The sequence below is a fragment of the Podarcis muralis genome, chromosome 2 (assembly GCF_964188315.1).
Source record: "Podarcis muralis chromosome 2, rPodMur119.hap1.1, whole genome shotgun sequence".
NCBI lineage: Eukaryota > Metazoa > Chordata > Lepidosauria > Squamata > Lacertidae > Podarcis > Podarcis muralis.
The window spans coordinates 90,742,051-90,814,139 of record NC_135656.1 but is presented as its reverse complement, the minus strand read 5'-3'; the positions used below and the strand labels follow the sequence as shown (position 1 = coordinate 90,814,139).

Sequence of the window (72,089 nt, the reverse complement as noted above, 5' to 3'; positions counted from 1 at the left end):
CAGGATCCCTTGAGGGAAGCTATGATTGTTTAAAGTGGCACCATAGTGCTTTAATCGTATAATATGGCTACGTAAAGGGACTCCGGACCATTAGGTCCAGTCGTGTCTGACTCTGGGGTTGCGGCGCTCATCTCGCTTTATTGGCCGAGGGAGCCGGCGTACAGCTTCCGGGTCATGTGGCCAGCATGACTAAGCCGCTTCTGGCAAACCAGAGCAGCGCACGGAAACGCCTTTGACCTTCCCGCCAGAGCGGTACCTATTTATCTACTTGCACTTTGACGTGCTTTTGAACTGCTAGGTTGGCAGGAGCAGGGACCAAGCAACAGGAGCGCACCCCTGTTGATTTTTCATTCCTACACACCCCGTCACGGGGATTCAAACCGGCGACCTTCTGATCGGCAAGTCCTAGGCTCTGTGGTTTAACCCACAGCGCCACCCGCGTCCCCATGTGGCTACATACCCACCATCAAACACACACAACTCCTCCTCTCCCAAGCTCGCATAACGTAGGTAGGGAGAAAAACAAATATGTCCATTTTACAGCTGCAGCAGAGCGAGCTCACCCTGTGATCTGGAAACCAGAAAGTTTAGGGCACAGTCTTCAGCTGCTGAAGAGCTGCTCTGGGCGAAAGCACAGCTTGGGCATTGTGTGAGGTGTTTTGCCCACAGAGCCAAAGCAGCAGCAGGGAGTTTCTGACGCGTCTGCTTTCCCCGTGCTCCGAGCCGTTTAGTCATCCACTCGAGCGTGTCTGCATGCGGGTGCATGTGACCAGAGGTGGGAGGCGAGGGAGGGAAGGGAAGCGGGGAAAGGCCTTTGGGACTCGGCGAAGATTAAAAAGACTTAACGCTGACCCTCGCCATGAATGCCTGCTTAATCGCGCCCTGATCCTAATCTCACACCCAGGGCGGGTCCATTTCACTTTCCTTCGCGGCACTTTCCTGATTCAGCCGCCGCTCCCCAGTCCAGACATGCTTTTGGGGAGGATGCGGAAGGCCCTCTCACCCTCCTGCGCTCCGGAGACCTTGCACCGGGCGCAGAGACAGGCGGGCGGGCAGAATTATTTGGAGACCGCTCCTCCTGCCCGCCGCCTCTGCCTCGCACACGTACGCACCGGCGAGCCGAAGGTGTTATTCAAATCCTGGTGTGGGCGAGGCAAACGGGACCGAAGGCTGGGCGGCTACACCCAGCGCGTGAGAAAAGGATTTGCCGGCGAGGCGAGGCGTGGTGCTGAGGGCAGAATGGCAAGTGCAGCAGTTCAGGGCAATTGCTTCGGCATCTCTTCTGCCCTCGAAGCATCCTGGCTAGGAGCGCCCTCCGTTTCAGGTCCTCTGAAGGTTTCCCTCCGCCGCCACCGTCGACAAAGTTCAAACATGCCAATTGGGTCGATGGCCCCTTTCAGACGGTGACTGGTTCTATCTCCCCCAAAAAGCTTAGCAGTGGTTCCCAACCTTTTTTTTTTTTGCCATGCCCCGCCTAAACATCTCTAACATCCTGATCTCTCCCCCCCTACCCCCACATATAATTTTTATTATACAAAACATGAATTCCTATTCACATGAAGGAAGCCTAAAATGCCATTAACTGTCCATAACTCATTCTCAAACTGCCCCCCCTTAGAATCAAATTGCCCCCCTGTGGGGTGTGTGCCCCATTTGGGACCATGGGCTTAGAGCTTTATCACCCAAGGGTGAGCCCACCTCCAGGCATCGGTGGCTGCCATCTTAGTACTGAAATAAAAAAAATTAAGGTCATATATAAATGTTCATGGATTTGCCAGGCAAACACGTACATAAATGTATGGGCCACATGTCTGAGGCAGCACAGGAGGGCAGTCCTGGAGCTATTTTGGCTCCCAAACTGACCAAATGTTTTCTCTGCAAGGTCAAAGGAAAATCGAAAAGCCTCCCCATTGTCTTTTCATTCACAAAACCTGTCCTAAGGGTATGCTGTACCAGTTTATGAATAGGGTGAGCCTGTGACCTGGCTCAGGAACTAAGTATTTGTCACTACAAAAGACTGGCCAGGCTCCCCAGGGTATCCAATCAAGTAAGCATTAACAGGTAACCTGCCAGACAGGAGATAAACAATGCACTCAGATTTCTGCTGTAGACCGCCCTTTCTGTGATGTAGGTATGATGTGTCTGGGGGGTGGTCTTGGACTACACCCTTTTCTGTGATGTAGGTATGATGTTTCTGGGGGTGGTCTTGAACTCCAGGGCAGGCAATTTAAAATGTCTATATAAGGGCAGGCACACCTGGGTTCTGGGTCCTCCTCCTTTCCTGCATGTGAGGGGAGTACCCTGTTGCAACAGTTCAATAAAGATCAGGCTTACGAGCTGCTTTGCTTCTCAATATTCTCTGGTTGGCCTATGTTCTTTTCTCCGACCGATGGAGAACCTACAAAGGACTCTATAAGGGCTCTTGTGTCCCCCATAAGGAAGGATTTTCGTTTATTACATTATAGAGCAGAGGCTTCTGTTTCAGTTTAAAAACAAAACAAACCACTTCTCTACTTCCTATTGTGACAACATCTCCAGGTGTTTTTTAATTAAAACGCAATGGCCACAGTATTGGGACGGGGCTTCTTTACTGTCAATGCACAGTTTAGTTTCTCCCAAATGCTGCCTTCTCAAAGTATGTGTCATGCTAGACCAGGGGTCACCAATCTTTTTGGGACTGGTCAGCAGATTTGAATTTTTTAAGGAAAGTGCTGTAGGTGCCATTCACAAAACGGCTGCCTTAGGGTGTCAGACATGGCTGCCATGGCTGCGTGTTGTATAATACAAAATTAGATCACAGCACTGTACCGCCATTGCTGCTCTTTCTCGCCCCTTTGACAGCGTCATGGTTACTGGGTGAAGTCAGCTATGTCCTACTGGTTTTGATTGTGGAGACCACAAAATATTGATTTCCCCATACAATTAGTGCTGTTGTTGTCTAGTGACAACAGAGACCATTGCCAAGTATAAGGACAAATTTACTAAGTGGCCATGCCACTTATTAATGATAATAATAATAATACCCAACCCATCATCAGGTTCACACACACACATTAATTCACTGTGTGCATACAAAACTACAGACACACAGGTATCTTCATTTGTCCACACACTTCACATACGCATACGTCTCTCATGGGCTAGCCTATCTGCCTTTCCTTTCCATTATTTTATTGATTGAGCCATTGCATTTCCCTGGTATCTGAGTGTTGTGCCTGGAGAACAGCCAAAAGCTCCAGGCCTGAGAAGTTGCATCTCTGACAGGCAACCTTTGACCATTTCGCAGGTGACCTGCATGCACAATGCCCAGTCTCTGCCTCTCTATATCAGCACCTAGCAAATTCCCTTCCAGGGACATCCGAACTCCCCTTCCCAGCCTCGGCCATCACTAAGCAACAGCAATCAAATGATGCTTCCTGCTTCCCCTCTGTGCTGCTATCGTGACACCTGATTTCCCTGAGAACAAAACACCTTGCATCAGAACTGAATGTCTGCAGTCTGCTGGGTAGTGAACAGAATGTGAATCTCATTCCACCTCTGCCATGCCCTCATTTGTGGCTCAGTCTCCAAAGGAGGAATGCATATCTCCCCCCCTCCTTTTTTTTAATGCTTGAAAAACAACCTGGCCCATGCATTACGTGAAGGCTGAATTTACTGCCCTGGTGCTAGATTGGGGCCAGCATGAGTATACTACTAAAATTAAGTGAATCCACCTGTCAAATGAGAAGCACTTCTCTGGATCTCTGCTGAAGCTAGGCAGGTGGCTGCTGAAGGGAGCATTTTCTATGGCGAAACCCAAATGAGAGAACTCTTCAGACATACTCACCTGGATACCAGGCAAGGTCTGTGCTGTTCTCTCAGGCTTCACATGGTGTATGAGACCCTTCCCCAAAGTGGTGCCCTTGAGACATTTTGGACCACAACTGCAATTCATTCCTGACCTTTGCCGTGGCGACATGAAGAGTCCAAAACATATGGAGAGCACCAAGTTGGGGAAGACAGGAACATGAGATCTTCTAAAGGCACCTTTGGTTTGCTGGTTTTATATTTATTTACCCCCCCCCCCAGTTTAGTTGTTTTATCTTGTGGCTTCAAATTATATCTGTGGCATTATGGTGTTTTATTAGTGTAAACCACCATGAATTTGTTTTATAGGGAAAGGTGGGGTAGAATTTATTTAAAAAATTAATACATGCAAATAAAGGTTGCATGTGCATTTGTGTGTGTGAGAGAGAGCGAGAGAGACTGAGGAGCGGGGCAGAGGGAGGGAAGGAGGCAGAGACCCTCTTCATGGAGAGATCTTGGCTGAAAGCAGGTACTGCAAATCTACTTCTCATCGCTCGAGAAGGTTCTATTATGTTTTGCTCTTATTGTTTTGTCCCTGCATCCTTGGATTTTTTTCCTGCCTGGGAAAATACCAAATTGACAGCTCTTAGACAGCTGTCCCTTCCCTTTTTTCTTTACAGAGAACACAGCCATGGGAGTGGCAACACATACTTCATAGGGCTGCCCCTTAGCAACATACCTCAAAGATTTGATGACAAGGAGTTGTTTTAAGTCTGTGTGCTTGCTGAATCATTGTCCTATCTGATAAGGACCAATGCCAGGAATGTCAAGGATGTTTGCTCTAATGATGCAGGTTCATAGCCTGCCAGAATCCCCTAAACCTCCAGTTCCCATCATCAGCTGCAGACTGTTGTGTCAAATGTTTAGGCATTCTGGGGGTTGTCATCTAGCAGCATCTGGAGTGCTGCAAATTCCCCATCCCTGCTCCAAGCAGAACCACAAATTGGAGCTGGTGGAGAATGGCCAGGAAAGATTGTGGGGTTCTGGTGGACACCTCAATAAACATGTCAAGTCATTGCACAGCAACTGTGGGAAAAAAGTGAATTCATTGCTATGGATCAGTGGCTAAGAATCACAAGGGCTATATAACTTCCTCCTGGATCAGAGGCAACATACCTCTGAATGCTAGTTGCTTGGAATCAGAAGTGGGGAGAGGGCTGTTGGGCTCATGTCCTGCTTGTGGACGTTCCATAGGAATCTGGTGGGCTTTTGGTCTGATCCAACAGAGCTCCTCTTATGTACTTTGTACTTGAAAGAGAATGTTAAAAGCCCAGTGATATGCTTCTGTGGAAACTAATCCTTAGTCCATTTCCCTTAAGTTTTCTAAATTGCTAAGAAATAGAAACATAGAATGGTAGAGTTCGAAGAGACCACAAGGGTCATCCAGTCCAACCCTTCAATGCAGGAATCACAGCTAAATAATTTCTGACAAACTCTGTTTAAAAACTTCCAGTGAAGGAGAGTCCACCACCTTCTGAGGGAGACCATTCCACTGTCGAACATGTCTTACCATCAGAATGTTCTTCCTAATGTTTTGTTGGGAACTCCTTGTAATTTGAATCCGTTGGTTTGGGTTCCACCCTCTGGAGCAGCAGAAAATAAGTTTTCTCCATCTTCCATAGGACAGTCCTTTAGATATTAGAAGATGGCTATCATAACTCCTTTCAGTCTCCTCTTATTCAGGCTGAACATACCCAACTCCCTCAAATGTTCTTCATAAGGCTTGGTTAGAGCACTGTGAGTGAAGTGAGCTGGAGTTTTAAGCACAGATTGCAGTTCTGAGTCAGAGACCAGGAGAGACACTGAGAACTGAGTTCTGTGATCTGTAAATGTTTTGGGGGGGGGCTGCCTGTCTCTAGAGACCTGATGTGGGAGCTGTAGACTCTGGCTGTTTGTTGAAATGTTTAGGTGTGCCTCCACCTATGCTCATCTGTATAGTTGTAAATAAACTCAGAGCTGTTGCAAAACATAAGTAACATCAGTCGCTGAGGTCATCTTGCCAAGGGCCTCCTGAAATCTGGAACCAACACTGGCAACTTGCAACCTGTCCTCAAGTGAGCCCTGGGTGTGTTCTAAGAGGCTCCTTTCATTCACTGTCACAGGGTGCCTCATTTGTGTTGCAGATTTCTTCCTTCCTTATTATATTTTCACCTCTTCGAGGTGGTGCATATGGTTTTCCTGCTCACTATTTCATCCTCACAACAATTCTGTAAGGCTGAGAGACAGTGACTGGCCCCGTATAGCTTTATGGTTGACTGGGGATTTGAGTCCTGGCCTCCCAGGTCCTAGTGCAACACACTAACCGCTACACCAAACGTAATAAACAAGGGCTTCCATGGCAGATATGCAGCAGTTTCTTGGAGACAGGTTGACCTCAAACAGGTTCCCTAAAGAAAGCCAGAAACTTTCACAAACACTAGCCTACTCCATGGACACTTGTCTCCTCTTGTCCCTGAAGAGTATGTCATGGTCCAGTTCACAGGTGATCAAAGTCCCGGCTGGGGACATCGGGACCGGGGGCAAGATGGCGGGGTGGGAGCAGGAACGGGAGTCCAGAAGCCAGGAGTCAGAAAGCCAAGAGTCCGAGGGTCAGAGAGCCGGGAGTCAAGAAGCTGAGGGTCAGGAAGCAAGGAGTCACGAAGTCAGGGGTCCGAGGATCAAGAAGCAAGGAGTCACAAAGTCAGGGGTCAGGGGTCCGAGGATCAAGAAGGGGTCATGAAGTCAAGGGTCCGAGGATCAAGCAAGGAGTCAAGCAGTCAAACGCAGCAAGACAGGGAACGTGTTGCTGTGGCAAAGAGCCGAAGGGAAAATGCTGACCTTATATCCCTTCCCGGCTCTTGCCACCAAGTGCTATGAGTTACCAATCGGCCTCACCTGTATGGCCGTACCTTGCCTCTTCAGAACAAACTTAGGAAGGCCCCAGTCCTGCAGAGTCCTATTGGTCACAGGGCCTGGCTCCTGCATGCACACCTGACAGAGTAGCAGCAAGGGTTTCCCCACCATACAATGCTGTTGATATCAGAACTACTTGCCTAGGAAGACTTTGACGCAAAAGGACAATGCAGAGCACACCCATTTGATAAACAAATCATTTATCTAGGCTACAGTTTAGACCCTGCTAAATGACAGGTAGTTTTTGAGACCCCAGATGCCCATGGGAAGAAGACAAGAGTTTGGTTAAGGACATCATAAGCTACTGAAGAGGCAACCCTGTCAATCACTGTATGATCCTGGAATATATTTGAACTGGTGACCTGGAGGTGAAGGATTCAGCAGGTTCTATTTAAAATCTCCTGGGACATCCAGTTCCCACTGATATCCGTGCAGCATATAAATATAGTAACAGCCCAATGGTGCCTTCCTCTCCCCGCCCCCCCACCTTTGTGCTTTGTAGGGACTGAAGCCTAGAGGTGCCACATCTTGCGCTCTTTTAAATGGGTGTTGTGCATCACAGCTAAAAGCTGGAAGTTCCTTATTAATATAAGGTTAGATCTAGACTTACCCATCATACTTATTAGACTCACTGAAATTAATGGGACGCCCTGTTTGTTAGTTAAATCCCATTGATTTCAATGGCCCTAATTTTCCCATGTGGCTTATGGTTGGATCCAACCATGGGCATAGCCAAGATTTATGTTGCAGGGGCAGGACATCCACCTGTCATCCTCTGTCTAGCACAGTGATGGCCAAACGTGGCCCTCCAGCTGTTTTGGGACTACAATTCCCATCATCCCTGACCATTGGTCCTGTTAGCTAGGGAGCTGTAGTCCCAAACAGCTGGAGGGCCAAGTCTGGCCATCACTGGAGCAGCTTCGGCATGAACTATCCCAACAAGAGTTGTTTTAAATTACTTTCTTTTGACCCCAAATGCTCAGAAAAATCTTCTGTCAAAATCTCCAGTCATTTGAAAACTAGAATGTTAAATAAAAAATTAACATCAGGGAGTACCTTTCATGTGGTTAACAAGCATACTTTGCAAAATTACAAAGAACATGTCTCTCTCTTTTTTTACATCTAAACTAAACCTAGTTTCTTTTCATTATCAAATTCCTCTTTTTTTCCAGTGCAGTTTTTCTGTGCGCACACAGGTGGATTCCACACACTTATAAAAACCATTCTGAAAATGCTTTTTTATAAAGCGTTTTTTTTAAAAGACATTGAATTTTCCATAAGGCTCACCATTGCCATCTCGTGTTCACATTGTATATTGCACTTAAAACACACGTATAACATTTTATTTGCAGCTGTATAGCTGAGTCCTCGGTAAGCACAGCCCATTGAGACACTCCCCTGTCACCGTCAACCTTAGCCAAGTCTTTACTTTCCGTAAGGTACTGATTGACCGCTCTACGAGTGCATGGCTGAACAAGAGGGATGAACAGAGTCTTTTTTTTTTTTTTTTTTGTGGCAGGGTAAAAGATTTTCGCCTCTTTTACTAGGTCTGCTATGTTCAGCTCTTTTAGCTGCTTTTTGCTGAGTTTCTTCCACACACAGCGTAACTATAGTTCAGATTCGAAGTTGAAATCTTGCAGCTTATAAAATCTTGAGAACTGCTTGGCTTTCATCTTGAAGTCTTGAATGGTCATGTCCAACATGAAAAGGGGGTGTAGAGCCAAAAGTGAAAAAGCCGGTGAATGCTGTTCTGAGAAATGTTGCTCCAATGAAGAAACCAAAGAGTCCAAGTAAGGAATTAGTAAGGATCTCTTCCAGATGCTGGAAGGTTGGAGCGATATTGCTGCCTTCCGACTAGAACTAGAAGGTGCTAGAATGTGCCAGAACATCATCCAAGTGACCCCAGTGAGCATTTCAGCATGAAATATTCTGATTATTTCTATTTTAGTTAAGTGTTTTAATTTATTTACTTGATGGGGGGGGGGGGGTTGCAGCTGCCCTGGCCTGAACAGACATACATTCCAAGTACAGTGGAAGTGGTTTGAACTCAACTCTCTTTTCCCAGAAAACAAATGCCTCTGAGTACAGAGAACTTGTATTCGGTCAGCCACTTCCACCAACCTTTTAGAATTGCTTGATTTCTGAGGATCCAGTGCAGATATAGGAAGTGGGGTTGGGTTCATGCACATCTGAACTATTTGCTAGCAAGTCGAGCCCGCCCTGCTTATCGGAAGATTCTTTCAGGATGCCAAGTCCTTTTGATTTCTAGTTAGTACACGCTCAAACAAAGGCGCTTAGTCTCATGCAAATTAAACCCTGCCTTCTTATTTAGCAGCCAGTCGGGTTTCCTTTCTCTTCTGGGCTGCTGCTGCTGCTGCTGCTGCTGCTGCGAGTCAGGGGTGAAGATAAGGTCAGGCTGGGGACTCCAACCCTGTGAAGAAACGGCAAGAGTTGCTTGCTGGTTTTGATCCTCCTTATCCCCCCCCCCCCCGTCTGTCGCTAATTAAGCTCAGCGGGTCAAGTCAGTCAAATGGAAGCTTCCCATCCAGTGAAGTGGAGTGCTAATTAGTCTGTTATTATATACATTGACTTCGGGAGTCCTAGCAGTAGAGCTCTTCTCCTATTTTCAGGTCATTCCACTGTAGGGAACCAGAGTTAGGAGGGGGGAAATCCCATTTAGGGGATTACGAGAGCTTCCTTAATTACGAACCCCCAAATTATGGATCCCCTTCAAATCGGTTCCAAAGTTTCGTTAGCGAGAACCCAGCATTTTGTAGGCCCCCACCCCACTGAGAAATGGATTGGTTTTGTAGCACAAACCCCACACTCCCCCCCCCCCCCCAACTGAGAAAATGACACTCAAACGGGGGCAGGTCATAGGTATCACCCAGAAATCCAACATTGTCACTCTGCCCAATGGCAAATTCTTATAAAGTGATGGTGGTAAGAGGATTTGAAGCACAGCACGGACAGGCCTTCTCCACCCCATATCCCCTAAGTATAAGATTTAGATAACAAGTTTCAGACAACTGCAAGGACTTTCTATTGGGCCTAACCTTAGCTAGAGGATGCCACAGAAAGCTGTTCATTGTCTTTCCCATCCCTACATGGAGATGATGGCCAGGGATTGAACCTGGGACCAAGGGATGCTCTACCACTGAGCTTTTTAACATGCTTTCCTGTTTTAAATATTTGTGCCATGGTCCAGCAATGGTGGTTTATACATGTAAGCATGTACAAGCCACCCCCCCCCTTTTAATTGGGCTCTGAGTCCTCAACTCCAAACCGGGGGGGGGGGGGATAAAGCTGGGGAGAAGTGTTTCTGAGGGGGATAGGACAGAGAGTGCCTCCCACCCATGCTATGCTTCAAATCCACCTTGCCTTATGGGGCTTCATCCTGACCCACACCCTCTGTAGGAATCAAGGAAATACCCTCTGAGGGAGAATAATTTGGAGCTGATGAGAGATATCAGGAAATAAGGTTGAGTGAGAGGCAAGGAACAAAGGTATCAGAAAAGCAGCGCTCTTGCTGGCGGAAAGAAAACAACAACACACATTTAAAGCACACAATCCCCTCCAATAAAATCCTGGGAAATGTAGTTTGTCAGGGTGCTGGGAATTGCAGCTCTTGAAGGGGGGAACTACAGTTCCCACGATTATTTTCATACATGTGTGTTGGATGTGCTTTAACTGAATGATGTGGATCTGCAAAGGCACTGCCGGCTTCAAAAACAATGCACATAACTCACTAGCTTTTTTAAGGGGTGGAATGAAAGATCAGTGTGTACTGTATAAGAACGTTGTAAATTAGAATCATATGATCGTGGAGATGGAAGGGACCTAAAGGATCATTTAGTCCAAATAATAATTTAATAAACAGAGTGTTGCAAATGTTTTGGGATGGTTTAGGTTGTTCTGGAGAAGATTTCTGAAGCTCAGGGACTGATCCAGTGCTAGTACATGGGCACCGACAGCTACACAAGAAAAATGGTCCACAGGGTTTTCTCCCTGTTATCTGCTGCAGGTGATGGTTGAATAGTGCACACCGACCTTGCTGGATAACCCATTTTGCCAGGCCCACAAACCATGTTCACTGGATAGGCATGCTGCTGACGGTAACACATCAAGAGTCCAGAGGCTCCAGCTTCCTGGGCATGTCTTTGTTTCCTTTGAAGTCAATGGGGTTAAGAAAGGGTTAGTGCTGGGAGTGAAGACACTACTGTTGTGACTAAACCACAGCGTGGGGAAGGAATGTGTTCCAGCAGTGCTATGGGCTGCCAAAGACAGTGGTTGACTGAGTTCATGTGGTATTTGGGGCAGAGGAAGAAAAGCCAGTTAACCATGTAGGTTTTCGTTCGTTGTACGTATGAGGCCCACAAGGAAACCCCAGTGGGGAAGGGAGAGGAAGGGGATATTTTTTCGCTTTTTGCTCATTCTCCTTATCCTGATTCCTACACTCAACAACACATGTTCTCTCTGTGTCTCTCACTTGTGTGCACGTGCATACACTGCCATCTTTTCTTCCTAACACCCACGTGTACGTTTTCTCTCTCAGATGTGCACACATTGTCGCACACGTAGGAAGGTGTCCTCTCTCTTGTATGTATCCTGAGGAAAATATTTTGCCATGATACAAAAAAAATGGTGGTGGGTTTTTGTTGTATGTAATTATTGGAGTTTTCACTTGTTTTCAATCCATTGTGGTCAGCCAGCCTTGGATTTCCTTGTTGTATGTAAAGGTAATTACAAAAAACACAAGCACGTTGTTGTTGCTCCTCTTCCTAATAATAATAAAGCTGTCCTACATTACACACTAGCAGAGACATCACCTTACCAACAAAGGTCCGTATAGTTAAAGCCATGGTTTTCCAGTAGTGATGTATGGAAGTGAGAGCTGGACCATAAAGAAGGCTGATCACCAAAGAATTGATGCTTTTGAATTATGGTGCTGGAGAAGACTCTTGAGAGTCCCATGGACTGCAAGAAGATCAAACCTATCCATTCATAAGGAAATCAGCCCTGAGTGCTCACTGGGAGGACAGATCGTGAAGCTGAGGCTCCAATACTTTGGCCACCTCACGAGAAGAGAAGACTCCCTGGAAAAGACCCTGATGTTGGGAAAGATGGAGGGCACAAGAAGAAGGGGATGACAGAGGACGAGATGGTTGGACAGTGTTCGTGAAGCTACAAACATGAGCCTGACCAAACTGCGGGAGGCAGTGGAAGACAGGAGTGCCTGGCGTGCTCTGGTCCATGGGGTCATGAAGAGTCGGACACGACTAAACGACTAAACAACAACAACAACACATTACACGCTTGTTGTAAGGGTTATTGAGATCATAGTATGCATATGGGTCTCTCTGAATTCCAAAGTGCTGTGGTACTATTATTAAAGTTGCATGCATATTGGAGTTGAATTTCTTAAAAAATAAATAAACCAAAAACCACCACAACAACCCCGGATCTTCTGAACATCCAGCCAGAAGCCCACTAAAGAAAGGCTTTCTAGGGTTGAAGGAATCAATAGGAATAGCCTTCCTAGGGACCAGATAGAATACTCAAATATTCTGTAATGCTGAGATTCATAGGAAGCTGCCTTATATTGAGTCAGTGAATTGGTCCATCTAGCTCAATATTACATACACTGACTGGCAGCAGCTCTCCACGGTTTCAAGCAGGGCTCTCTCCCAGCCCTACCTGGAGATGCTGGGGATTGAATCTGGGAGCTTCTGCATGGAAGATAGATGCTCTACCAATGAGGCGCAGCCAGTGTTATGGAGTGGTTAAGAGCAGTAGTCTCGTAATCTGGGTAACCGGGTTCGCATCCCCGCTCCTCCACATGCAGCTGCTGGGTGACCTTGGGCTAGTCACACTTCTTTGAAGTCTCTCAGCCCCACTCACCTCACAGAGTGTTTGTTGTGGGGGAGGAAGGGAAAGGAGAATGTTAGCCGCTTTGAGACTCCTTTGGGTAGTGATAAAGCGGGATATCAAATCCAAACTCCTCCTCCTCCTCCTCCTCTTCTTCTTTAAAAAACAATTTAAACAGATTTTAGTGGATTCATGCTCAAGGTTAATGAACAGGGATTTGTTACCCAATAGCTCCAGGCAGTACAATAGCTGTGAAAATGTAAATAAAGGTAAAGGTAAAGGGACCCCTGACCATTAGGTCCAGTCGTGGCCAACTCTGGGGTTGCGGTGCTCATCTTGCTTTATTGGCCGAGGGAGCCGGAGTACAGCTTCCGGGTCATGTGGCCAGCATGACTAGGCTGCTTCTGGCGAACCAAGCAGCGCATGGAAACACTGTTTACCTTCCCGCCAGAGCAGTACCTATTTATCTACTTGCACTCTGAGGTGCTTTCGAACTGCTAGGTTGGCAGGAGCTGGGACCAAACAATAGGAGCTCACCCCGTTGCGGGGATTCGAACCGCCGACCTTCTGATCAGCAAGTCCTAGGTTCTGTGGTTTAACCCACAGCACCACCCGCGTCCCTGAAAAGGTAAATACCTTATGGTAATTTGGGGGGTGGGTTCCTAATTTGCATTGGTGATAGTGAATAAGTTGCTGCTGTTGCTGTTGGGGCTATTGCGTGGCATTCATAATGTAGGGCATGCAAGGGTGTGATCTCATTATGGAGCATGTGAGCTAAACAAGCAGCTAAAACTCCCTGACACCTAAAAGTGCCTGCTGGCTGGTGCAGTACAACAAGCAGAACCTTCCCGCTAAGGTGTGGGCATTCTTTTCTGTGTGAGTCACAAGAGGAGACAAGCTTTCCTCAGCGGAATGTGAAAGGAGGTGGTGGAGAATTTTTGATCTGTGCAAGGATAAGGAGCTGTCCCAACTCCCAAGTCAACGGAAAACTAACAAAGGAAGCTGCAATGCCCCGAAAAGAGTGACCAATAAAGGAAAGTGTACACACCTGTACAGGAAATAAATGCCGAAAGAGGATGTGTACAGTTTCTGGAGGTTTTTTGGCCTTTGGACAAACCTATGACTGAACTGGCCATTTAGGGGTGGGGGGGAATTCCACACAAACACCTATATTCAAAATCCTGAAAGCGCTTTATTCGGATCCGCATCATTGTGTGTTTCACAAGGAAGATGGTTGCAAAGAGCGGCAATGAAACACACAGCTTCAGTTTTTCAACTTGTGCAAGCCCACGGCAGCCATTTTTCTCACATTAATAGGTAGAAGCAGATCAACCAAAGTCCTCCTCTGTCCATTTTTATCCCACTCCTCCTACTTTGGGGAGCTCAGGGAGGATATGAATGGTTTTTCCTACCCAAACAACAAGCCCTCTGAGGTACCAGGCTAGTTTTGTGGCTGAATGGAGGTTTGAAACCAGGTCTGTGTGGTGTCCTGAAGTGCTAAGCCACACTGGTCGACCACGTGCAAGTACCTCATTCCTGTGCTGTTCACCTGCTCATAAAAGTGGGCTGGGGGAAGAGATATAAACCACATTTCAGGAGGGAGTATCTTGCTCCACATTTACTTCCCTTTATTCTTCTTTGTAACAGAGATAAAAATCTTTAGTGTATGCAGAGGAAGGCCCCTTTTACAACTGATATGAACAGTCACTGCCTGAAGTGACTCTGTCTCTAAGCTTAAGTTTCTAAAAACTGTACTGTACAGAAAGTTCACTCAGGTTAAAATTGACTCCATTCCACTTTTTAAACCATATTGACAGCTTTGAGAAATGACGCATTCCAGCCTGAGAGGTATTCTTGCGGGCAAACTGGAAGTGATGGGAGAAGAGTTACGTGTCAGAAGTTTAGCGTTTCCTCTGAAGTGGTGTGAGGGATGTTTTAAAAAGCAGCCGTCCCAACATGGTGGCTACAACTCCCATCAGCCCCAGTGAGCATGGCCAATCATCAGGGATGATGGGACTTGTTGTCCAGCAACATCCAGATGGCACTTTGTTGTGGGAGGCTGTTACACACACACACACACACACACACACACACACACACACACACACACACATGCCTTTCCTGTTCACCCTTTTTCTCACAAAATCACTCCTCCCTGCCCTTTTTCGACCAGTGGGTGGGTCTCTGAGACTGCAAGTAATCCTTGCTGGGTGAAAAATGGATGAGGAGAAAAAATTGGGAGGTTGAGGGGAGAGATTTGCCAGGAAAACAATTTAACACCCACCTTCACCATCTATCCAACTGCTTTACAGGAAATTAGCACAATGTGCAATCTGGCACATAGACTGTATCAGCCTAACATCAGTTTTGGCCCCTGGGGACAAAAGAGATGAGATACTGGGAGTTTTGTGTTTGGATCTCCTTTTGGGGAGCAGTTGAAGCTGTTTACAGGAGCAGCCACAGTCTTTCTCTGTAAGAGTGAATCACGTACTAACATTTTTGCAACTTCCACAGAAATGAACTTCTGAGGACCTACGGGAGTTTCTCTTGGGTGCTTGGAAGGGTGTCAAGCTGTGTTTACTCCAACCATTAGAGTGTTTTTACAAATGACACTGGAACATGCATGATATGATCTCGCCTGGGAAATCTTTGTTTTTTAAAAATGCTTTCACTTCGTGCCCATTTCCCCCGCTTCAAGTTGCCCCTCTCCAGAGCTAATATTTGGCCCCCAAGGGCATCATAAAGGCACCTGAATTGTGTTACTCTGGGTGCATCAAGATTTCCTTTTGTACCTTAATTCCCAGGCACAGATCCATGCTTTAAAGCTCTTTGTCTGAGCATTAATTTTTTCTTTTGTCCTGGTGCTTTCCCCAGGTATACCCACATTTTACAACTGAATCAGAGCAAACCACAATTCCAAATGTGGGTTTTTCCAGGGGTGAAAGAAATCACTTAGACATGGAGCTTTAAAGCCCACGCCTAGTAACACAGCACAAAATGAAGTCTGGATCAATCCTCTCTGTGTAGGCAAATAGCACCTCTGGACTGATTTAGGTTAGGAAAATGGCACAGTTAAAATTCATCTCTACTAGGTCACTCCCCTGATCTGATGCAGGATCTCTCGCAGCTGCTTTGAACTGGGGAGGTGGGGAATGCCAAACCACATGGAAGATCTCATCACAGATCATGGTCACTCATGGTTGGTGTAAATATAACTTGACTCCATTCTAAGGGAGCTTAGTAAAGGAGAAAATATCCACGGGCCTCAGGAGGCCAGTTCAATGAATGCAGGAGCTGCGAAAGCATTCTGAGAAACCTGAGCACTCTACAGAATAAGAACCAGCTCAAAACCTACTGCTTGATCTTGAGCCACAGAGGAAATAGGTTTCATAAGACCCAGTAAATTCGCTAGAAAACACAAAACCAACCATCAACATAAATGGAGTTTTAAAGCCCTTCTGTTGTTTCCTTATTGAATTCTATAAATTGGTCAGGATGGGCCCATGTGCTTTAAGGAAAGGGCCTGAATCAATGGTAGAACACATCAACAATCAATAAATTATATGCCTAATAATAAATAACTTAGATGCATGCACTATGTTCCCATCTTTCGACCCTGGTATCGCCAATTAAAGGCTTTCAGCTCGTTAGCTTGGGGGCGGGGAATGGTTCAAAATTCTGAAGGGTGATTGAGTGCCTGCCAGGTTCGTCATACTATGGTTAGGGGAAATGTGGCCTTCCAGATATTTCTGGACTCCAACTCCCATCAGGCCAAAAGCCAGGGCTGGTGGGAGTTGGGAGTCTAACAACATCCGAAGGGCCACCGCTTCGCCATCTCCAGTCAACTGCCTGTAAGCTGCCCCAAGGTCTCCTTGCACAGGAGCAAAAGCTCGCAGCCCAGGTCTATTCGGCAGTTTAATCTATTGGCAAGAACTGTTTGTTAATCGCTGCCACCCGCAGAGTCTTACTGGCACTCTGGATGCCTGGAAGACACATGAGTGGTGGTGAGATAACTGAAGCCTGGTTTCCGCTTTGCTGATCTCAGCAAGGGCCTAAAAAGAGAGAGAGAGAGAGAGAGAGAGTGACCAAGCAATATAGGCAAGGGCCTTTAAATTGTGAGCTCATTCTTGATACCAGAGGACATAAAATGTTTTTATTGTAAAGTGTTTTCGTGCAGCGCAAAACACAAGAATCGTGGTGTATAAGGCAGCAGAACAACTTGTAGTCCTGCCTTTATGTTTGTATTGCTGCGTTTTTAGGTTAATTGGCTGTGATCTAAGTCGCTTGTAAGAAAAGTGGCTAATAAATACTATAATCAGTATTATTCATATAATAATAACCTGTTTCATTTTTCTTTGTTTGCCTTGGGTGATGCTTAGAAAAATTTCAGGTTCCAAGAGCTTTTTATTCAAAATGTTTCAAAGACTCCAGGGATACAGGTCACATAGTTTCTAGTCCAGGCATCCCCAAGCTTGGACCTCCAGATGTTTGGGGACTACAACTCCCATCATCCCTAGCTAACAGGACCAGTGGTCAGGGATGATGGGAATTGTAGTCTCAAAAACATCTGGAGGGCTGAGTTTGCCTATGCCTGTAATCTAGGCCATGTGTGGCATGGAGCTGCTTCTTCCTAAGCCATTGAGGCATGAGACAAAACAACAGAGAGAGAGAGAGAGATCTTCTCAAAACCAAAACCTCCCACCTTGGAAAATATATCAGAACTCCAGGTTTTGGTGCCTTGAGTCAATTAAATCCAGTTGAAGCAGTAATGACATCATACTCAGGAGCTGGGTAAACCACATTTCCTTTGGGTAAGAAAGACTCTGAACATTTCAGCTGACAATCCAGGCTGGTGCAGAGAAGCACACCAGACAGAACATACAAACTCACTCCCTAGGTGGGCCTGGTTATGGAAAAGATTTGGCAAGCTGCTTATTGTGTATGGAAGGCAGAGTCAGCCAAAGGAAATGAAAAATACATGTGCACTAGGTAGGGCCGGCTGACTCTGCAGTCTTCTCCCGTGGTGATGTTTGGCGATTTTAAAATGACAACCAGTTGTGCCAAGTAAATAACAAACGTTCTAGTAAAGCTGTCAACCCAGCGTGTGGCAGCTGTGAAAAAGAAAGCAAATTCCATGCTGGGGATCATTAAGAAATGACCTGAAAATAAAACAGCTGGTATCGTAATGCCATTCTAGGAATCTATGATGCGACTGTGTTTTGAATGCTATGTACAGTTCTGGTTTGCCTTCCTTCACTTCACCTTGCCTCTCCTCAAAAAGGATGTTGTAGAGTTGGAAAACAGGTTCAGAAAAGGGCAACCCAAATGATCAAACAACCCCCACTAAGAGGAGAGATTACAACATTTGGGCTCTTTTAGTTTAGAGAAGAGATTCCCACAGAATTGGGTCTCCAGATATTTTGGGGCTTCAACTCCCATTATCCCTAGCTAGCAAGACCAGTGGTTAGGGATGATGGGAACTGTAGTCCAAAAACAGCTAGAGACCCAAGTCTGGGAAACCCTGGTTTAGAGAAAAGGCGAGGGGACATGATGGAAGAGCATTCAGTTCTGCATGGCAACTGGATAGAGAAAAGATTTCCCCCCCTTCCTCTTAATACTAGAAAGGAAATACTTCGCCACACAGTGTTTAGTTAAACTACAGAATAAACTCCTGCAAGTGATGACCACCAACTTGGATGCCCTTAAAAGAGGATTAATCAAATTCATGGAGAAGACTGCAATCAAAGGCCACTGAAGGCTATGCTTTCCTTTGACTGTCAGTGGCAGTCTGAGTACCAGTTGCTGGAAACCACAGGAGGGGAGAATGCTGTGGCAGCTACTTGGAGTCTGATTATTATTATTATTATTATTATTATTATTATTATTAGTATCGTTCAAGACTGGCCCAAAATAATTTGGTGCCCCATGTGGAAAATCCAAAAAGTGCATCCCAATTCAATACCGGGCCATTTGCTTCTCAGTAGTGGCACCCGCCCTGTGGAATGCCCTCCCACCAGATGTCAAAGAGAAAAACAACTACCAGACTTTTAGAAGACATCTGAAGGCAGCCCTGTTTAGGGAAGCTTTTAATGTTTAACAGACCACTGTATTTTAATACTCTGTTGGAAGCCGTCCAGAGTGGCTGGGGAAACCCAGCCAGATGGGCGGGGTATAAATAATAAATTTATTTATTTATTTATTTAACCATGCACAAATGCCCACAGAGGCTGCCTTACTGTCACTCATAGCAGGGTCATTTGAGGGTCTGTTCCAACATTCAAAGGGAGGCTGACCTTAAGGAATTTCACCCTTATGCTCCCCATAATGGATCAGCTGCAGGTCAGCACACAAGACGTGGGGTTTGGCAGTTATAGTTAATTCTTTATTCAAGGAAGCAGCTTACAGTGTGCAGCCATACCTCCTGACAGGACTTGCCCCTGTTCAGCAATTGCCAGGACTGGCGGTCCCCGCCCTCTACTTCCTCTAGGTCTCTTTCTCTGCCAGATGTTTCCCAAGCAGCCTCAAACTATGCCAGGGCACCTGTAATCTCTGTTCCACCTTACACATCACCTTGTGTGTCCTTGGAGACAAGGGGGGGGGGACTTGTAGCAGTAAGAGAGGCAGACTCCTGGCTTGGGATTCTCCTGCAGCAGCCTGCCCCCATCCTCTGCTTCAGCCTCTGAGTCTGAGCTGCTCCCTGTCACATGCTCTCCTTGCTCACAAAAGCCTGCTTCTTCTTCAACATCCAGCCATTCTCCCTCTGACCACTGCTCAGTGTCCCACCACCAATTCCTGGGCTCTAAGCCTTCTTCCTCTGAAACTTTCCTTAGGGGCTGTCCAGCTGGTACCTCCCACCACTCCTCACCATCTAGCCAGTCCCTGACACCCAGTAAGAAAGCCACTTGATTTAAAACGGGTGTGTAGGGAACCTTTGTCCCTTCAGATGTTGCTCAACTACAACTCCCTTCATGCATGGTCTTTGACCATACTTGTTAGGCCTGATGGGAGTTGTAGTTCTGTAACGTCCAGCTGGCCAAAGTTTCCCTGCTGCTGCTTCATAGAATTGTAGAGTTTGAAGGGGCTGCAAAGATAATCAAAGTAATTAGTCAAAGGCTGTTAGATCTAGTATCCAAAGAAGAAAATGAACTCTTAACAGTGGATGTAGTTTGGCCTAAATTAAGGTCGTTTTGCAGCATACATATCAGTTTCTTGGTCCAAGTGCTGTTTTGCAATTATGAAAATGATAGCTTGGGGAAGCCAGACATCTATAAGGCTCTAAAAATGTATAGATTGTGGAATACAATGTAAAAGTGTGCAGTTATAGGTAAATCAGAATTCTTGGGGAATATGCATGAATTACTTGAAATTTGATTAAATCCTCACCAATTCGGTCTCATCAACCAGTTTACATTGCCACTGTTCTTAAGTGAGGCTTCTCTCACTGAAAACATTGTCACACTCCCAGCTAGTTCTGTAAGCAGATTGCTCCTACATTGGCTTAATTTGGAAAGTATACGGCTGCATAGTAATAACAGGATGGAGCCAGACACCTAATGAGCTTCAGGTAGAAAGCACTCTGTTTACAGACGATCCAAAAACTAAACTGTGGTTGAAATAGAGTAGTAACAGCCATTGCACATGGTACTTGATCAACATACAAAATTGGATTTCTCTGCATTCAAAACAGCATTATAGTGATTAAGTCACACGGACAAGCAAGTACTGTAACATGAAAAACAAAAGTAGCTGTATCGGTTTATAGCAGTTTGTCGTTGTCATTTAGCAGCTGCAACTAAGCAAAATGTCACAAAATAAGGGCAAGCTTTTGAGTTACCCAGATTGCTTCATCAGGCAAGATGTTACACAAAATAAAGAGTAGCCATGAGGTTAGCTTGCAGACTCAGTTCCAAGATGGAGAGGGCAGGGTGAATAACAAAGCAAGCCTAACCATGTCGACTCAGAAGAAAGTCCTATTGAATTACATTGAATTATTACTTATTCCCAGCTGAGTGAGGTTAGGATTGCAGCACTAGACACTCCGTGCAGAAGGTTAAAGGAGATTTGAGTGTCGCTTGGGAAAACTCCCTTGAGAAATTACTCCAGTAATGCGGCAAATTGTGTGTGTATGTGTGTGTGTGTGTGTGTGTGTGTGTGTGTGGTTGTGTTCCCCTTTTTCTAGAGTCACCTGTTGCAAAGGCATCACCTTTAAAAGTAACATTCTGATTAAGGAGGTTGAAGCTGAGATAAAATGCCCCTGTTATATCCATTCCTTGTATGTCGCCATCTGATTCACTGCAGAGCCAGTGCCTCTGAATTTATTATGCGCGCTAAGGGATCAGAGTTGTTCAAGCACATGCTGGCTACGTGTCAAGGCAACACCAGCACACTGAATAGGCAGCCTAGGAGGCCCCAGATCACGAGGAAACCACGTTTCCTGCCGGAGGTGGCCTGATTTGCTTCTCAAACACGGAGCGTGGAAGAGGCTTTCGTGGAATCACAGCGCCCTCTGCTGGAGGCAAAAGAGAAGGAAGGGTAACTTTTAAAAACATGAATTCATATACTGTAAATATAAGAGCTGTAATGTTTGCGTGTCGCTAAAATTCAGGCATCTATAGTTTTATATTTAAACTATGCGATGATAACTTGATGCAGTTTCTTTAATGGTTACATAATAACACTATAATTCAGCACCGAGGGCCTTCTGGCGGTTCCCTCATTGCGAGAACTGAGGTGGGGAAACTCAGCCAGATTGGCAGGGTATAAATAATAAATTATTATTATTATTACTACCACTAAAAGGCATTGCATAGACAAGGGTGTTGAGAAACGTTTTGTTCCCCTCTCTCATAACTCTACAACTGGTGGCTATCCAATGAAGCTGAATGTTGGAAGATTCAGAACAGATGAAAGAAAGTATTTCTCTGCGTAGCCCAGTTAAACTATGGAACTCACTGCCACAGGAGGCAGCAATGGCCAACTACGCGGGTGGTTTAAAAGAAGCTTAGACAAATTCATGGAAGAGAGGGTTATCCGTGGCTACTAGCCATGATGGCTATATTCTGCCACACATTTGGAAGCAGGGTTGCCTCTGAATACCAGTTTCTGGGAAACCAGAGAGGAAAGAGTGCTCTTGTGCTCAGACCCTGTTTGCTGGTTTCCCAGCAAAGACTAACAGTTTTGTTTATTTAATTTCTTTAATTGCGAACAACCGAGTTCATAAAACCCATACCCAAAGCATTCCAAATAGCTAACCACACAGGCATGGCAAATACAATATATTAAATATACAGGTAGGGAAAAGTAAACCCTAACCTGTCCATGTACTGTTTACATTTCATACAAAGGTGAGCTTTTGTTCAAACCTGGAACCGAGATGCCATCTAGTGGTCATGAGGAGTAGAGCAGAGGCTGTGTACAAAACATGTACAGTGGTACCTCGGGTTAAGTACTTAATTCGTTCTGGAGGTCCGTTCTTAACCTGAAACTGTTCTTAACCTGAAGCACCACTTTAGCTAATGGGGCCTCCTGATGCCGCTGTGCCGCCGGAGCACGATTTCTGTTCTCATCCTGAAGCAAAGTTCTTAACCCAAGGTAATATTTCTGGGCTAGCGGAGTCTGTAACCTGAAGCGTATGTAACCTGAAGCGTATGTAACCCAAGGTACCACTGTACAAAAATGGCACGTGAGGAGTTCCACTGTGGAAGGGCACTTGCTGCTTGGGCAGATGTACAACCGCTCCCGAAAACCAGCTCTGTGGAAATAGGTTCCTAATGTTGGGAGCTGAAGGAGCTACACATGGTGGTGGATGGAATGGGCTTTGTAAGAATTGGGGAGCCAGCGCAGCAATCAGCATTCTGTTGTGTGTGGAACAAGCAGAAATCATTCCACACAGAAACTCCCTTTTTGAGGCACCTCTGTTAACACCTATGGATAAGAAGCAAACCATAAAGAATGATTTTAAGTATATTCAAGGGCTTGGAGGTACCCAATGAAGTTTCTGACTCTGTCCTCTTTGAATGGAAGGCCCACGGTGTCATATCACAAAATGCATGTCAAACATCCTGCCCCAGCTTTGGGAAATGGCTTCCCATTTTGCATGGAGAGAAGCTGCTTTGCGGGGGGGGGGGGGAGGGAGGGAGTGGACATCCAAATCACTCTTGGGTTCCCCCAACTAGTTATGCAGTTCTTTGCATATGGGTCATGTACATAAATGTACATAGGCTTGGATCCAGAGTTCCATTGAATGGGGGAGACCCTCTGATACAGGATATGGCACTGCGAGTTCTGGGCACAAATCACCTCCTTGTTTTCTTCCATCAGAATCTCCACAGGATCTCAGTCCATTCCGAGTCCTTCCATTGGTGGAAGAGCAATCCAACCTACGATCTGAATTAAATCCCCTCAGTTCCATGGAAGTTGTTTTTCAGTAAACATCTTTAGAATTAGAATTTAAAGCCAACATTTTAAATGGCTTTGAATAAACATTCACAAACTTTTTATTGATAATAATCAGCTAAATAGTTTGAGGATCTATGCAACTGTGTAACATGCAGAAAACAACATTCTTAGAGAAATCAAACACGGGAACTGAGGGAAGTCGGGGGGTGGGTTTTGTGTGGGAGGGTGGAAGGAAAATTGGGGGGGAATAAGGATGATATGTTTCTGGGTAATAGGTTTTGTTTTAATTTTGAATAAAAAAAGTTTTTTTAAAAATAGAATGAGAATTTAAGTCCCTTTTTATCCTATCACAGTGGGACCTCTTTGGGAGAAGGAAAGGCTAAGGAGTATAAACCCTGCACAAATCCAGAGTGAAGTCCCTAAGACAGTTGGATGGCGTCTTGTACGCCTTCTTCTGGCAACTACAGCAAAGCTGGTGCTGAATGCATTGCTCTGCTTTCCTTTGGGCCACATCTGCAAGCCAAGAGGGGCGTCTTGTCATTTGGGTAGCCCAGGGCCTCCATACAGACTGCCCAGACTTGCGCCCCTAGGAAGTCACTTAGGTGAAGCTATCTCAGCAAAAATAATCCTACAGAGACTCACTGCTGCAGCTGTGAATAAACTCTTTTTGCGTTTCCACCCACTGTCTCAATGACAACCCAATAATACCCCCCCCAAAAAAGAGCCACATTTTAAAAGGGCATAGGATGTCAATAAGATCATCCAAAGGCCTGGTTAAAAATGGATGTTTTTGCCTGGCACCTAAAGGTTTATAATGAAGGCGCCAGGCAAACTTCCCTGGGGAGAGCATTCCGCTGACGGGGAGCCACTGCAGAGAAGGCCCGTTCTCGTGTTGCCACCCTCCTGACCTCTCGAGGAGGAGGCACACGAAGAAGGGCCTCTGAAGATGGTCTCAGGGTCCGGGTAGGTTCATATGGAGAGAGGCGGTCCTTGAGGTATTGCGGTCCTGAGCCGTTTAAGGCTTTATAGGTCAAAACCAGCACTTTGAATTGGTCCCGGAAACTAATTGGTAGCCAGTGCAGTCGGACCAGGATTGGTGTTATATGCTCAAACCGTCTTGCTCCAGTACTCAGCAGCTTCAGAACACCATCCTCTATCTCAGGCATAGGCAAACTCAGCCCTCCAGATGTTTTGGAACTACAATTCCCATCATCCCTGACCACTGGTCCTGTTAGCTAGGGATGATGAGAGTTATAGTCCCAAAACATTTGGAGGCCTGAGTTTGCCTATGCCTGCTCTATCTTCTCCCCAAGGCAATTCAAAGCCCGTTTTGAATCACCAAGAGGAGATCTCAATCCTTATGAGAACCTCCAGCCTTAAATGTCCTATAAGTTTTGCTGTTCTTTCCAATGCAGTACCTAAAGAACTTCCTCCCAAAGTGTTTCCGTTGATAAAGTGACACCCTACCATGATTGGTCCAGGGAGCAGTCCTATAGAAACAGCAATGGTAGAGCAGCGTGCAGCCTGGTTTTCTGGTAAAAATCAGAAAACCATTGGCTGTGATTTTCTATAACTGCAGAGGTGCTGTATTTCTATCTCTTCACATTTCTAATGGTGAAGAATCCACTATTTTGCATGGAAGTTTTAATCCAGAAGGGAGTTAAAGGATTGTGATGGTGTGTCACACTAATTTAATCCATCTCCATAAGTAGTTCTTACAAAGACTTTCAGTTTTTGGTTTTCACTTTTCCCAGTACAAAACCTAAAAGGGTTTAATCACTGAGATGCCATGATCTAGAGAGGCAACATTCCAAACTACTGTATTGGGTGATATTATTATATATAGTTGTACCTTGGATTTTGAACAGCTTAGTTCTCAAATGTTTTGGCTCCTGAACACCGCAAATGACTGTTCTGGTTTGTGAACTATTTTTGGAAGCCGAACGTCTGATGGAGCTTCCGTGGCTTCCAATTGCAGGAGCTTCCTGAAGCCAATCAGAAGCCACACTTTGGTTTCCGAACATTTTGGAAGTCGAAATGACTTCCGGAACGGATTCCATTTGACTTCCAAGGTACGACTGTATTGGCCTTTCCTCATTTTAAATTTTATTGTTGTTTTGTTTTAAGCTGCCTTGGCACCTTTTTGGTGAAGGGCAGGTGCGAAATCTGATAAATGAACAAAACACGACTCTCCTAGGGGCCATTCTGTGGACATAAAAACATTCAAGACACACAGTTCTTTTGTCTGCAGACAGAATGTTCTGGTTATATCTGATGTTGCTTCCCTCTTGGTTAGGTGGTCTAGAAATACTTAAACAGATAAGGGGAAAAGAAGGGCATTTTTAAATGCCCTTCACATGCAACTATAGTTTTAATGCAAATATAGTTTCTATGCATATTACATGTTGTATACAGGAAGGTGAGAGTGGCTTGTGGCAAGTGTGCTTTTATGTTATTACCCACACAAATTGGGAAAGAGGAGCTGAGCCTGGGAGTGTGCATTTCAGAGAATTGTGGCTAAATGATACAGGGCTTGCTGTTTGCAAACTGCCTCAGATTTAACCCTGCCATGTCTAAACAGGGCTGTGGATGACTCCTGAGGCTTCCTGCCAGTTGACAATACTTATCTAGATGGACCAGTGGTCTGACTCAGTTGAAGGAGCCTCATTAACTGCGAACCCTGAAATTTGGTGTCCTCTCCCGATTGGTGCTGAAGTTTTGTAATTGTTTTGTAACGCAAAACCCATGCTTCGCAGGGCCACCCAAACTGAGTATTTGATATTCAAACTGGGGGTCCTAGGCATCACCCTAACACCCAACAAAACTGTGACCTACTCAGGGTATGGCCTTTCTGGTGCCTTCAATATTGCCCAATTGCCTCCAGAGCTATTGTTATTTGGGCATCCATGCAAACTCCTATCACCTTATTTTGAATTATGTCTTGAAATGTGTTTTCATGGGGAAGAAGATGTTGGATTCAAATTGAAAATGCAAATATAGATGGTAGTGGTAACGAGCTTTAAGTGTTAACTTGAAACATTCTTTCAGAAATTAATAGAGGAACATTTATACAAATAGCCATGTAAACATATACACAAGCATCAGATGCAAATATCCATATACACAGTCACTTGTCATTTATTGAAAAAAATTATTTTCAGCAGCACAAATTCCAGAAACATAATTTGTGAGGAGTGAATTAAAGCAGACTAGATAAGGGAATGTGTGAGCTTTATATACACAGATTCCATATTTTAAAAGCTGTGGTATGGAAACACCATTTAGTAACTGTACTGTTGAATTAAGTCCCCAGGAAAATAGCATGTTTACCAGGAGCAGCCATAGAAAATATTTCTTGCCTGCCTTGAATTCTGCCCCACATGCAACAGCCTCAAAAGGATATAGAAAGCTTATTGCCAAACTTATATGTTTCTATACACCATAAATAAGAAGATAACAAACGATTTGCTTGTTCTTGCTGCAATATCACTTCTTTTTTCCTTATATTCCTCCCAGGTGTCATCATGTCTCCAACAATAATTGCCCCATGGCATTCACGCTGATTGACTGGCTTCCCCAGAAACCTCACAGCACCTCTCAGAACATACTTTCAGTTTTACCTGGATTGGTATATTCCCAATTTGCACAATACACTATGGCCAATTCTTCTCATTTCGTTGGATAACCTCTACACAGAGACGGGTTCCACACAGAGTAGTATTTCTTGTTCTCTTAGCTTTGCAATAATCTGGCTGTCATCTCAAAGACCTTTTCTTGCGGTGGCAGCAAGTGTGTTTAACCTGTGTTGCATCTCTAGCTCTTCCAGTTCCAGTCCTGGCAGATGCACAGTGAGCACAGAAGCGGTTTAGTCATGCTGGCCACATGACTATGGACAAAAGCCAGCTCCCTTGGCCTGAAAAACGAGATGAGTGCCACAACCACATAGTCACCTTTGACTGGACTTAACTGTCCAGGGGTCCTTTACTTTCCTGCCTTTTACTTCTTTGGACAATCTGCTTCTGAGTATTTGCTGTTTTCTTTCACACTTGGGGACTTTTTCAGTAAAATTGGCACCAAGCTACATATTGCAGTTTCATAGCTTATTTTAACGATAACTCTTGGCAATGCTGGAATATGTTCACTGGATACAAAGCACCTGCCCTTGTTTTATATGTATGAGCAGACACACCCATCCTTGCCATGTCTGAGGCTATGTTGCCCAAACACATTATTACTATCTACAAACTCACTGTACTTTTGACTGTCACAGTATGCTACAGAGAGTACTAGTAAGACAGAATCAGAGAAACATATGCTTGTTACTGTTGTTAATGCACTGTTCCCTAGAACTGGGCTCAATGAGTCTCTGTTGCCATTTTCCAGGAGAGCAATAGACAGCACAGTGGAACCTTGGTTCTCGAACTTAATCCATTCCAGAAGTTCGTCAGACTCCCGGAACCATTCAAAAACCAAGGTGCAGCTTTCGATTGGCTGCAGGAGCTTCCTGCACTCAAACGGAAGCCGTGTTGGACATTCGTCTTCCACAAAACATTAGAAAACCGGAATACTTACTTCCGGGTTTTTGGCGTTTGGGGCCTGATTTGCTCGTCAACTAAGCCACCAAAGTTCCACTGTACAGGTTTGGCTTGGCTGATGTTTATGAGGCACCACTCTGATTGTCTTTGTATGTAAGAAAAGCATTTTCTTTTCTTCTTGTTCCTGTCAAAAACCGCCCCCCAGTTATCATTGTCTTTCATCTCTGCCACATGGTACAACAAAGGCTCTTCTACTAGGATGCTTTCATTCACTTTATGGGTTGCACAGAAGAGGTTTGTGCAACAAAACGCTGCAGAACAATTGCAAACCTTTGGCACTGGAACTGGAATTGTAAAAAACAGAAATGTTTTATTTGTTTTAAGAATCTCAATAATAATTACTTTACAAAGGACAGAGATCTGTCATAGCATGTTATTATGAAATCCTGTTTGACTGCTCAGAAGGCAATCCTGGTGAGCTTTTGGGGCATCTTCTAGAGAAGTGTGTTTTAAACTCAGGGTTTGTAGTTAATGAAGCTAGTTTAAGGCAAGTTCCTAGGTTTAAAATAGTACTGCAACTTCAAATGTGTGCATGCTTTGTTAACTTGCTACTATCTCTCTAAAGACCAACAGCTTATTTTACCCTTTTATTTTCTCCACCCTTGTTAAGTCACCACCACCAGCAGCTAGAATCTATTCCCACCCCACCCCCAACTCTTTACTGATCTGTTGAATTTAGAGTTCTCCTGCTGTACTGCCCTGGAAATCTTCTCTGATAACGCTTACCAGCCACCAAAGACTGACACTTTAAGCTGTTTCATGCTGCAGACAGGCTCTCCTCTTGTCTCTTCAGCCTCAGGCAAGTGCTATAGCTATCTCCAACAAGTCTTCAGCCACCTAGCCACTCTGCTTGCCTCTCAGGTCTTCTGTTCCTTCCCCAGGTCTTCTTCTTTTCCTGGCCCTTCTAGTCCATCCCCAGCCAATCACACCATCTAGTTGATAATTCTAAAGCTGCATCCACTAATTGAAATAATATGCAAACTCTTCTTTTTGCATACTGAGATTTCTGACACCAACCCTTCTTCACTGCTGCCAGTTAAGGCCCCAAACAAAAGTTTCACTGGACCAGACTGAAAATTTCTTGCATCAAACAAATGTGCATTACAACACAAATGTCAGAATGCATTGCGCACCACCCATCAAAACCTACTTGTGTACTTCTTCAAATCTTGGGTGTTTTATTTAGCTTATAAGAGTATTATCAAAAGATAAAAAAGGTAGAGGACCCCTGGACGGTTAAGTCAAAGGTGACTATGGGATGTGGTGCTCATCTTGCTTCAGGCTGAGGGAGCCGGCATTTGTCCATACACAGCTTTCTGGGTCATGTGACCAGCTTGACTAAACCGCTTCTGGTGTAACGGAACACCATAATGAAAACCAGAGCGCACAGAAATGCTGTTTACCTTCCCGCCACAGTGATACCTATTTATCTACTTGCACTGTTGTGCTTTTGAACTGCTAGGTTGACAGGAGCTGGGACAGAGCAATGGGAGCTCACTGTTAAGAGGCTCAGTGGTTTAGACCACAGCACCACCCGCGTCCCTAGTATTTATAGGTAAAGGTAAAGGGACCCCTGACCATTAGGTCCAGTCATGACCGACTCTGGGGTTGCGGCGCTCATCTCGCTTTATTGGCCGAGGGAGCCGGCGTACAGCTTCCGGGTCATGTGGCCAGCATGACTAAGCCACTTCTGGCGAACCAGAGCAGTGCACGGAAACACCGTTTACCTTCCCACCGGAGCGGTACCTATTTATCTACTTGCACTTTGATGTGCTTTTGAACTGCTAGGTTGGCAGGAGCGTCCCTTTATTTATTTATAAGAGGTGCTAAACTGGATCCCTCCTAGCTGTCCCCCTTCTGGCAGTTGAATACATTTTCCTAACAGGCTTTTGGGAACTGACTGCTTTTAATGAAAGGGCTAGTGCCATGCTGTTCTAGTGGAAACTATTTGTATGCCTTTAATAGATTTTATATACACTCCGTATCATATACTTTGTATCATTTATAACAAATAATAATTGTGTGTGTGCATACACACACAGAGAGAATTTTAATTTTATTCACGTTTCATTGTTTTTTAAATACTCCCCCCGCCCACGTTTTCAGCAGTCCACTGTAAGCCGCCTTGAGTCCCGTCGGGGTAAGGAAAAGGCGGAGTATAAGTAAACGGATAGATGATTAAAAGCAAACCACGGCACACTAAAGGGCAGCAAGGCTATCAGCCGCGTTTCCTGGCGCTTTTAAAATGACCTGCAATCATTTCGCTTTAAATCCCCGACCGAGCCGTCAGAGAAAACTAGTCGGGCTGTCTCCCTGGTTGAGGACAGCGGCGTAGCAGGGACCTTTAAAACCAGGGTTGCATCCCTTCTCCTCCCTTCCCCTTCGCTTTCCTGCCTGTAAGCCGCACATACTATACAGTGGTACCTCGGGTTAAGTACTTAATTCGTTCCGGAGGTCCATTCTTAACCTGAAACTGTTCTTAACCTGAAGCACCACTTTAGCTAATGGGGCCTCCTGCTGCCGCCGCACCGCCGGAGCACGATTTCTGTTCTCATCCTGAAGCAAAGTTCTTAACCTGAAGCACTATTTCTGGGCTAGCGGAGTCTGTAACCTGAAGCGTATGTAACCTGAGGTACCACTGTATATCGCTCCTTCCCGAAAAAGCTCCTTTCCCCGGTCCTCCCGCACCGCTCCGCCAGCAGGGGCCGCTGTGGAGCCGCCCGGGCGCGCGGCTGCCGGAACTAGCCCCGCTCTTGCCCTGACGCGCCGAGGCGAGTCCCGTCATATGACCCACGTCGCGCGGGGAGCGGGAGGCAGCAGCAGCAGCAGCAAGCAGGAGAACCGGGAGCAGCAGCAGCAGCCGCCGGATTCGGCCTCGAGTCGCCGTCGCGAGAAGGAGCGTCGGAGGCGAGGCGGGCGAGGGAAGGGAGACGAGAAGCGCCCTGGTTGTTGCCTCTGCCGCCGCCACCTGCACCCCCCCACCCCCATCATGCTGGCGCTGTTGTCTCGGCTGCTGGACTGGTTCCGGTCGCTGTTCTGGAAGGAGGAGATGGAGCTGACGCTGGTCGGGCTGCAGTACTCGGGGAAGACCACCTTCGTCAACGTCATCGCGGTGAGATGCGTGATTCCGCACCCCGGGGTGTCCCTACTTTGCCCCCTCCCGCCTCTCCTTTGATACCCGCTTGAGCTGGAGATGGGCGGCTGCTCTCGCTCCTCCCCTCCTTGGCCCCAGTCAAATGCATGCACAGTAATTTTCCCCCTCGTTGTAGAGTGGGGTTGTGGGGTTTTTTTGGGGTGGGTGGGAGAAGAGTAACACCAAATTGTCATTTTAAAGGCCCCGCCCTCTGCTTTCCCTCCGTCTCCTGCAGCCCATTGAGTTCTGCCCCGTGCGGGGGTTAAAAGTCCCAGCACTTTGGGGGAGCATGCGAGGGGAAAGGCCACGCCAACTCCTTAGGATAGGGCAAAGGGGCTCTTTCCACTTTCTTTCCTGGGTGGGGTGGCATTCAGACATGCAGCTCGCTCACGTGTTCAGCGGTACAGCCAGGGGACAGGAGAAGAGTTTAGGTTAGGGACTTAGAATTCTGCTGTTTCCCGGACCTCGGCGAGCCGTGGAGGTTGGGGGTGGGGCTGAGCCAGGTGATGCTTTCGCCCACTTGGTTGCCTCCAGACACTCAACGTGGATGAAAGGAGTTCTGGAGGAGGGCAGGATTAGGGAATGGTGGGTGGTACCCTCACTTGCCCAGCCCAGTCATGTCTTAGTCAGGTCTGAAGCTCTTTGCATAGCAAGCCTTGTTTGGGATGGGCAAAAGAAGAAGCTGCAACTCTTCTCCCTGAAGCTGCTATAATCCTACACTCTCTGGGTGTGACTTTCCCAAAGGAGAACACTTTTCTCTCCCCAGTGTTTGTAGGTGCCAAGTGATGTGGGAGGACCAAGGGCCTGCCTGGTTTTACCTGACTTTGCTTTGGTTTGGAGATGACTTCCTGAGCCTTTCTCTCTCTGGAGGAAGTTAACAGTTGGAACATGTTGCTCAAGATTAATAATACAAAACCAGAGTGCACTCAAGAGTGGTCTTAAGGTGCCACATGAGTTTAAGTAAGGATGGGCCTAGCCAATATCTGGAGTCTATCCAGAAACCCTATGTATGTCTCAGCTCTTCCAAGACATTTAAAATATAAATGTTATCTATTTTGTTTGAAGGTATTTCTAGGGCACCTTTAAGGGTAAAAGAACCTTGCTAAGATGACTTAAACCCTCTGAAGGGCAACACTTAAGCAGTTTGTGGTATACTCGAACATATATCATCTGAGGCCCTTCTCCAGGTACTTCCTCTGAAATAAGTTTTGAACGCGGTGGCACTGTCTTTTTGGCTGTGTCTATGGAGGGCCCTCCCCAGCGAAGCCTGCTTGATGCCAGTATTAACATCATTTCGGTGCCAGGTTGACATACCTCTTTTCCCAGACTCTTCAGAGATTTCAGTCTTTCCTTTCTTTTTCTTTTGTTTGTATTTTGGAGTATCATTTTACCATCAGTTAAACCTGATGATGTTTTTTAAATTGTTTATGCAAGTTACTACTTTTATTGGATGACTACATGTACTTAAAATAATCCATGTGAGTTTGAATGAGTCTAGGAGCCCTGTAATGACTGATTAGGGTTATGTTTCATTAACCAGGGCAAGGGATATCTGTAGAAGGTCTTTCTTTTTTATTTATTGACACTATTCTTATAAGCAAAAAAGCTCACTTAGACTGCATAGCCTGAACAGACTTGATACACAAGAACACTTACTTGCCTCAAGGTATCTTAATTAGCACATATTATAGATGAATATTGATCTTTTTAACTGACGTTTCATACTTGTATTCTAGTTGTAAAGCATCATTTTCGCTTCCAGGGTTTTTGGTGTGTGTATATATATCTTTATGCCATCTGTAGATATTGATAGTTATGGTAAAATCGGGACCAATCCATTTGGAATACTTTGCTCTGAATAAAGGGGCTCGCTCTGTCTTGAGTTTGCCCTTTGGGGAGAGCAGAGTTACCGGTAGGTGAATTGCATTCAGCTCATTCTCCTGGTAGGTCAAAGTAGCTTTTCCCCCTTGGCACATTAACAATAGGAGGGTGGGGTCAGGTTGCTGTTTGGGATGGGGCAAGAAACCTTCCACAATGGACTCAGCTGCAGAATGTGCCTCTCGGTTTAGCCATTAACTTGCTTATCTATGCTGAAGTTGCCTCATAAAAAGCTTTGATGATGTCTTTCTAAATGACTTGATTGCATCACTTCCAACAAACAAGATGCTACATTTTCTTGATTGTTTTGTGGCTTTATCAGGGGCATGCAGCATTGTCTTGCTAGAGTAAATCTAAAACAGTGCTCTTACTTTGGGGGGCAAACTGGCCTCTACTTACTGCACTTAAGATCGTTTTTGGCTTTGGTAGGCCTACTGCTGCAGCAAGCTGCTTCTGTCAGTTCTTTAGGTTTCAATGGTGGCAGTTTGTTGGATAAATTTAGTTCGTAATATGGTTCTAAAAGACAACAAAACAGCTTCCTTGCAGGCCTGGGAAATGCTTTCTGGTCTGTACTGGCTTGGCAGACCATTGGAGTGTAATGTACTTTGCTTGTAGATATTTTTGTCCTGTTTGTTGCTTAGACCTTGCCTCAAACACAGTAATGAAACTTCTGAGGGGATCTTGTAAATGAGATCTGAAACTGCTCACATTTTTCTTTTCTAACAGGAGTGCTTATGACAAAGAGTGAGCAAGGAATAGTTTGGAAAATTAAGAGTGTGATCCTTACCATGTTTGCTTGGAAACGAGTTGTGTTGAAGTTAGTAGGGCGTATTCCCAAATTAGTAGGGGTTAGGTCTATAGATGAAGTAGTCCTAGCATTTTTTCAATTTTTTCATGGAAACGTCTTGAGTCTGAATCTTGACAGGATTGCATCTGTAAATACTTCTAAGCAACTAGAATGATTTAAAATATCTTCTTGTGAACCAGCCTGAGATCTTTTGATAAAGGGCAGTATATAAACAACAGCAACAACATTTTGCACTTAAGCTTTGTGTTCATTAAGTTCAAAGAACATCATTGTGTGGTAGACATATGCTCCATAATAGTGATGGGCTCATTTGAGATGACTTCTAAATACAGTCGTACCTCAGTTTATGAATTTAATTCGTTCCGGAAGTCCTTTCTTAAACCGAAACTGTTCTTAAACTGAGGCGCGCTTTCCCTATGAGGCCTCCTGCCACCAGTGCCCTTCCACCATTCGGATTCCATTCTTAGACCAAGGTAAAGTTCGCAAACCGGGCACTACTTCCGGTTTTGCGGAGTTTGTAAACCGAATAGTTCATAAACAGGGGTGTTCTTAAACCAAGGTACCACTGTATTCTAAAGCTTCCAGGTTCAGCACCTGCATTGGGATATCTCTCTCCTTAGCTGAGATAAACAATATAATCAGAAGATGGCCATACCCATGTTCTCCTTAACCACTGGGGATATGTGTGTGCAGCAGTGCCTAGGAACTGGGTGTATTTAAGTCTTGGTCTACTGACAGACCTGTACCTGATTTATGGTAGATCAGCTACTGAGATTATTGCAAATAATACTGGACTAGTGAATTTTTGCCTACCTACTAAGACTTATGTTCATACTTGGAACACTTAGCACAGATCATAGCCTTGATGCAAGTTCCTATGTATGCATGCTTTCTTTGTACATTTTTATACTTCTTGATGGATCATGGGGATTCTTAAGCGGTGCTGGAGGGAAGCAGACCACATAAGGTTGAAATCAACCCATACTGTTGTCTTGGGGGGCAATTAGCAAATAAATAAAAACAAAGCAAAGCTTTGTGAATAGGGATAGTTTAAGCAAGTGCTGAACCATCACCCAAAAGACAATATGTGTGTTCTTGTGCTTGAGTGCTACCAAAGGGCGTGCTTGCCCTGAAGACCTCTTAATTCAAAAACAAACACTAAATGCACAAAATATGGCCAAGAGGTTGATGCATCATTTCATTAATATCAGTCCTTGACTGCCTTGCATTGCTTGTTTTCAGGACTACAGGGCACATCTGCTATGTTGTTGACTTTGAACGAATTCTAGAATTAGAATGGTGAAGCAAAAGGGCTATGCTGGTAGAGTGCTTGCTTGGTAGCTGCTTGCTCAGTGCTAGGGCTGGGGAACCAGTGGCCCTCCAGATGTTGCTGCATGACAGCTGCAACATCTGGAGGACTGCAGGTTGGCCACCCTTCAGATACAATGACTTCCTTTAAAGGTAGTATTTAGATCTACAACATAAACAAATATTTTATCCAAACCTCTAAGGTAAATTGGAAGCTAGCTTTAACTTGGCAGATGTAGTGGAATTTGTTAAAAACATGCTGTTATTGGATTATATATCTTTAAGCAGAACTTTTTTGTTCTTACTGGCAATGCAAATCGCAGAAAGGGAACCTGGTTGAATGTATAGCAGATCCTATGGAAAATTTTACTGTTCCTCTTCCTATAAACTGAACTAAAGTTGATAAAATATTTAAAACTAGAGAGTTGCTTCTTTTCCACCCATCAAAAGAGTGTTGCCATATTACAACTTAAACAGGGATAAAAGAAGCCAGGTATGTGTTGAATACTGGGAATCATACCCTCTTGCCAAATCATAGAAACCACTGTTGGTGCCTAGATGATAAAAGAACTGGATATCTTTCCAGCCCAGTTTAAAGGAGTGTCAATTTCTTATGTAGAAGTAATGTCCTTTTGCATTTAAAAAGTAAATAATTTAATTTAATTTAATAGTTCAGCCTGTTAAAGAAAAGTACCATTCAGTGGAAGGGGTGTGGGAAGGATTGGTTCTTTGAATTGAAATTGTGTACCTTACTGCTTGGTTGGGCTCTAATACATCTCTAGACTTAACTGGGTGAAATCTATTAAATATGTATTCTTGTAAACTTGTTCTTGCGTGAAATAAAAGAGCTTTGTCGGCTTCAGTATTACTTCAATAGTTTGTGTTTCTGTCACTTGGACTGTAGGCTAGTGACGATTGTTGTTGTTTAGTCGTTTAGTCGTGTCCGACTCTTCGTGACCCCATGAACCAGAGCACGCCAGGCACCTCTGTCCTCCACTACCTCCCACAGTTTGGTCAAACTCATGCTGGTAACCTCGAAAACACTATCCAACCATCTCGTCCTCTGTCGCCCCCTTCTCCTTGTGCCCTCCATCTTTCCCAGCATCAGTGTCTTCTCCAGGGAGTCTTCTCTTCTCATGAGGTGGCCAAAGTACTGGAGCCTCAGCTTCACGATCTGTCCTTCCAGTGAGCACTCAGGGCTGATTTCCTTAAGAATGGATGCGTTTGATCTTCTTGCAGTCCATGGGACTCTCAAGAGTCTCCTCCAGCACCATAATTCAAAAGAATCAATTCTTTGGCGATCAGCCTTCTTTATGGTCCAGCTCTCACTTCCATACATCACTACTGGGAAAACCATGGCTTGTAACTATACGGACCTTTGTTGGCAAGGTGACGTCTCTACTTCTCAAGATGCTGTCTAGGCCTGTCGTTGCCCTTCTCCCAATGTTGCAAGGATAAGGATCAAGCAGACGCAGCAATGGAGAATAAGAAGGTGAAGTTTATTGCCGGGCAATAAGGACCCAGTTGGAATCTTTTCCAAAGAACTGGGACCCCGATTGACAGAAACACAGGGGTCTTTATACCTGAGCAAATCACAGCAAATCATAGATCATCAGACAATCATGAAGGACTCATACTTGGTCAGCAAAAATATCAGCCAATCAGCAAGCAGTTGTCACGCTCCTAGCTACTGGTATAGCACTGGTCAAGCGCTGGGTTCCAGTTCCGCTTTCCAATGCTCCCAGTGACGCTCAGTCTAACCTTTCCCCTAGTTATGACAGGACAGGGAGCTTGGACATTTTGTGGTTTTGCTCTTCCTGTTCTGTGGATTTATTTAGCCTGTATCTGAGGGGAATTTTGTACCAGAATCTCTGATTCATGTCTTTGTCCGGGGTACACAGATGTTTCTAGGGGAAAGGTCGGTTCCTAACTTGCTGTTTCAAGCAGTTTGCAGCACAGCTTCCCTTTTGATTCAAGTGGATTTATAAAGTACTGTAATCCTTGATTTGTGTAAGCATATATGAATATATATTGATTATTGATAACTGGTTATATGGATAATATAGGGGTAGCCCTTCCTTCCTTGCCTCACCAAGAAGCAGGCTTCTTTTAATTTCATGGCTGCTGTCACCATCTGCAGTGATCATGGAGCCCAAGAAAGTAAAATCTCTCACTGCCTCCATTTCTTCCCCTTCTATTTGCCAGGAGGTGATGGGCCCAGTGGCCATGATCTTCGTTTTTTTGATGTTGAGCTTCAGACCATATTTTGTGCTCTCCTCTTTCACCCTCATTAAAAGGTTCTTTAATTCCTCCTCACTTTCTGCCATCAAGGTTGTGTCATCTGCATATCTGAGGTTGTTGATATTTCTTCCGGCAATCTTAATTCCAGCTTGGGATTCATCCAGCCCAGCCTTTCGCATGATGTATTCTGCATATAAATTAAATAAGTAAGGAGACAAAATACAGCCTTGTCGTACTCCTTTCCCAATTTTGAACCAATCAGTTGTTCCATATCCAGTTCTAACTGTAGCTTCTTGTCCCACATAGAGATTTATCAGGAGACAGATAAGGTGATCAGGCACTCCCATTTATTCTGTGATGATTGCAACTGATAAGCACCTAAAAAATACAGGGTTGAACATAAGTCATACCGTAGACCCATTAAAAGAATGACTAACTTAGGTCTGCTCATTTCAGTGACTCTACCCTGAATAAAACTTGGGTGGGTACAATCCACTGTGCTTCACCTTGGTATTGGGGATCTATTGCCTACAACTCCCATGATCCCTAGCTAGCAGGACCAGTGGTCAGGGATGATGGGAATTGTAGTCTCAAAAAACATCTGGAGGGCCAAGTTTAAGGAAGAGTAAGGCCAAGACTAAAGTTCCCTATCCTTCCAAGGTAAGTATAAAATATTGAAGGCTAATAACTTGCCAGCCTGACAACTCAGTTATATATGGGTAGTCTGGTAGTAAGGATCTCAGTTAAATATAAAAATGGCTAATAGAAAAGACTTGACTAATGTTACCTGAACTTGAACAGCATATTAACCACCTGCATTATTACTATTCCATTAATAATAAGGTCAGGGATGTTTGTGTGGCATGTGAAGCTTGAGTAGGGAAAGAAGCTGATTCTCTTTAATTTAAATGACTAAAGGCTGCAGTCTTTTACAAGCTTACATGTGGGTAAGTTTCATTGAATTCAACGGGGCTTGTGTCTGAGTGTGCATGCTTTGGATTTCACTGTAAAAGTAAGATAGTGTGTGTGGGCTGGGAATATATTACAACTTTTTTTTTTAAGTACTTTCAGCTGGGCATTATCATTCCAAGTGCCTGCCTGAGCAACTTTCTTTTTTTTTTAAATATTTTTATTGAGTTTCTTTTCTTAGGTTCATATACACAAGATAAAAATAAGAAAGTACAAGAAACAAATACAAAGAAAGATAATAGAAAAAAAGGTTATTTCAATCCAACTTTCAATAATTTTTTCAGTATTCCAAATGGACTTCCCCACATCCTCCAGACTCTGCGTTCTTTGCAATAAAAGTTTCAGCAATTTGTTACCTTGTTTCTTAACTTACTGTATCTTTCAGTTATTATGTTCCCAAATTCACAATCTCGTATCCCAACTTTGTTCATTTAAAATTAACATAATAAAGTTGATTCATATTACCACCTCTTTTTTCTTGTCTTAATTTTCAGTTTACCTAAACAAGTTGCTAAAGCAAAAATTTCCTAATCGTGCATATTTCTTAACATTCATACAACTTATAATGTTTTTGCAAATAGTCCTTAATTTTTTCCCAGTCCTCTTCCATTGATTCCTCACCCAGATCTCGGATTCTGCCAGTCATTTCGGCCAGTTCCATGTAGTCCATCAACTGCGTCTGCCACTCCTCCAGCGTGGGTAGATCTTGAGCCTTCCAGTGCTTTGCAAGAAGAATTCTTGCTGCTGTGGTAGCATACATAAACAACGTTCTGTCCTTCTTTAACACCTTCTGGTCCACCATGCCCAATAGGAAGGCCTCTGGTTTCTTAGGGAAGGTATACCTAAATACCTTTTTTAGCTCGTTGTAAATCATTTCCCAGTAGGCCTTCACTTTTGGGCAGGTCCACCAAAGGTGAAAGAATGTCCCTTCTGCCTCCTTACATTTCCAACATTTATTATCAGACAGGTGGTATATCTTGGCTAACTTGACTGGGGTCATGTACCACCGGTATATCATTTTCATAATGTTTTCTTTCAAGGCATTACATGCCGTAAACTTCATACCGGTGTTCCATAATCTTTCCCAGTCTTCAAACATAATGTTATGTCCAATGTCCTGTGCCCATTTTATCATGGCAGATTTAACTGTCTCATCCTGTGTATTCCACTTAAGCAGCAAGTTATACATTTTCGATAGTGTCTTAGTTTTTGGTTCTAACAATTCTGTCTCTAGTTTCGATTTTTCCACTTGGAAACCCACTTTTTTATCCATTTTAAACACCTCTTGGATTTGAGCATAATGTAACCAATCCCGCACCTTATTTTTTAACTTGTCTTGGCTCTGCAGCCTCCAATTGTCTCCAGTTTTTTCAATTATTTCCCAATATTTTGGCCAATAGGCCTCCATATTGAGTCTTTTCCTAGCCTTGGCCTCTACCGGTGATAGCCACCTCGGGGTCTTACCCTCCAATAAGTCTTTATATTTCAACCAGACCGCAAAGATTGCTCTTCTGACAATATGGTTTTTAAATAGTTTATGAACTTTAACCTTGTCGTACCACAAATATGCATGCCAACCAAAAGCATTATCAAACCCTTCCAGATCCAGGACATCAGTGTTCTCCAACAAAAACCAATCCTTCAACCAGCAGAAGGCTGCAGATTCATAGTACAACCTCAGGTCCGGCAGGGCAAACCCCCCTCTTTCTTTCGAGTCAGTTAGTATTTTAAACTTTATTCGGGGCTTTTTGCCCTGCCAGACAAACTTAGATATATCCTTCTGCCACTTTCCAAAACATTCCACTCTGTCCACGATCTGTAGGGCCTGAAACAAAAATAACATTTTCGGCAATACATTCATCTTTATAGCTGCAATTCTGCCCAGCAAGGAAAGTTTCAATCTTGACCAAATTTCCAAATCCTTCTTAATTTCCGACCAACATTTTTCATAATTGTCTTTAAATAGATTCAAATTTTTAACAGTCAAATGAACCCCTAGGTATTTCACTTTTTTAACAACACTTAGTTCTGTTTCTTTCTGGAACCCCTCTGTTTCTGTAGGTGTCAAGTTTTTAGCCAGAACCTTGGTCTTTTGCTTGTTCAGCTTGAATCCCGCCACCCGACCAAATTCATGAATCAGTTCTAGAACTCTTTTTGTACTAGATACTGGCTCCTGTAATGTTAAAACCAAGTCATCTGCAAATGCTTTCAGTTTATATTGTTTCACTCCGACCTCTGCCTGAGCAACTTTCAAGGGAGCTAAGCTAGCCTAAATGCTTCCATACTGGGACTAAATGTTTTGAGAGCTGGATTCCCAGATCTTTCAATTCTAGGAGAAAGGCTGGTCATTGCTTGGTGTAGGCTCTTATCCAGTCATCGGCCAAACTGGATCATTACTTGTTTTCTGGACAGATGTAATAATAGCATGACTCATGAATGGTGATCTAATCAGGGTGAAGTCTGGCTTCTTTGTGATTGCAACCTCCTTTATCTGAACTCCAGATATTTAAGACTGCTGAAGTAATCTTCAATTGCTAAGCAAAAACTTGGGATTTAGGGAACTTGGGGTGCATTTTTAAAAATACAAACTAATACCAGTCTATGAATATCAGCATACTGATTTTAAAATCGATAAGAGAAAGCAGAGCTGTATCTGCTCTCTTAACCTTTTCTGAATATCCTTGGTAGTTGTTGACTGGCTACTGCGGAACCCTGTGTTAGTTTTTGGCATTTGGGGAATTACCCAACTCAATGTTTGTAGGATTAGCATTGAGAAACCTGGCATCGAAAATGCTGTGACAAGCCTTTGGCGAGGAGAGGTCTTTCTCTGCTCTAAATGCCCCTGGATATCTTATGCACGACGGAACATGCTGCAGTTGTGGATGGAAATAGAAGTGATGAGGGAAGTAATGACGTGGCTCTTGTAGAAGATACCTCCTCCTGCTGTGTCACAAGTAGCAATGACACTGTAGACTTGCTGCTGGAGGCTTCAGCTGTCTGTGTAACACACAAATGCCTCCAGAAATCTCTTGGGCAATAAAATAAAAACCGTCCTGTCTGCCTGTAGGCACCCTTGTTGATTATACAGTGGTACCTCAGGTTACATACGCTTCAGGTTACAGACTCTGCTAATCCAGAAATAGTGCTTCAGGTTAAGAACTTTGCTTCAGGATGAGAACAGAAATCGTGCTCCGGCAGCGCAGCAGCAGCGGGAGGCCCCATTAGCTAAAGTGGTGCTTCAGGTTAAGAAAAGTTTCAGGTTAAGAATGGACCTCCGGAATGAATTAAGTACTTAACCCGAGGTACCACTGTAGTGACATCTTTGCTTCAAAGAGGGGGAAGTTGCCGCTTCTCTTGGCTTCCCCAAGTAGCTTGCCACATGCAACCCTGGTGAGGGTCTTTCCCCCCAACCTGAAGCTTGTGATATTCAGTTTTTGTATCTGCTGCTTATCCAAACAATTAATACTTGGGTCACTACGACTTCATGGTGAGATGTATACAGATTGACTAGCGTATCTAAGAAGATACTGGTTTTGTTATGATGTAACCCTAAACCATGACTTTGTGTTACGGGGATAAGCCTCAGAAGCCTCATAGAATCATAAAATCTTAAGAGTTGGAATGTACCCAAAGGTCATGTAGTCCAATCCTTCAATGCAGGAATCTCAGCTAAAGCATCCATGACAGATGGCCATCCAACCTCTTCTTAAAAACTTCCAAGGAAGTAGAGTCCACCACTTTTTGTGGGAGTCTGTTCCACTGCTGAACAGCTCTTACTGTCAGAAAGTTTTTCCGAATGTTTAGTCAGAATCTCCTTTCTTGTAACGTGAAGCTATTGGTTTGAGTCCTACCCTCCAGAGCAGGAGAAAACAAGCATGCTTACTCTTCCATGTGACAGCCCTTAAGATATTTAAAGATGGCCATCATATCTCCTCTCTTTTCCAGCCTAAACATAACCAGCTCCTTCAAGCGTTCCTCATAAGGCTTAGTTTCCAGACCCTTGATGATCTTGGTTGCCCTACTCTGCATATGTTTCAGCTTGTCAACATTCTTCTTAAATTATGGTGCCCAGAATTGGACACAGTGCTCCAAGTGGTCTGATCAAGGCAGAATAGAGTAATACTGTTACTTCCCTTGATCTGGACACTATACTTCTAGAATAGTGTTAGCTTCTTTTTGCTGCTGCATCACACTGTTGACTCATGTTAAGCTTGTGGTCCACCAAGACCCCTAGATCCTTTTCACATGTACTGCTAGTAAGCCAGGTGTCCCCCATCCTATATTTGTGCATCTGGTTTTTCCTTACATTTGTCCCTGTTGAACTTCATTTTGTTAGTTTGGGCCGAGTTCTCCAATCTGTTATAGTCATTTTGAATTCTGATTCTGCCTTCTGTGGCCTTCACATTTCTCCTTCCAACCTCTTCTCTGGCACAACCACGAGAAGGGATATGAAAGCTTTTGCTTACATTTTCAAACTAACCACAGCTTGCTGCGCCATCCAAACCTGGACAAGCTATAGTTATGCTAACTATAGTTAGCGGAAACAAGCCAGCGTCAAGGGATAGTCTATGGAGCTGGATTGTTTCCACTAATTGTGGTTGAGGTTTAGGGCTCGGATGTAACACTAGTTGGCGTCCGTCTATCTTGGGAGACAATGGAGGAATGTACCTTTGGGGGTGAGGGCAAGCTGCTGGAAGGTTGCAGCGCCCGCTGTGGCTGTAGAGACTGATGCAGGAGGGACAGCTAGAGTAGATGGTGTCCAGCTGTGCTGCTGCAGATGCACCATGAGGTTTCTTTTTTCTGCACTCCTTCCAGCGGTCACTCCTCTGGTCACTGCTATGCGTACATGACCTGACTGCCTGTCACCAGGCACTACAGTCATCTGCAAAGGATTCTCACATGGCAGGGTCTGGAAAACAAGCCTTATGAGGGAGTTTAGCCTGAATTATACGGGTCTGAGAGGAGATAGGCTAGCCATCTTCCAATATCTCATAGAAGATGGAGCAAGCTTGTTTTCTCCTGCTGCAGAGGAGGGTAGGATCCAAGCCAATGGATTCAAGTTACAAGTAATGATTTTTTGACTAAACAGGAAGAACTTTCTGATGGTAAGAGCTGTTTGACAGTTGAACAGACTCCCACAAGAGGTGATAGACTCTCCTTCCTTGGAGATTTTTAAGCAGGGGTTTGATGGATGTTTTGTTGAGATTCCATCTTTGCAAGTGTTGCGACTAGATGACCCCTGGGGTCCCTTCCAGTTGTACAATTCTATGCTGCTGTGAAAAAAACAAGGGAAAGTTCAGGCTTCCAAGAGTGACAAGACCATAGTGAAAGGTTCTGCAGCTTATTGTAGGAGATCCTTGTCTAATTGGCCACTTCTGATGAGGATTGATGACTCTAGTGCAAGATGTTTATGTGGTGTAGCTTTTCATGAATGCTGAAATCAAACACTGGTGTGTTTATGCCTCCGTCGGTCAGCTGACCTGGCTCCTCAACCTCACTCGTTGCTCTGTAAGCAACATGTGTTAATCAGCAGCCATGCTTTTTGTGCTTGCTTTAGTTTAAAATCTCCTGTCAGAGGGGCATGGTCACTCTGACAGGCTATCAGTGAGCAGAAAGGGCCACATTAAAATTGAAATAATGTTATGACTGTGAATGCAATAATCCTGCTTGCCTTTTTATAACTGAAGGCATCCAGGTTCTAAAGAACCAAGTGCATGCTTGCATATCGCTCCCACATCTGAAAAGACAGGGACATGAAATAGGACCACAACATCTCTATAGGTCTCCAAACAGATCACTGTGTCAGAATTCGAGGTGTTGTAGTGATGATCAGTGTCCTACTAGACCTGGAGACGCCCAGCATTAAATGCCCATTCTGCCATGAGGCTTGGTGGCTAAACTTGGGCCAGCCACTGCCTTATCTTACTTCACAGGGTGGTTGTGAGAATAAAATGGGGGAGGGGAGGACATTGCAAAGCCATGTTGACACCAGTGTGTGCACATCATTGAACACTCCTGCATTGTGCCGGTGAATCCAGTTGAGTAAAATGGCTTCTTGATCCTTACCCTCAAGTCCTACTTGGGACGGTGTTGCAGAGACCTTTATGTAAGAAATTACAATCTTTAAAAAAACAGGTGTCGCTGTTTATACTTCACAACTTTTTTGCACTACAACTTGCTTTTTCACTCCCAGAGTGAACACTTGGCGCCAACTGCTAGTAGCCTTGGGACTACAGAGCTGGAGGGAAGTATTATTTGCAGTGTTGGAAACTGGGATAGAAAAGCTAGGAGCCAAATGGCTTCTGGGACCTGGGTTGTGGGTGCCAAAACAGAATGTCTAGTCACCATGGGGTGGGGGGGTAGGGAGCAGCAACACTTTTATTATTTTTATAAGCATGAACTAATATGCAATTCATATAAGAGACATATTATTAATATCACGTTTTATCAGAAATTGTTAATACATGTTTAATTTGGTGTTTACAATAAAAATATTGGTACCATACTTCAGTTTTCAAAACACTGTACTCTTTATGGTTAAACTCCATAACATATTGTCTATCTTTAACGTATACTTCGAGGCTTCAAAGCACATACATTTCAGTAATCTTGTGAGTGTTAGCTAGGTGCAAAAAATGGCACCTGGACTTTTTGAGGTACTCACAAATGGAGAATCTTTAGGGGCAAAATATGCCTGGTGCCCTGCTAATTTCGAACTCTGATTATTTGGCCACTTGCATCTTCCAGGAGTCTATTACTGCTGGACTGTTTGGGATTAGGGTGTGGTGGTGTTGCAGTCTGCTATATATGGTGCTCTGAGAGTAGTGGAAGTCACTCACTCTTAGAGTAGTGGAAAGCAACATTTCCTCTTTTGGATACTTCATTACATGCTTGTTATTGCATAATTTAATATTGCAACAGCATTAATCTTTGTTCTGATACTAGCAATAGTCGGTGTGGAAAACTGGAATGTTCCAAATGTAGTGGGAAGCTATGGGTGTATGTTTCTAGAGCTCTGAAAAGATTTTTTACCTCCCAAGTTTAGATCATGTGTTTGGTTTTTGTCCAGTTTTAGAATGAATTTTTATTGTGTTATTCTCTATGGTTTGTTTTTATGCATAGTACTTAGAAATGCTTAGGTTTAAGCAGTGTATAAATGCCATACATATGTATTTACTTACACACACACACACACACACACACACACACACACACACACTCACTCTACAGTAGCCTAACAATAGGACAACTTTCAGAAACTTGTTCTATTGGATGAGACTTTAGGTGCAACATCTGTCTAGGGGTTCTCATCCCTGACCACTGGTCCTGCAAGCTAGGGATCATGGGAGTTGTAGGCCAAAAAACATCTGGGGACCCAAGTTTGAGAACCACTGCTCTAGATGGTGGTTCCCCGGACTACCCTAAACTAACTTGAGGGTTAAGCAGAATGTGTGTACTAACTGCTTTCAGTTTGAGCGCAGCAAACTATGATCTGACAAGTACCCTATTCTTTACATGGACTGATAGTTAGGTATGCATTTGCATGGTTTTAGTGAATAATCTATATAGGGATACTATGGTTCTGCAGTGTAGTGACAACTTTTGGAAGACCTTTTTATGCTGACTGACCAGCACAGCTGTTTGAAGCTAATTTGACCGGCCAGTCATTTTAATGATTGTTTTGCACTGTTTATCGATTTAATGTGTTCCTTACGCTGCCATTATATTTCTGTATATAAGTACTTCTATAAATAAATAGTGTTAAAATCTCTGTTGAGCCCCTGGTGGTTTTGGGAAAGTTGTCAGTCTCTTTGCTTGAGCCGCTTCACAGGAAAACCTTGTGCCACCCGGAACTCCCTGGAAGAAGGGTGCAGTATGGTACATGTAGAAGCTTACAATTATGGCTTGTAAGCACTGTAAATCTTGGGTCGAGTAGGTACATGCATATGAGAAAAGAATAAGCATTTCTCATGTAAGATTCAGAGACTAAAATTTCTCACAATCTTAAAATTGTAGGTCTGTCAGTGTATGCTGAACTTGTGCTAAATAAATGTGAATGTTTCTGCAAGTTGTCTGGCATGCAGATTTGGTGATGCTGTGGAGAGAGCTGAGCATTAAAGAAGCACCACCACCACACGTGTTGTAGGATTATATTTACTTGTTAAATGGCTATCATAGCTGAAAGACTGCTTGGGTAATGAAAGAAGTCTAGCAAGCAGGATGCGATGACTTGCTTTTCAAAGCAATCCTAACTTTGATTCTGCAGAACATACTGAAGCTAATATTTTGGCGACTGGCTCTAGACAAACCAATAATATAATTCCTGTGTTGATATATTTTGTTTAGCAAATTTATCTCCCAGCTTGCTTGCATCGTGGCACGCAAGGTGTCATACATTGCATTCCCAGGCAGTTTCCCACTTGGGCACTTTGCAAACCGAAATTAGCTTCAGCAAAATGGCTGCATCGTGTTCCCTCGGGCAGTGACCTACTGTGGTGGCCTTGGTCAATAACTTCCATCTGAATTGGACAGAAGCACTGTTACCATTCATTCTTCTGGACCTCTCAGGGATGCTTGATATAGCGAGGTCATCAAATCCTTTTGGATAACTTGATAAACATGGGAACTGAGGGCACTACTTGGCATTGGTTCCACCCTACCTGACGGAGGTGCTGCAAAGTTTTATCACATGCTTGCAACACCTGTATGCAACTATGGGAAAAGATGGCTAAGCATGTGATGTCATTATTATGCTGATGTTGCCCATCTTCCATTTTCATCAAATCCAGAAACAGTGGGCTCAGTTCTTGAAAAGATGCTAGCCTTCATTCAGCCCACATCCATGCACAAGCAAGTTCAAGGTTAAGAGTTTAAATTGCTAACCTTGGGTTTCTTAGTCAGATGTTTGCCTGCCCTGGGGTTGCCCTCTCCCTCCTAAAGGACAAGGTGCATAGCCTGGAAGTTCTCTTAAACACTGGCTTTTCTGCTTGGTTTTTAAATGGTGGTGACAATCTATTATACCATTCACCAGCTCTGATGGAGTTCATTTGGAACAAGGGTTTGGTGCCTGTCTTCTGTGCTTTGGTAACTATGGGGCAGCCTTCTGAACACGAGGGCACCTCCCATATGTATGTCCTCAGTACTTGAAAGAGAGGCTGGAAGTGAGGGTATAGAGCCTCACCTTTTTCATGGAGGCGTTCATGCTCTGTAATGTCCCACCTGTTGCTGCTTTTTGACAGATAATCACAGTACAGTATTTTAGGGAGGTATTTTAGATGCATAAGGATGATTCTCTTCTCTGCTACTCTTATGCAACCTGCTAACTTTGACATCGTGGTACACTCGTATAACTTGATTTCCTACTTTGTCTGTCGGCAGTTTCCAGTGCTTTACATGCATATTCTGGCAGCATTTAATAACTTGCAAGATTACTTTTGATTATTTTCACATTTTTTGCACATTTTAACAAATACAATGGATCTAAAAGTTATTTTATGCTGTGAAAATAAATAAATAGATAGGTAGATAGATAGATAATCCCCCGCCCATCTGGCTGGACTTCCCCAGCCACTCTGGGTGGCTTCCAAATAAATATTAAAATACAGTAATCCATCAAACATTAAAAGGCTTCCCTGAGCAGGGCTGCCTTCAGATGTTAAAGAGAACAACAACTACCAGACTTTTAGAAGACATCTGGTGGGAGGGCGTTCCACAGGGCGGGTGCCACCACCGAGAAGGCCCTCTGCCTGGTTCCCTGTAGCTTTGCTTCTCGCAATGAGGGAACCGCTAGAAGGACCTCGGCACCGGACCTCAGTGTCCAGGTAGAAAGATGGGGGTGGAGACGCTCCTTCAGGTATACTGAACCAAGGCCATTTAGGGCTTTAAAGGTCAGCACCAACACTGTTAAAGACCTCAGGTCCAAATCTTTCATTGCAAAATTATTTGGAGTTGAGCAAGTTCATCACACATGGAAATAACTGTATTCCTTCCGATACTTCCAAAACTGGTATGTTTTGTTTAACTACTTTGGAATAGTAATCTGCTTTGTCATGAGCTTAAAAGGGTGTATCCAACACTTGCTCTGCTAGTGCAGCAGACTTCTGCTTGCTCAGTGAAGCTTTCCTCTCTCCTTTCTCCTGCAACCCCTCAGAATCTGCTCCAGAGGGCTGGAAGAAGAGGGGAGAAGAAGAGAGAATCCCATTGGGCAATTGGAACTTGATGTGTGTGGCATTGGATATATCCCAAAGTATAGTAAATCCTACTTTTGTAGATAACAATATTCCCATTTTGCCATATAAAGTCCAAAATGCCAAAGTAGGTTGATCTACCAGCATTCTGTCCTCAGCTAGTCAATGTACAGTGGTACCTCGGGTTACATACGCTTCAGGTTACATACACTTCAGGTTACACACTCTGCTAACCCAGAAATAGTGCTTCAGGTTAAGAACTTTACTTCAGGATAAGAACAGAAATCAGGCTCCGGCGACGAGGCGGCAGCAGGAGGCCCCATTAGCTAAAGTGGTGTTTCACGTTAAGAACAGTTTCAGGTTAAGAACAGACCTCCGGAATGAATTAAGTACTTAACCCGAGGTACCACTGTAATTAACTTGTTTCATTTTGCAATACAAATAAAGTTGGCTCCTGTATATTCTGGGAATTAATCATTTTGCACTGATATATATAAAACTAGGAATCTCAAGTGAATACCTTCATTTTAAATTCCTGATGTATCATTTTAGAAACTTAAACTATAGAAGTACTTGGCTTGTCCATCTTTGATTTAAACTTGATAGACTCATATCTGTTTTACTGTAGAATTTGGGAGGAGCTGGATCACTATTAAATCTGAGGTTTTATATACAATAATAGGAAAGTTACTTGGGCTAACCTCATTCTTAATAAGCATTTAGTGTTCTGCACTCAGGACTGCACCATAATTCTGTAAACTTATAGAAGTGTAGGATTCTCAATTTTTAATACTCAGAAAATTAGTATCATAGATAATTTTTACTGCATAAAATTTTGCAGCATGCACAGCAGTAAGTTAACTGGTAGGTGGACAATAGGTTTACAAAATCATTGTAGTAGCGTGTGTATCTTTAGCCTTACTTAACCTTAATTTAGTGGTCATATAAAATAGGATCATACTAAATAACAAAGCTGTGTAAGGAGCACTAAATCTAATGAGTGTTGTTTCAGGTTACTTCCTGGCTGTAATCTTCCTTTGAAGCATCAGTTTTAAAACACGTTCATGAGTATATTTTCCAGTAACTCAGAGATTATAGGTCTCTAGCTGCCTGCTTCTAAACAGTCAGGTGATTCCCTAGTCACGAGTAGGATTACAGACTCATGACCACTTTGACTTTTATTTCATTTGGTTAAACTGAGGAAGTGGTAGAGCTGTCAACTAAGAGCACAAAGGAGAAGCTAGCAAAGTAGAATAGGGAATGGAAAGAAATGCCCAGTGTTTCCCCCCCTCCATGGCAGAATAGAGACTGATAAGTGTAAAATTTGGGCATCTTAATTCTTGCCAGTCCTGTTCTTATAATTGTTTCCAGGCCTTAGCAGTAGTTCTTACCTGTAGGATTGCTTTATTTGGTGACACTATATATAAGTTGAAGTAGGATCTCATTGGACTTCACTGCTTTGCCTGCCAACTTTAAGCTTTTTCCACTCCTGCAGTACAGGAGGTTTCTGGTTAATGGATCACCTGTTGAAAGGGTCACCTGAGCTGAACACATTTTGCAAGTGCACTGCCAAGTGGGTTGTAGTCGGGAAAGAAATACAGTGGTACCTCAGGTTACATACGCTTCAGGTTACAGACTCCGCTAACCCAGAAATAGTGCTTCAGGGGCTTGTGGGGCTGGTGGTGGTGGGGAAGCACTGCTTTTCCCCACCGCCAGCCTCAAAGATCCCTGAAGCCTTTGGAGCGCAGCGCCCGCTGCCCTGGAGAGGCTGTACGCACAGCCATCCCCAAGCTAGAACAGCGAGACGGAGCCCTCCGTCTCGCTGTTCTGGCTTGGGAACAGCCTTGCTAGCTTCTGAAGGCACCCCGCTGCCCTGGAGAGGCTGTGCGCGCAGAAATCCCCAAGCTAGAACAGCAAGACGGAGCCCTCCGCAGTGCTCCGTCTCCCTGTTCTGGCTTTGGGCCTAGCGGCGCAGCCTGCATTCGCTCTATAGGACGCACACACATTTCCCCTTAATTTTTGGAGGGGAAAAAGTGCGTCCTATAGAACGAAAAATACGGTACCTAACATTTGTTTTTCTGTGGTTGTGCTTAATAATATTGGCTTTGAAAGTGAAGAAACCTGCAATGCGTCTTTGTATTTTGTAGATCTGGTGTTCTCCTTTCCTAGTGATGGTATACTAAGATACACTTGAAGAAAACAAATCTATGTGTGTCTCTCTCCAAGTGTTGTCACTTGGATTGAATTAAAACAAGGTATTTATCCATAGCCAGTCACACAAGAGCAGAGGGTTGTTTAAACATTTATCAATTAAAAACAATTGAACCGTACTTGCTTGTAGTTCATAACTCAGCAAATTGATTGAATCAATGCAAACTCTCTGTGTGGATCTGCTTTGCTTTTTTAAGGTACAGGGGCATGTTCAATGCATTGTGATCATAGTATAATCTTCACTACTTTGATGTGCTTGTAAAAACAGCAAGCTGTGTTTCAGTAAGTAATATAAAATTGGTGGGAAAGCTCTAAAACAGCACAGTGCAGGACTTCAAGTGTTCATTGAGTGGTAAGGGCAAAAACTTACAAATGGCTTTAGCGGTGCTACCGTGGTCTCATGTGGGATAAGGCCCATTGCGTCACTGTAAAATGGCTTTTAAATATGTCTGTCTATATAGAACATACAATCTACAACTGAAGTGATGAGTGGCAGCTAATCATACCAGTCACAATGTTACAAAATAATGTGTTATGTGTAACATCAAGACTGGACTTGAAATGCACTGACTGGATCAGGCTTTTCCTGTACAGTGGTACCTCGGGTTACATACGCTTCAGGTTACATACACTTCAGGTTAGGAACTTTGCTTCAGGATGAGAACAGAAATCGGGCTCTGGTGGCGCGGCAGCAGCAGGAGGCCCCATTAGCCTAGTGGTGCTTCAGGTTAAGAACAGTTTCAGGGTAAGAACGGACCTCCGGAACGAATTAAGTACTTAACCCAAGTTACCACTGTATATTATACCAGACTCATGGCCAAAGAGCTTGGTGATAGCCTTGCTTTGTATTCTTTAGTCTCAAAAGAGCAGGCAACTTGAAAGGAGAATAATATATACAGGGCTTTGCCTAAGTAATCTTTTGCAGGTGAGTTTTATGTGTGTGTTGGGGTTGAGTTAAACACAGCTCTTGGTATCTGAACCTACTCCAGCATTGTTGCTCAGTCGTGGTCTGCAGTAATCCACCTGCAGCACAGTAAACCTTACCTTGAAAAAATATTCCCCAGATTCTTCAGGCTCAGACGCATCCCAGAGTAGTCTTGCAAGTTTAATACTCAGAAATTATGCAATTTGATGCTAGTAAAGCTTCCCATGATGTGCATACGTTGTTCAGGTTCTTCCAGATACTATCCTGTCACACCAAGGAGTTGAGTGTACTGTTTTTCTGGTAGATAACTCGCTTGAAAAAGATGAGACATTCTGTCCAAGTTGACTAATAGTTTCTTAATGTGATTGCAGGAAAATTGTTTTTGGGAGTGGCATGCTTAACTTGCAGGTAGTGCTATGAAGCTTGAGAACTCTTCCTATGCTACCTTCATAAATCTGGAGGCCCTTTGGGGTCATTGTGTGTGATTCAGCGTATGCTGACTTACTCCTCCCTCCCTCCCTTCTATTGGTGATGCTCATGGCCTCTCATGTGATCTTTGTTCACTGACTGTCTCAACTGCAAACTTGTTCCTTCTGAAAAGGATGTTAGAAAGAAGCATGAAATCTTGGTTAGAGCTCTCCTACAGATTTAATTTTCTCTGGCACTTCAACCGTGATTCTTGCATCAGTGGGAAAACATGTAGGCACATGCTTAGCACAGCTAATTAATCTGCCTGAGAGATCCTCTGCCGGCCCCCTACTAATGACCGTGCTTTTTCCTTTCTTCAGTCAGGTCAGTTCAGTGAGGATATGATTCCTACAGTGGGCTTCAACATGCGGAAAGTTACCAAGGGTAATGTCACAATAAAGGTACGTTTTTCTAGTTTATGAAGGCAAATACATTGTCCTGCTAACCACTTCTCAGGAAGCAAATGAAAGGAGACCAGTTCAAGCCTGGGGGGCATAAAACCTTTCCATTCTACCACCCATTCATTCCCTGACTGCTTCTCGTACCCATCATCCTATTAATATTGTCTGCTGGGCTCAAAATTTGTAATAGAGGGGCACTGTGTGCCACACTTGATGCTGTTTCAAGCTTGAAAGTTATTTATGCTGTTTTATATGAATCCTAGGGACACGGGTGGCGCTGTGGGTTAAACCACAGAGCCTAGGACTTGCCGATCAGAAGGTCGGCGGTTCGAATCCCCGCGACGGGGTGAGCTCCCGTTGCTCGGTCCCTGCTCCTGCCAACCTAGCAGTTCGAAAGCATGTCAAAGTGCAAGTAGATAAATAGGTACCACTCTGGTGGGAAGGTAAACGGCGTTTCCGTGCGCTGCTCTGGTTCGCCAGAAGCGGCTTAGTCATGCTGGCCACATGACCCGGAAGCTGTACCGAGATGAGCGCCGCAACCCCAGAGTCAGCCACGACTGGACCTAATGCTCAGGGGTCCATTTACCTTTATATGAATCCTAGCTTCCTATAGTCGGTTGTAAGCAATTGATAACTTTTAAAAGGCTACCAAGACAACTGTAAGCTTCGTTGATACCCCCCCCCCCCCGATGCTGCTATTATTATTACATTATAAAGCAGGGATGCAGCACTTGCAGCCCTCCAGATATTGTGTAGGGCTCTCAGCTCCCATCAGCCTCAGCCACTATGGCCAGTGGTGGTCAACAACATACAGAGGGCCATAGGTTCCCCATATCTAGTATTGAAGGATAGCTATTTTTTAGAATTATATGCATTTTAGGGTAGTTAGAGGAAATCAGGCAATGGGTTCCTGCAACTTGGGTGATTAAGTGTGCAGTCTGTGTTTAATAGGACCTGGCTGCCCTGACATGCAGTTATTGGGAAAGTGTTAATGGGAACATGCACAACCCCCATTAGTCCAGTTGTTCCTTAAGGTGGGGCCTGCAAGAGTCATGCTTGAGGGTTCACGGGCAGGTGGGGCAGCTTTTCAGCACATCAGTGGACATTTTGGTGGAAAGCAGAGTGGCAAGGTTTGGAGCTCTGCTGTACCTCTTCCAAACTGCCTACAAAGAGAAAGAGCATTGAAACCGGCTGCTGCTGTTCATGCTGCATAGGAGGAGGGTTGGTGGCATATGCAGGTAACCCCCTATTTGTGTGGGGGTTGCGTTCCTGGCTGTCCCATGCGTTGATGGATAAGCCCACCCCTTTCTGCCTCCAGGTCCAAAACAAACCTGCGTCGGTTGTTGCGCATCAATTAAACACACTCCAAAAGGTCGCTGCCTGTATCAGGTTTTGTCACTGTAACTGTGAATTAGGGATTAGTCCTCTGTTTGTGTTACTTGGGTCATTCGTTCTACGGATGTAAGCATCTCCCAGAACAAATTTCATGTTGCAGTAAAAACAATATTAGTGGAAAACCTGCTTTGTTATTCCTCCTGGCTGACAAAATGCTTTCAGTTTTTTGGTCCACATAGCTTCCTTTATGACTTGTATAACATCGAGTTTAGTCATTGCAATTTTATATTCAGCCTCCAGACATAATTCTCCATTTTGTCTCTTAAAAAAGATCTGGGATATAGGAGGACAGCCACGATTCCGAAGTATGTGGGAACGCTACTGCAGAGGAGTAAATGCTATTGTGTAAGTATATACATCTTGTGATTACTTGGTTGTGGCTGCATTTGTTGTGTTGTACCTAGTTCTTCAGGTGTGTTACTCTACTGCTAAGTTCTGCTCTTTAACTGTTTAGCTATGTGCTTGCAAACTGTGCAAGCTTGGGTTTTCTTCCATTTGAACTCTGTTAAATTTCACTGTCTAAGGAAATGCATTAACCACTTGGTAGCATTTATTACTTATTGCTATTATTATGTATTACAATTAGTCGAAAGTGCTTTTCAGAGCACTACGAAAGTATGTCATTTAAAAAAACTGACTGTGTTGTATAGGTACACAGTACTTCTACAAAAACCTGGGGTCCTATACCCTAAAAATGGTGGATGCTGTTCAAAATGAAGTTTCTCAATACCATGGCTTGACAATGAAAGCTTGACAATTAGTTTAGATGAGAGCCAGTGTGGTGTAGTGGTTAAGAGCGGTAGTCTCGTAATCTGGGGAACCAGGTTTGCGTCTCCACTCCTCCACATGCAGCTGCTGGGTGACCTTGGGCTAGTCACACTTCTCTGAAGTCTCTCAGCCCCACTCACCTCACAGAGTATTTGTTGTGGGGGAGGAAGGGAAAGGAGAATGTTAGCCGCTTTGAGACTCCTTCGGGTAGTGATAAAGCGGGATATCAGAACCAAACTCTTCTTCTTATATTTATTGTAAGCAATTGTGAACAAAAACCTTTTAACTGGACTTCCAAGGCAACATCCAATGCATAAAAGTAAAACATTGAAACATTGAAAGTAAAACATTGAAAAAAAGCAAAAGCATGTTCTTAACATACAGTGCAGAGGAGAATGTCTAGTCGAGTGAATGCTCTGATCCCAAAAGCATTATCAATCTCTCTAGCAAATAAGACTTGCATATCTACTTCCTGTGAATCCACTTGATTGTTCTTTAATCCCTCACAGGGATTCCCAGCATGATACCAGCAAACTGCAAACATTAGCTCATACTCTAACACAATCTAGTTCACACTGCAGCACAGAGTCTCTAATCTACCTAGTTGCCTACTGCAGCAGCTACTGCTAATGTTAATATCTATGGCTTTACCAGGTTGCATATGTCCTCAGCACTGACCCGTTACTGGTGAGCTATTTTATAACCTCCAGCAATTTTGCTAGAGTTACTTTGGCTTAGATAGGATTGCCTTACACAAATGTTTTATATTGTATAAACCCGGTGGTCACTTACTGAACTCCTTTAACAGGTATATGGTGGATGCTGCGGATCGTGAAAAAATAGAAGCCTCTAGAAATGAGCTGCACAATCTATTAGACAAACCACAGCTACAAGGAATCCCTGTAAGTTGTAAACATCTGGCCCTTCGTCCCATACAAACTTTTAAGGTTTTAACTTGTTTTGAAAGGAATTCTACCTTGTGCACAAATCAGTCAAACTCCATTTGTGTTCAGCTTCTGCAGCTCCATCTGTTCCATGTTCTTAAGCATGCTTTTGACCTTCTACTGAATCAAACTATTGGTCCATCTACCTCCTGGTTATCTATAATGACTGGCAGTGGCTCTCCAGAGTTTAGGCAGAAGTCTCTCCCAGCCATTTCTGGGAGCTCCATCCCTCTTGTATTAATCCTTGTCTGGAAGTTTCCATAGTAGAACTAATACACTACAGCAATATACCCAAAACATGAAGGCTATTCAAATGTTTCCCAGAGTGGAAGCTATTAATGTGAAAAGTCTTAAAAATAACTTGTTAAGAGGTTTTGACAATCTGTGTTCAAAAAGTTTTAGTTAGCGAATGCTGCTAACTGAAGAAGCCCACTATATACCTAAACTTACCAAATCTGACTAGGGTGCTATGGAAGCGAGCCCTCTGGTTTTGCTTCTTGCTTGGTGTGCTCACATCTTGCTCCTTTACTGCCTCTGCATGCAGTTTCTGTGCTGCATCTGATGGGACGACTAGTGGCGCCAGAGTGTGGGGTCCCTTTGAAGTCTCTTCATAGGTTTGGTTTGAATTCAAACTGTGTCTACAAATAGATAAAAGCCTGAGCTTGTTGAGGCTTAACTGCATAGAACCTGAAACTTTGGTTCTTTCACACTACCAATTTATTCCCTCTATGCTCTGGTTTACATGAAATTGGGCAAGTAAGTATCTTGTTTTAAACAGAATGTAAGCTTGCCTTCACATGAAGACGGGGTACAAATAAATACAGTACCTTCTCTTTTCAGGTTCTAGTACTTGGAAACAAAAGAGACCTTCCCAATGCTTTGGATGAGAAGCAACTTATTGAAAAAATGTAAGTGACTAAGTAATTATATGATAGGATGCTCTGTGCTGACTTGCTGTGTTCAAAATTAAACTTGTTATGGTAAGAGGGGTGTTGTCTAAGAGACTAGTTTCATATTGTAATGTGATTCTTAGGAATAGTGGTAAGATGGCTTTCCAGTGGGTTACCTTATAAATATTCCTATTAATTACAATTAGGGATTATCACCAATGTGTTCCTGTGCTGCTTCTCTTCCAGGAACCTGGCTGCTATTCAAGACAGAGAAATCTGCTGCTACTCCATTTCCTGCAAAGAAAAGGACAATATAGGTAATTAAAATGCATAGGTGCTAACTTCCACTGGGTGCACAAATTGGATTCATAAAGGCTGTTCTTGCAAAACTGCATGCATCCTTTCAGACATTTAGCAGTTCATGCCAACACATATACTAGCATTTTTTATAAATTCAGAACTGTGTAATTAACTGACATATGGTTTCATAAAAGTGAAACTGGCAGGTCACACTTCTGAGCTAAAATATGGGAACTCTGAGTTTACTCTCTATAAGGTGTCTTTCCTTGAATACCCTTGAACTGACAGTGTGCTGCAAATGTTTCTGTTCCGTCTTTTCTTCTGCCCAGAGCGGTGGAATTGGTCTATGGCAGCACCTGGGTAATTGGAAAACTACGTATAAAGACAAGGAAAAACAGGCTGATCACAAACAGTTCACTTAAAATGTGAATAAGACTGAAATCTGTTAAGCAATATAGTCTAGTAAAGCCAGCGTGCTTTGGATAGATTTGGACCGACTCCAAACCAAAGCCTGCTTCTCTTGAAGCTTCAGGTCCATTTCAGAGGGTGGTTCTTGGTTTCAGTTTGTAAGTCCTGTTTGATACATTTTTGAACCACCTACAGGCTATCTCTCCGTAAAAGGGTGGCGGGGGAGAGTGGTGTGGCTTTGTGACTGATGGCTTCCATTCAGGGAATGGCTTTTCCGGGTCTCTCCACCCCCTCTTCTTTTGGGAGGGACACTGAAGCAACCTAACTTCTAGCTGTTCAGTATTCTTAAATAAGTGTTGATGCTCCTAAGAGTCAACTTGCCATCACTAAAGGATTTGGAGTTGACAATTGGCATTTTGTTTGACCTAATACTCTGCTTATTACACATGCCATCCTTTAGATTCTAGTTTTTAAAATTAACTCTTGATTTTGTTTGTGTCTGCCATGTGTTACTAGGCTAGTTGCTTTCTGTCCCTCCTGCAAAATATATGGCCCTAATCAGGACTAGGAAAGTTCATTTTTTAAAGGAACTAATTCCAGTTCATGTTCATCGCTTTACAAAACTGTCTGTTTCAGTTCAAGTTCATCCAAACTATCCTTGGCATTTTTTCCAGCATTCAGAATGTTAAAAGCTGGTGTGCTGAAGTATAAAAGTTATTTAAGAAGAAAACATCAAAATATGCACACACAGACAGCAATGTGACTAGCTTTCCCCAACAATTATGATCTTCAAGCTTAAAGGCCCAAAGAAAGAGGCAAGAAGCACGTGTAAGAAAATGAACTTGAAGATGAACTAGAATCAGTTCAAAGCTGCGCTTCCAAAAAAAATTAATTCACATTCAGCCTGGTGATTATGGGAACAACTTTCAGGTGTAGTTCAGAGATTTTTGAACTAATTCAGTGGACTTCATTAAACCAAACTAGTTCATTCCAAGCACTGGCCCTTGTAGAATTTCATTTAGTTTGTTGTTTATAGGTCTATAACTGACTGAATATATAGCATAGACTGTGCCTACAATGTTCTTCATGGTTGTGTGACTTAACAGGTTTGTGTATGTACACAGCATTTATATAGCTAAACTTATTGCTGTGCAGAGCATAGTGTACATGCTCATTTTTTCTTTTAAGTATCCACCTCTGTCCTAATTAGGTTTCCCTTTCTTAATGTGACTTTGGTGCCAACTGTTGCCTGCCTATTATTTAGCACTTTTTGAAAGGACAGGTAGTAATAGTTTGCCCCGAAACCTATCCAAAAAACTTTTGCCAAGATGCCTGGGTCCTGGAGCCTGGCAGCCCTATGAGGTATTTCTGTAAGTGGATCATTACTGGAACACCTGCCTGCTATTTTCCTATGGTCTCCCCACACCCAAATCTGGAAAAGGAAATTATTACTTACATGTAGACCCTAGTCTAACCTTTTTGAATATAAATCTGTGTAGATAAGTGTAATCTCCTTTTTAGATTGGATGTTCAACTGCAGGAAGTAGAATATCTAAGATAAATGACAACTGTTTCTTTTTCTTCTAGATATCACACTTCAGTGGCTTATTCAGCATTCAAAGTCCAGAAGAAGCTGAAATATCACCGATAACACCCTCAGTTGGCCATAGTCTGATTTGTCTGCTCCTTCCATGATGAAATGTTATTCAGGATAGTCCTCCTGTATCCAAGGAATTGCCTTTTTTCACAGTTCATGCCTCCATGTGCACTGCTGAAGACTTATATTCCTACTTCTGTCATAAAAATTGGCTAGAGTTGTCATGAGTCGTGCAAATGTTTTTTCTTAGTTCATCTAAGCAGTGGCAGTGGGTGCTTCTCCCCTCTCAAAGGCTATCATTAAATCAGTGTGTTTCTGCTCTGGTCTTCCTGAGCCAGGTTTTTATATTTGATTATCAACAAACTTATTTAATTCTTATATTTAGTGGCTCGTTGAAGATGCTGACACAGGGCAGCACAAAGATTCTAGCACCACTTTATTGTGCTTATAAAGCTTTTCAAACACTGTTTAAATGGGATACTAACTTTTTTCTCTCAGATGCATGTGTGATATGTATTGTAAAATGGTTTGCAATGGAAAGTGCCAGGCACTAGATATTAAATCACTAAATTACCTTGGGTTTCTCAAAACTTCCTTCATTCTAATGAATGAAATGTCCAATTGTCAACTTTTGTATCTGTGCAGGTCATTGCTAATGACTTTATATGCTGAAATTCTTAAGGGGAATAGAGTACTTTTGAAATAAAGCTTTCAAGTGTTTGAACACACAAGCAAGTCAAACGAACCTGGGAACCTCGGACGAGACTGAACAATCACACCTTGTTCCTCAAAATGCTTTGCAAAGTCTGCATGGCACCCTAATGGTGTCAGACTCCCAGCACAAAATAATCGTGTCGTTATCTGGCTTGTCCTCTTAATGGAATAATTGAGCACAGTTGCACTTGGTGCTAGGAAATGCCTAGGCTATTGTGACAACTCTAGATTTGCCTGCTTTCTCGGTGTGTAATCATGTGTAAAAGTCCACAGGCTAAGAAATGTTGAATGGTGTCTTGAAGCACAAGAGAATCAATGAACTGATCCTGTTTCTTGGTTAGCTTCTACACAGCATAGAGGTGTATGAATCAAACTGTAACACTACTTTTGTAGCTTTACCTTCTTGGCAATGTCAATATTTAAAGGGACAGACTTGTTAAGGCTGGTTTTCTTCATACAATGTCGATGTAGCCCACTGTATGCATACAAATATATGATACACCTGCTTGTGTTGCCCCCCATTGTTTCGTTTGTTTTTTTTAAGCAGCACCTGCATGTACTTGGATGTTGCGCTTTTCAGAGTCCATGTTAACACAGGTTTGGTACATTTAAGGGCACGTTCATAATATGTCTTTCAAGGACAAAATGGTTTCTCAAAGGACAGATATTTCATACTGGAACCCCCCAAGTACTGCGATCAGCCATGGTATAGTATGCCTTTGCTAATCTGCATGTATGGCAAAACTCTTCTCGTCTTCTACTGGCATTCCTGTGTTACTTACTTTCAAAGGCTCTATGCCAAAAGGCCACAGGCCATGCCTTTACAGTATCACATGGAGTTTGCAAAAAGACTCCACAGTGCTATCAGGTGGTCTGGGGGAAAAGTAACATGGGATCATACATTAGCCACAATAGCCGAATATGTGTGCATCACAGGCAGAATGTATGAATACTCATTAAAAAGTTACAGCAGCTTTGCAACAGCAATTGGACCAAGTTGACTTAACACACAAATGTGCCCCACAACAGCCAGTTTTGCTTTATACTGCCATGGCCTTACTGTTCCCATACAAACTTGCTGCACTGTTGCACAGACACAACTGTTGCTTCCATTAGCAAATTGAGCTTTTTTGCATTTTTAACTTCATATGTGCTTCTATAAATCCTGTATTGTTGGTGCTGTAGAGACGAGGTCAATCACTTGCTATTGTAGTTGACTACAGACTGCTACACTTAACTAGAGAAACTCTGCTTGTGCCTAAAAATAAGGAAGCTGAACTAGAATGTGTCAACTTTTCTTCTTCTTCTGAGAATCAAATTACTGTTAAAGAAACTGGCCTGTTGCTGAATTCAGTGTGGGTTCTTTTTTTGTGCATACTTCACAACTTTCAGCATTTCGACATCAAAAACCACTATCAACTTTTTAATCTGTGCATTAATCTCGGCATGTGAAGAATTTATACATTTACCAAACTTTGTAAATATGTGAATTTTTTTATTTAGGTGGATGGCATTTTGTTTTACTGCTGTTTAGCTTTAACCAATAAACTTATGTTTTCAGGGTTATGCTGGCATGTATGTAATTGGACCTTAAAAGTGTCAATGTGACCGAAATAGAGCTGGAGTAAGCCTATATTCTTACTCGGACATTAGAGACTCTCACTGTTCCTGTGCTTATTGAAACTTGCATATATTCCAAGTCCTTGAGACTGTGGTCGACTGCACTCTCCACAGCGAGTGAAGCCTCAAAACCTAGTGTGTGAAATATCCAGTCCAGCCTCATGCAGGTGTCTTTCCTGTTCAAAATGTAGAAATTTGTACTCCTGTACCATTTCCCTAATACACCCCCTTTTTCTTTTTACAAAATGTACTTTACCTAGCTATGCCTTGGGGCGCAGGTGGCACTGTGGGTTAAACCACAGAGCCTAGGGCTTGCCAATCAGAAGGTCAGCGGTTCGAATACCCGCGACAGGGTGAGCTCCCGTTGCTCGGTCCTTGCTCCTGCCAACAGTTTGAAAGCACATCAAAGTGCAAGTAGATAAATAGGTACTGCTCCGGTGGGAAGGTAAACGGCGTTTCCGTGCGCTGCTCTGGTTCGCCAGAAGTGGCTTAGTCATGCTGGACACATGACCCGGAAGCTGCATGCTGGCTCCCTTGGCCAATAAAGCGAGATGAGCACCGCAACCCCAGAGTTGTCTGCGACTGGACCTAATGGTCAAGGATCCCTTTACCTTTAGCTATGCCTTAAAACTGTGTTCAGGAACCTGTGGACCTACAGCGCTTCTTGGATGAAAACTGCCATAATTCCTGGACCCATTGGCCATGCTATTTGGAACAGGCAGCAAACGGGATCCACAACCCTTTCTTAATATAGATTAGAACACAGCTGGCCTAGGAAAAATGCAGAGATGCCCACACCACAATATCTTCAGTATATGCTTTGCTTCTAATTAGGCTAAGAACAATTATTCCTGGTGATGTTTCATTCAGGTATACCTGAACTTCCCAGACTTTTGGATGGGGGGAAAGGTACAAATACCTTTGCTGCCTGGGCTATGGAGCTAAGTGTTCCTCAAGGGCATGGGAAAAGATGAAACTTTCTGGGATCTTGGATGAAATTGGAGGCAAGCACAACAGAAAAGATGACATTACTGAATGATGGGAGACAATGAGCTGTTAAAGGTTAATATCCCTGCTAAAATTCTGCAAGAATTGGATTATTGGTGGTATGATTATTAGCAGTAAAGTTGCTACTTCTCTTTCAGTGGCAGGTCCAAGGGCGGGTTAGCACAATTGAAAATTAAAAACCCTTAAAGCAAGTTGGTTACTAAAACTCCTCTGGTGACAAAGGCCAGGGTTAAAAGGTGCCTCTTCAGCGTTTGTTGAAAGTTGTAAAATTACAGTGGGCAAAAAGTGATAAAGTTCCTAGCTCAATGTGAGAACTATTTTGAAGTAGTGAGGAAAGGTAAAGAGGTTAACCCCTTACACTTGAGGAATTTTACTTCTCGGTTGTCATTTCAAATTTGGTGCTAAACCACAAACTCCTGAAGATGTATCACAGAAAGATGAGCACAGTTGTAGATTTGCCTTGTACAGCTTCCACTAGTGCAGGCATAGGCAAGCTCCGGCCCTCCAGACCTATGGGACTACAATTCCCATCACCCCTAGCTAACAGGACCAGTGGTCAGGGATGATGGGAATTGTAGTCCCAAACATCTGGAGGGCCAGAGTTGGCCTATGCCTGCACTAGGGTGTTCGAAATAGCAATGAAGGTGGCTTGTAGCAACTTGCAGAAGCACAGGTCTTTAAGCATTGTATCAGGGATGGGGAACCTGTCTGTGTCCCTTCAAATGTCTGGACTAGAATCCCCACCCCTGAGCATGGGCTATGCTAGCCATGACCCAACAAGATCCAGAGGATAATAGGTTCCTCATGCCTCTACTATACTGATGGTTGTCAAAATGATTCTGTGCAGTGAGGGTGTGGTGGAGAATAAGATACAGGGCCAATAAAGGGGGAAAGTGGCATGTGATGCGTTATGACTCCCGCCCCCCTTTTTTTGCAGCTCTCACAAGATAATTAAATTAGGGATGGTGGATGGAGAGGCAGTAAAACCGTCTTCCTGACTGGCATTTCAAGAAACCACAAACTGCTTTTGGAATGATTGCGTCTAGTGCTTGTAAACAAACACATTTTTATCTGTCTGTATCTCCCCCTCCCCAACATCCCTAAATCTCCATGGTTTTTGGTTTCTTTAAAGGCCAATTAAGCTGCATATACCCTTTACCTTAAGCTACATATAAATGTGAAAACTGGCTTCAAATTGTGAGAAAATAGAAAATTGAGTCATTTGGGGAACAATGATGGTTGATATATGAATTTTGGCAGCAGAAGATGCTGAAATTTCTCCCACCAATCTGCTTAGCCTTTTGTAAACATAAGACAGTGTTTCCCAACCTTTTTTGGGCAAAGGCACACTTGTTTGATGAAAAAAATCTTGAGGCACACCACCATTACAGCCCCGTGACGTCAGCGCGCAGCATCACGCCGGGAGGGAAGGGCGCCGGGGCGCTGCTGCTGCTGCTGCCGCCGCCACTCCCGGCAGGCATGGGCCCAGCTGAGGCGGCGGCGGCTGTTGTGGTGGTGGCGGCGATAGCGGGCGGAGGAGGGGGCAGCGGCGGGGGAGGCGGCGGCGGGTGGAGCAGGAGGGCGGCCGAGGCCGGTGAGGGAGTAGGGTTGCCCGGGGCTTGAGGAGCCGTCGCCGGGAGTTGCTGCTGCTCTTGTTGCTGCTGCTGCCCGGACATGCCGGCCTCCTCCTCGTCCGCTGTCTCGCGCTCCTCCCTTTTGCGCGCGCTGCCCCGCCGCCGCCCCATTGGCCGGGTCCTGTCAGCTGATCCTGTGTTGTTTCCTGTGTGTGTGTGTGAGGGGAGAATGGAGAGAGAAACCTCGGCACCACCACCGCGGAGCCGCGCCCGGCTCGACGCGGATCCTCGCCGCCGCCGCCCCGCCTCTCGCCGCCCGACTCGCCCGCCTCCCTCCCACGGCACACCAGGCAACGTCTCGCGGCACACTAGTGTGCCGCGGAACACCGGTTGGGAAACACTGACATAAGATTTCACGCCTATTTAGATACCTTCTGCAATGTCCTTTAGAAGGATTACCGAAAGAAAACTAGCACATAGAGAATGATTCCTATTGTAGCCTTCCAACTTCCTTACTTCAGAAAAACAATAGAAACTGCTTCATCAAAAAAAAAAAGCCTCTTCTGAAATTAAAATAAAACAATTACTACTATAATAGCTGAAGTCTAAAAATATTAAAAACAAGGATCCATAGCTAAGCTGCAGCTAGTGTAGAATTCAGCAACCAGATTGTTGACCAGGGCAGGGCAGTCAATACACAAATTCTGGCATGACTGCACTGACTACCAATTAGCTTCTGGACTCAAAAGTGCTGGGTGGTTTTTTGGTTGTTGTTTTTGCCTTTAAATGCTCGTGTGACACAGGACCCCAGGGGCTGTGTCTTACCTTATGAACCAATCTGGATCATGTGATCATCTTTCTAACTAAACTTTATGGTAATAACTGAGCTAACCGCATGGTGCTGATAACACTATGGTTGCAGGTTTGATCCCCATATGGGATAGCTGCATATTCCTGCATTGTAAGGGGGCAGGGGCAGACGAAGAAGAAGGGGAGTGTGGTGGGGGCGGACTGCCCCAGGTGTCATCACTGAGGGGTGTGTGTGACAAAATAGCGGGCTGCACTCACCGCGGGGCGTGCAGCATGCCCAAACTACACGTGTGCCCTGGGAGTGACGCGGTGGCTTGGGTGCCTGCAGGCTTCGTGCTGCCCCAAATGGTCCACCCCCTGCCTCCCCCTCCGCTGTAGGGCGGCTGAGTGGGAGGAGGCAGGCAGACTCCTCAGAGCATCGTTCCCTGGCTGGCCCTGCTCCTGGGCACACGGCACCTGTGCCGCCCCGATTGGCTTGCTCTGCCACTTTAAGGGGGTTGGACTAGATGATCCTCAGGGTCCCTTCCAACTTGACAATTCTATGAATCTGAGGCCCTTCTTCATGTGCCATCTCAACAGGAGGCCCTTTTGATGGTGGCCTGTGGAATGCTTTCATCGGGGAGGCATGCCTGACACCCTCTTTATGAATTTTTCAGCCACCATGTAGTGACACTCCTTTTTACATGAACTTTGGGCCTTAAATTTGAAGGGTGGCACTGTGGCCTCTCTTAGTGGTTCAGGAGTCCTGTCTTTTATCTGGATTGCTATATATTTTTAGATTTTTATTTGAAGTTCTTAATTGGTTACTTTGGGTCACTGTGAGAAATGAATATTGAAAAATCTTGAAATGATTTTTTAAATAGGCATCTAAAACAGTATATAGTGAGGGTGCCTGCCTAATATTTATATTTTTAGAGGTAGGAACAAACTCTAATACCAATCTGCAACATGGTTCCCATTTCACATAAAAATTAGAGGTAGGCAACCTCTTTCCTCTTGAGGGTCACATTCCCTCAAATATATGTTGAGGACTGAATGTGGGGAGGGCCTGTGTTTTACTAATAAAGTAATTAAAGTAACCCACTTAATCCTTAAAACCACTTCCCCTTGGAGTTCCAAATTTGTTTTAGTGTTTCTAGTTGGTGGGTCAATTGTTACTCTGCTACTCCCCTTTCCATGTTTGCTACTTCTTGAATGCTTCAGTTTCTTCTTTAGCTGTGCTTGTAACTACATCTGGTGTGCTCCTGAATGGAATAATTGCCCCCCCCCCCGATCCTTGAGATTTGCACAAAATAAAAATAAAAACTGCACAAGCAATCTACACTAAAATTTTCTTTTAAGTGTGCTGCGAATTTAAGAGCTTTAATATATTTAGATATAAATTGTTTAGATCCCTCAGATTTGCACAATACCAGAACACTAAACAAGCAAATTTACAACTCCCTGGCTCTGGTTTTGCACATTTTGGGGGCAGAGATTTTTATTTTTAAAAAATAAGTTCTGCATACAGCATCTGGCATAACAGAATCAACAAGGTTGAAGGCTGGGACAGACAAAAGAGAAGCCTACTGGCATGGTGGTCTGAGGTTGCTCTCATATACAAAATCAAATATGTTGGTGTGAACTAGTCTGGTCTAATTAATAGTGAAATAACGCTCAAATGTAGACAAGCCCTATGTTGCAAGAAAATGGTTTGATCCATCAGTGTGATTTATGTTCCACCATAGTATGCTTCATTTTCAATACAAACCAGCACTTATGTGTTCAAACAAAGTGAGAGAGACAGAGATTCCTTGCGAGGCTGGTCCCTGCTGCTCAATGACTCATTACCCCCACAGTGTAGGTAACAGCATTAACCTTTAGAAAGCAACTCAGGGAAGGATAGGGTAGAGCTAAATGGCAAACGGGCTGTGTAAAACCTTATATTATTTGTGCATTTCCTGTAGCTTTGGCTTGCTATGGGTGAACACTAAAGTTGAAAAGTGATCATACAGGTAGGGCTTAGACCTAAGTCTTATACTTCAGAAATTTGTTTTAGAACGAAGGGTATGTTTACTGATCATTTGCAATATTACCCACTACGACTGTAATCTAACCCCACTTACCATGGTACGTGCTTCTGAGTAGACATGGTTAGGATCACAGCCATAGTCAAATTTTGTCTCTGATATATCTACAGAGAAGGGTGCTTTTGTCCATGTAGAAGCAGTTTGAAATCTTATCTGTGTGGTTAAAAAAATGGTTTGGTACCTTAAAAGACTTTTAAAAATGTGATGTGTTGTAAGCTTTCATGGCCAGATTCTGCTTTGTCTGATGCATGAAATGTGTCACCTAACTACAAAGTGAAATGGTATTGCTGTGGTGAGTTACTGCTACACACAAATGGAGTACAGTGGTACCTCGGGTTACATATGCTTCAGGTTACATACGCTTCAGGTTACAAACTCCGCTAACCCAGAAATTGTGCTGAGAACAGAAAACGTGCTCCGGCGGCGTGGCAGCAGGAGGCCCCATTAGCTAAAGTGCTGCTTCAGGTTAAGTACAGTTTCAGGTTAAGAATGGACCTCTGGAACGAATTAAGTACTTAACCCGAGGTACCACTGTAGTGGGTATCTCACAAAAGGAGGTCTCCCAAAAGCAAAATAAAATACTGAACTTAAAAATCCTTTTTGAAAAGTTTAAGCAAATTACCTTTCTTGCATCCTCACAGCATCAACCCCCCACTTTGCACATATTACCTTACGGAGCCTCTTTTTTGCTGCTCTACACAGATGGTTGCATGTGTTCAGCTGTTTACGCTAGATTCTGTCACATTATTTCCTCCATGCGGATGCAAAATTGCAGGGTTTACTCTGGAATTGCCACACTTGGTTCCCTCTCTTTACAAGCATTTAAATGACATAAACAGTAACCTGCTTCAATCACTGCTCCCGCCCCCAGGGGTGTAGGGTGAAGATAAAAGCTCACATTCCACAGGTGTAGGTAGCCTTAGCAATACTTTCCTGTCTTTTTAAAGAGGTATGGTTTCAATGCTCCTGCCAACCTAGCAGTTCGAAAGCACGCCAGTGCAAGTAGATAAATAGGTACCGCTCCAGCGGGAAGGTAAACTGCGTTTCCATGCGCTGCCCTGGTTCGCCAGAAGCAGCTTAGTCATGCTGGCCATATTAGCTCCCTCGGCCAATAAAGCGAGATGAGCGCCGCAACCCCAGAGTCGGTCACGACTGGACCTAATGGTCAGGTGTCCCTTTACCCTTTATGGTTTCAATGTGTGCAGTGACCTACTGGTCAACGCGAGACTATCAACAAGCATCTATACTTGGCAGCCTTTGCCATTTTATTAGCGTCTTAATTTTTAAAATCTATCTTGTACTTGGTGCTAAGAAATCCTTTCGTTTCCATTTTAATTTTTTTTGCGGTAGTACCACTCTTACGAAAGCGTTTCAACACAATTTTGAAAGTTGATTAAAAAACCCTCCACGTGCTAATTTTGCCCCCAACCACTTATTTGTCTTATCTTTAAAAAAGCGATTGAAGTTGTACAGTAGAGTCTACATATTTTTTTAACAATTTTTAAATAAAAAAACCAAGTTTTATAGAGGTTTTTAAATGGTGCGACCTGCCCCTCCTTCCAAACCAGCAAAAAGCTGTGTCACATCTTCTCTGGAAAAGGGACCAGAGAAGCACGTGCCACACCCCCAAATTGGAAGGCAGTCTGTAAATCGGTCGAATATGATATAGTTGGGAATCCCACATTGCAGGGGGCTGGACTATATGACCCTTGGAGCTGTCTTCCAACTCTGTAATTCTGTGGTTCTATGAAATCACTTCCACCAGCTGTCAAATTAATAAAACAACTTGTTATCCCAGCATCATAACTGGGGTTAGGGGCGTGATTCAAACCCCAATGCGTGAAGCAATCAAACAGGTGGGAGGAATAAAAGGTATTCGGCTCTTTACCAAACACAATTCAAAAGGGGGAGGTGGGGAAAAACAACACGTTTCAACAGCTGTACAAACTTGTTTACAGCAGCTGTACAAACTAAGGTAAAACGCAAGCACTCCCTCTAGCGGCGGCAGCGCTTCCCTTCACGCTCGTCACCAGGAAGGCCGCGCCGAGTTCACCCAAGGGCAACACTCCCGGCCCTCTGATTGGCTAACCGCTTCGGCTGGGTGAAATCGTGGCTCGCCACGTCAGTTCCAAGGCTGGCGTTGTTGCTGTCGTCATTTTCCTTCGACCGCTTCTCGGAAAGAAACCTCATGTGGGCGGGGACGGGCGTGAAACGCCGCGCCGCCGTCTCCGCGTGATGACGGCGGCAACGGTGACTCCGACACGGCCCTGTCACAATCCTCCTCCTCCTCCCCATCTCGGCAACACCCCCCTCTCGCGCCTCTTCACACCCGTCGGCCCTTAAAGGAGACGTGTTATTGTTTCGGCCAAGGATACGTGGGAAGGAGGAGGAGGAGGAGTCTGAGGGGCGGGGAGGCCGGGCGCTTCCCTCCTCCGCGGTCCCCTCCTCCGACAGGCGCGGAGCTTCCGCTTGAAGTATGCGCGTGAAAGGGGCGCGCGGTGGCCGCCGTGGTGCTACCGCCGCCGCCGCCGCTGCTGACGGCTCCGACCATGCAATGGCGGTCGCTGGTCCTGGCGCTGGTGGCGCTGAAGCTGGCCGGGCACGCGCTCTTGTGGCTGGCGGGGCCCAGCCTGGGCTTCTACCACCAGCGCCTGCGGGGCCTCTCCTGCAGCCCGGCGGAGGGAGGAGGCGGCAGTGGCGGAGCCGGAGCCTCCCCGCTCTCGGACGCGCGCTGCTTCGACGCCGGCTTGGTCGCCCCGCACTGGGCCTCCTTCTTGGGCAAGGCCTGGGGAGCCGGTAGCGGCGCCTCCTCCTCGTCGCCCCCCAGGAGGGTCGTCGGTGTTGGCGGCGGCGGCGGCGGCGACGAGTACGAGCAGCGCTACAGCCGCGCCTTCCCTCCGCAGCTCCGCGCCCAGCTCCGCGACGCCGCCCGCGGCATGTTCGCCTTCGGCTACGACAACTACATGGCGCACGCTTTCCCCCAGGACGAGCTGAACCCCATCGAGTGCAGCGGGAGGGGGCCCGATCGAGCCGACCCGTGAGTAGCCTTCGCCAGGGGGACTCTTTCCGGAGCTCGGCACCCCGCCCTCCTCTGCCCTCCCCGACGCCCGTCCTACGGTCTTTGGGGGGGGGTCTGGGTGGGGTGCGCGCTCTGCTCGTGTTCAGGGGCCCCGCAGACCAGGCTGTAGGCCCTCCTTGCTTCGAGGGGGCGAGAGAGAGAGAAAAGAGAATTTGGAGATCGGGCAAGGAGAGGGAATTGGACGTGGTCTACCTGGGCTGTTGGCAAAAGAATGGAGTTAAGAGGGTTTTCGGTGGGTGGGTTTGAAAACCTTGTCCCATCTGTTTCAGCGGGTTAACTTGAACTCAACGAGAAAGTAAGAGTGGAGCAACTTAAGGACTTGAAGCGGGGAGACTTTGAATCACCTTTCAAAGAGTATTTTCTTTTTTTGGGGGGGGAGGGAACAGGTTATGGGATATGCTGCCATAGGCCCTGGGAGCAAGTTGAAAGGGAGCCCATTTGAAGCCGATAGCAACTACCACCTCTGTGGTTTAGCAGTCATACAGTATAGGTATTAGTATGTGTTCCCATTTCTTGCCCAGTGCCAGATTTACGTATAAGCTAAACAAGCTATAGCTTAGGGCCCGACTCTCTTGGGGGCCCCCAAAAAAATTAAAGGAAAAGAAATATGGATGTGCATTTCCAAAATATAAGATAAGAAACAAATATAATAAAACCTTCATACAGCAACAGTGTTTGGTGTTGTGTAGGCTCCTATGATGCAAGTAATGGGTCTTGACAAAGGACAGCTGGACGTATAAAGGGCCCCATTACCTTCAGTAGCTTAGGGCCTCATCAAACCTAAATCTTGCCCTGCTCTTGCCCCAGCCGTCTTGTATCGATGTGGAGCTATGACTGTAACTACTGTGAGTGTAAGAACCCTAGGTTGGTCTGGGAACCCAAAGGTAGGGATGTATTGATGCTAACTCCAGTTGCAGTGTTAAAGGGAAAACCAACAACAGCAGTGTTGAATGGTCCCTGCATGTAGAAATGGGTGGGGAGCAGAGTTTAAGGTGAAAACATGGAGCTTGTTTTTGAGATGGGAAGGGTCGGATTTAGGAGAAGTGAAACTGGCAGTAAAGTTATGGCTGTGGATAGGAAAAGCAATCTTTCAGAAACAATAAAACTGAACAGTCACAAGAGCTATGTAGTGACTGCATATGTGTACTCTTTCCAAAGTGCAAAGGTGACGGTTGGAGTGTGACAGCTATTGGTTTCCTCTAGTTTCTTTTATCAGATCTTATTCTTACAGAAGTGTCAGACCCAACTATGTTGCACCCAGTGATGCCATCTTACATGTTGTTTGCAGTCTTAAAAATCGTAGAGTGCTTCAAAAATTGCATGAGCATTGCTTCATTCCTCCTGGGAGGGGGATGCATTCGACAGTGGGGTTTCCCTTGGTTGCAAAGACTAACTTTGCTGCCAAAGCTTTGGTTGCTACTAATAGATTCCTGGTGCCTCTCGGTTTCATGCAGCTATACATTGTCCTTTCTGTATAGGTAGGTCTCTTTCTGTTGTCTAATGGCTACAGGTTAAGTAAGATACATGCAGTAGCAGTTTACTGATTTGCGCAGTTCAGTGATGTGCATTGTTTAACTAAAACAACTTCACATGTTTGCAAGTAAATCTACATGCCATATTCTTTATGCTTTCCTGCAAGCTTATTTGTAAGCGAGCCTTGAAATGACACTTTGTAAATAAGATCACAAAAGCTTTTAGTCGACACAGACACACCTAAGGACATAAAGAAACACCTTCTTGATCAGATCAAAGTCCTCTTTAATCCTGCATCCAGGGCCTCTCCTGCTCATGATTTCCCAGCAACTGGTATTTGCCTTTGATTCTAGTATGTAGCCATCATCACTAGTAACCGTTTATGGCCTTATCCTCCATGAATTTGTCTAATCCCCTTTTAAAGCCACTCAAGTTCCTAACTCTGTTACTGAATACCATAGTTTATCTGCTGTGTGTCTAAAGTGGTACATTTGTCTGTCCTGAGTGTCACTGGATGGGTTCTAGGATTGTTTCTGAAGTGTCTTCCTATCCCTATCCTTCTCCCTATCCTCTTTCAACACACCACATAATTTTGTGCATTTTATCGTGTCTTCCTCCCTCATCTATTTTTCTAATTTGAAGAGCCCCAAAAGTTGTAGGGGAATTGCTTTAACCCCTAGTCGCTGTGGTTGCCTTTTCTGCACCTTTTCTAATTACGCATATATTTTTTTTGAAGTGTAAATCAGAATTGTATATAATATTCCAAACGTGGTTGCACCATAAAGCTGTATAAAGGCAGTACAATATTGGCAGTTTTATCTTGATCTCTAATACAGAATCTACCTCTTTCACAATGGTTACACACCAGCTCAACATTTTAATTGAACTACCCACCACAACCTCAGTACCTTTTTTTCTGGTCAGTCATCACTAGCTCACCATTGGTGTGTATATTTTTTGCGGGTATAATTTTTTGCCTCATTATGCATCAGTTTACACTTAAACTGAACTGCATTTGACATTGTCCTGTTTGGAGAAATACCTTTTTGGAGCTCTTTGTGATCCCTTTTTCTTTTTACCACCCTTAATAATTTGACCTGACTGTGCCAGAGTCCAGGCCATTATGAAAAAGCACAAAATGGATCCTTGAGGGAGCCTCACTTCTTACATACATCTGTTGTGAGAACTATCCATTTAGTCTACTTGCTGCTTCCCTTTTTAAAAAACGGTTCAGTGATCTATAAGATTATATGTCCTATTATCACCGCTAAGTTTAATCAGGAGCCTTTGGTAATGAACCTTTTGAATGGCA

The 72,089-nt window shown here is 44.2% G+C and overlaps 2 protein-coding genes across 2 annotated transcripts in view; both read left to right on the top strand.

Annotated features, from left to right (window-relative positions):
- Positions 1-30,369: 30,369 nt before the first annotated feature.
- On the top strand, positions 30,370-60,710 carry ARL8B (ARF like GTPase 8B). The gene is given in 9 exon segments (XM_028719338.2): positions 30,370-30,508; positions 30,511-30,577; positions 30,579-30,711; positions 52,048-52,128; positions 53,795-53,868; positions 55,100-55,193; positions 56,076-56,143; positions 56,372-56,442; positions 58,421-60,710. Coding segments are annotated over 9 exon segments (762 nt in total). The 5' UTR covers positions 30,370-30,384; the 3' UTR covers positions 58,471-60,710.
- Positions 60,711-68,437: 7,727 nt separating this feature from the next.
- The window catches only part of EDEM1 (ER degradation enhancing alpha-mannosidase like protein 1), a 22,189-nt gene continuing 18,537 nt past the window's right edge, over positions 68,438-72,089 (top strand). Inside the window, exon 1 of the mRNA XM_028719337.2 lies at positions 68,438-69,262. Coding sequence (XP_028575170.2) covers positions 68,775-69,262 — 488 coding nt within the window. The 5' untranslated portion in view covers positions 68,438-68,774. The remainder of the gene's footprint in view (positions 69,263-72,089) is intronic.